The 72,089-nt window shown below is 37.2% G+C and overlaps 1 long non-coding RNA gene across 1 annotated transcript; it reads left to right on the top strand.

Moving 5' to 3' along the window:
- The first annotated feature begins 14,261 nt into the window (after positions 1-14,261).
- On the top strand, positions 14,262-71,476 carry LOC129454031 (uncharacterized). The gene is made up of 4 exons (XR_008647659.2): positions 14,262-14,401; positions 31,452-31,559; positions 67,939-68,216; positions 70,964-71,476. It is a non-coding gene; the product is annotated as an uncharacterized lncRNA (long non-coding RNA).
- The last annotated feature ends 613 nt before the right edge of the window (positions 71,477-72,089 follow it).

Below are 72,089 nucleotides of genomic sequence, written 5' to 3'. Positions count from 1 at the left end.
AGCATAACATGGCCTTGGCAAACACTCTAGCAACAGCATAACATAGACTTGGTAACCAACCAGAACACTCTAGCAACAGCATAACATGGCCTTGGCAAACACCCTAGCAACCACATAACATAGACTTGGCAACCACCCAGAACACTCTAGCAACAGCATAACATGGCCTTGGCAAACATCCAGAACACTCTAGCAACAGCATAATATGGCCTTGGCAAACACCCTAGCAACAGCATAACATTGACTTGGCAAACACCCTAGCAACGGCATAACATAGACTTGGCAACCACCTAGAACACTCTAGCAACAGCATAACATAGCCTTGGCAAACACCCTAGCAACAGTATTACATAGATTTGTCAACCACCCAGAACACTCTAGCAACAGCATAACATGGCCTTGGCAAACACCCTAGCAACCACATAACATAGACTTGGCAACCACCCAGAACACTCTAGCAACAGCATAACATGGCCTTGGCAAACATCCAGAACACTCTAGCAACAGCATAATATGGCCTTGGCAAACACCCTAGCAACAGCATAACATTGACTTGGCAAACACCCTAGCAACGGCATAACATAGACTTGGCAACCACCTAGAACACTCTAGCAACAGCATAACATAGCCTTGGCAAACACCCTAGCAACATTATAACATAGCCTTGGCAACCACCCAGAACACCCTAGCAACAGCATAACATAGACTTGGTAACCAACCAGAACACTCTAGCAACAGCATAACATGGCCTTGGCAAACACCCTAGCAACCACATAACATAGACTTGGCAACCACCCAGAACACTCTAGCAACCACATAACATAGACTTGGAAGCCACCCAGAACACTTTAGCAACAGCGTAACATAGCCTTGGAAAACACCCTAGCAACAGCATAACATAGACTTGGTAACCAACCAGAACACTCTAGCAACAGCATAACATGGCCTTGGCAAACACCCTAGCAACCACATAACATAGACTTGGCAACCACCCAGAACACTCTAGCAACAGCATAACATGGCCTTGGCAAACACCCTAGCAACCACATAACATAGACTTGGCAGCCACCCAGAACACCCTAGCAACCACGTAACATTGACTTGGTAACCACCCAGAACACTCTAGCAACAGCATAACATGGCCTTGGCAAACACCCTAGCAACCACATAACAACTTTCTAGCAATCCCCAAGAACACCCTAGCAGCTACATAACAAAGCCTTAGCAACCATCCGCAACAATTGATTTGTGGAATGCAGCTGTGTCACACTGTAGCTTTGTTAAATCATTGCTTGTGTAAAAATACAAACACAAAATGTGAAATGTGATGAAAAAATGTTTGCTTACGTTTCTTTATTTTTAGGACGTAACTTCAAAAAAATCCAACATTGTCCTTCTGCTATCCAATCCTAACGTCTGTAAGAATTTCATCTGTTGGTGTGTTGTTGTTGTTGTTGTTGAGGTGGTTTACAGTAGACGTCGGTCTCTTCTGGGTGGGGTTAATCTGGTTTTGTTCTTAAATGTCAAGCCCCTGACCTTTTTGAAGTAATTTTTCTCTATGTCGGATGTGATAGGCCACACAACTGTATATCGCTGTTGTCGGACCGATATTTTTCTAGAAATCTCAAACGTTTGTGCCCTATTTCACACTGACTTTGAAGTTCTCTTGACTTCAGATACTGTGATGAATTCTTCTGATGTGGGCACCAAAACCTATACACAGAAAGGTGGATAAACATTAAGGCAGGCATGGATGGACGTACTGTTTTCATATTTGTTTATAATATTGATTACGTATGTTGACTCGGTTCAGTTTGAAATACGAGAGGTAATTCTCAGAGGAACTAGTTAGTGCAGACGGTTGAACTGCAGTACGGTATATCTGCACTGACACATAAACTTCACTTTCATTTCTCAGCGCAGCTGCACTCGCTGAAAAACATCAAGACAGACTCAAAATCTCAAGCTTCAAATACATTCCTGAAACAAAAATTTGCATTGTGAAGGGTTGTGTTAACTTTACGTTTTTGTCTAAAAAGCTACCGAAAGTTGATCGAGAATTTTCAACACAGATGATTTTCCATTACTTAATAACACAAACATCCATTGGATGGATCAAGTCTCTTTTCCCAATTAAGTGTCTGCTCACGGTATAGGAAACAAATAACGTCAGGCAGTGTTCAAATTATGTCCCCTAGCTAAGCCCCCCACATCATTATAGGGTCACCATGATTTCACAAAGAATGAGATGTGATCCTGGATCAACGTTTTAATCAAAGAAACCTCAAAATACAAATTTCTTTAACCCCATTAGTGTAAAAGAGTTTGAGAAGAATAGCCCCTAAATCTAGCAATCTGTCAATTCCTTACAGAAAACATTGTGAGGCGCATTTTTCTAACGTTTATTTCAGACATTTTTTGAATTAGTTTATTGTGAAATTGGAATAAATAATTGACAGTATCCAGGGACGTACTGGGACTGAAATTCAGCCCGGGACTTTAAGATGGAGAGGCCTTTTACGCGAGTGCCCTTGGTGCACGAGCAGGATTTTTTGCAGTTATTTTAATTCTAGTAGTGTTTTTATGGTATGAACTTGAAGAGAATCAGATTATGCTGAAGACCTTAAAGAAACTTTAGGATAACACCTGCCTCCTCAGGTTGTATAAGCAAGTCACCACTGCACTAAACACAACCAGGTCAGCAAAACCTAATCTCGAACACATAAGTCACAGTATACTGCTAACTACCAGCATGTCATGTGTACAGTCAGTTGGAGTGATAAAATTGTTACAATTACTCACACATACCCACTCAGATAATCAAAAACTACAATACAGTCCCATAAAATAGAGATTGTGTGTGTACGTACTCACTTTCAACTCTCCCTGACTCCACTTCCCCTGTGCTGGACCCTGCCTCTGCTTACTGATTGTACAGCTACATATGCATGAGAAGAACATCAGTAATAAATATGACTAAGAATAATTCCTTTTTTTTTAATTCAATCTGTGCTTTAGTCAGGTTATAATCTAGTAAGTGGAACTATTGCATTTTATCCTATATCTAAATATGTAATATTGTGCTGTATTTTTCTATTTGTGTGTCCTTAATAAAGCTTTGATTGATTGATATCCCTACCCTGCTGAAAAAAACAGCATCAAACCAGCATGGGAATTATGCTGGTCTATGCTGGTTTGATGCTGGTTTAGCTGGTGGTCACCAGCATACCAGCACCAAAACACAACATATGCTGGTCTTGCTGGTATGCTGGTTTTTTCAGCAGGGTAATATGATTGCCTACCCAGCCCTGCACACTGACCCATCACTGTTTTTGTACTGGTTCCATTCTCCTCCTCCTCTTGTTGTTCTGCTTTCCTTCCTCCTCCTCATCAATATGACTGCAAGAGTCATCATCAACCTGTCTCTCTCCATCAGTGACCTTAACAGCTAATATACAGACAAGAATCAGTAGTGAAGCAACACAGACAGAGAAATATATATTTAAAAGTTGACTTTATCAAGTTTTTCAACACAGCTACCAGATCCGTGTACTATAGTGGAGTGAATAGAAGACGTTAGCAGATGGCCAAATATAAAGTGACCATATATACGTATTAGTATATTATTAGTGCAACCAAACGCAATTACCAGACATTTTGATGCTGGGAAACTGTTTTGATAAACTTACCGAGTTGCTAACACGTTAAAACCACTGGGGAACAACACCACTTCTGTTGCCAAAATACGCACGCAGGCTATTTCATCAATTTCATAAGCGGGATAATGTAGAGCGAGGCGGTTCTTATAGCGAAAACAACCAAGCTCCGCTTTGCGTGGGGTCCTGATAAGCCTGTCGGGTTTGTATTCGCTATAACAACCGCCTCGCTCTACATTATCCCTTATATATGCCTATATTTAAATGCAAATATAAATGATTTCAGTGTATAATAGATGCATCACTAATTGTGCACCTGTCCTGTCCATGCTGCTGGTCCTTCCTCATCTGCACCTCCTGCCACAGCGTCCTTTTGACTGCGAAAAATGTCTGTTTTTTGGCGCATTTAGCTGCCTCTTGTGCCAACATTTTTATGTTTTAGGCCCCAGCCCCACCCATTTCTTTCTCTTCTTTTCGCAATTTTTACCGTCTTGTCTATGTTGCATTCACACGAATCCAAACCTGACCAAAAGTAAACTCTTTTGATCGGCGCCTTTGAGCCAATCGGATGTGAGGAAAACCGAGGATCAGTCCAAGTTGGGAGGGGCCGCTCTTATCTCCCCTCAAGATTTGAAGAATTGGTTTGGCCCGGTCTGAAACAGAAGCCGTTTCTCAATGTCAAGGAAGGATCCTCGGAAGCTAGAATTTCGAGGATGCTACGTCATCGACGTCCGTCGAAGGACTGTTCCAATGTCGAGGATCCTTGAAATTTCAGCCAAGGACTGAGTCCTTCGTTCGAGAAATATCCCATATACAGGAAAGGATGCAAATTTGTATCCTTCGCGCTCTTCACGCGCTGAAATCACCCACAATCCTATGCGCGCAGCACCGAAAGCACACCTTTCAATCACGCAATGACGCAATGACGTGCACTTGCTAGCCTTTTCCATTTAACGTGTTCTCCGAATGCTTAAAAGGAGCCTCGCCTAGCCTCTAAAGGAAGTGACTTGAAAGGACTAGTCCTGCCAAGGAAGTATCCTTGACATTGGGAAACGGCTACACAGAGCGTTCCGCTGCAGCTAAGCGCCTGGTCAGGCATTAAAAAAAAAAACTTTTTGACCTCCGGCCGGTTCGGCCTGAAATGGACCGGCCGTTCGGGATTGCTCCCGGAACTCCCGATGGCCAGTCCGCCCCTGACAGTATCGCTTTGTGGCAGCGCAGCAGGAGAATTAAAAATGCACTGCAAAAAATGATTTTCAAGAAAAAAAATCGTCTTTTTGTCTTTTTTTCAGTAAAAAGATTTAAAACTTTTTTTAATTAAGATGCTTTTTATTGATGAGCAAAACGACCCAAGAAAATAAGTCTAGTTTTTAGACCAAAAATATCAAATTTAATTGATTTTGTGCATAAAACAAGCAAAAAAATGGGGTAAGCAAAAATTTCTTTAATTTTTCTTCAATTTAGTGTTTAGAAAAAATTTCAAAGATTTTTTTTGCTTTTTATGCACAAAATCACTTAAATTTGATATTTTTGGTCTAAAAACTAGACTTATTTTCTTGGGTTGTTTTGCTCATCTTAATTTAAGAATTTTTAGATATTTCTACTGGAAACAAGACAAAAATACTAAGTAAGAAAGTAATTTTTGCAGTGTATGTAGTATTTTAATTTGAATAAAAACCAGGGGACCCCCTAATTTATATTTTTGTGCTTTAAGGGGGGTCCCTCAATGCTTATAAGAGGTCCGGGACCACCCCAGCACTCCCTCAAAACACTGAGGTTAGGTGTGTTATTGTAACTGTGTATACTTGTTTTATTTAGACTGAATTTATTACTTTGTAGAAGAGAAGGTCATGGGTCAATGACATGAGGGTGAATGAATAAGAAGAAATTTTAGGCTAAACATTCGTAGTTTGAATGCTGTTGAAGTGATGCCCATCGGGTGGCGCTGTTTGCTTTTAATGCTCTTGCTTTTATTGTGCTTGACTCGCAGTCTGGTGGGATCATGACATTCAGCAGAAACATCTCAGAGCGTCTTATGGCTTTACCAAAATGATGCTGAGGCTTAAATGTTAGTACCAGTGTGATTCAGCACAATCCTGACATTTTAGGTAAATAAAGGCGACTTTGAAGTGAATTTGCAAATGGTAACGTGACTCAAGGACTTGCGTGTTGCATTTTTAGTTGTTACACACACACAAATGCTTCATGCAGCATTTTTAATGAATTAATGAATAAAATAGTTTACCAGTCTAATTATTTTTTTGGTCTTATTTTCATTCAGACCATCCAGCCTTGAGAAAGCGTTCAGTAAAACTCCCCGTCTCTGGCCTGTCTTCATCTTTCAGAATGTGATCATCGTTGAAGCATCTATCAGAGTTTCTCAGCTGGATAGAAATCCATAAATCCACTCGGAATAAAGATGCATGAGATGGGCTGTTTCACACCTGCTCTGTTTACTTAAACATCAGTTGACAAAAAAAGCTTAGATGTATACCTATTCTCACTTTTCTCTACAGGTCTTGGGTTTGTGTGACATAAAAGGCTGATCTGGTCCCTGATTTGGTCCAGTGGCGGCTGGTGACTTCTCTTATGACAGGCGAAAATTCAAAAATTTGTGTTCATTGCATCATGTCAAAATACGTGCCTGCTGCACACACATCGAAAGGGTTTATGATAAAAGAGATGCTCAATTTCACAAAATATTCACAAGACACTAATTTAAGCGAGTAACTGGCAAACGCGAGCATCACTTTTATCACAAACCGTTTAGACGCGTAGGCACTTATCATGCACATGGTTCACATGACGCACCAAACACATATTTTGACATGATGAGCCACACACATGACGGGCTAAATACATGTTGTGACGAGCTTTGCATTGTGCGCCCTCGAAAAAAACCCGTCATTGGCTGCCACTGTTTGGGTCTACGGTTGATGACCCCTAAATTTGATGACCCCAGACCCAGTTGAATATTAGCAAATTGATTTACATACTGTATTAAAAACACGGGTTAGGTTAGGTGTGCAAAATAAACCTCAACGGAAATTTATTACATTTATTCGTTCACAACCATGACCTTTTTTGTTATGCAGTATGATTATATTCTAGCTGATATTTCTGACCCTTACAAAAAGCCAGATGAGGTACACGTGTGCAGTAACATGTACGGGGAGTGAAATTAATATTTAACGTGAAACACACGTGCATGTTGTGTCTATATATTTTATTTTTATCCACCAGGAAAATTATTGTATTGTCAAAAGTGGGAATATTACTTTGCAGTGGATTATGGGGGATTTACTCTCTTTGTCATCAGCATGTGCTTTTGAGGGAGAGTTTTGACTAGCACATGTAGATTGAAGGTCAAGTTTAACCTCCAGAGCATCCTAATGTTCTCCAAGGTGCAATTTGCTGGTGGATGGGGGGATTATCCCCCCTCTGGGGAATTTAGAGGGAGGGGTGAGCAATCGAACTCGGGTTCGGAACAGGTAATCGAAGCTAATATAAAACCACCCTTAGTCTGACGTCTTGTCTAAGGGTGGTTTCATATTAGGTTCGATTGCCTGGTCCGAACCCCAGTTCAATTGCCCCCCTCCCTCTTAATTCCCCAGAGGGGGTCTTTGTTCACATTATAATATTTTGTTCTGAACCACGGTACACTTGCGTCATCAAGATGAAGACGTTTACTGATAGGCAGCGGCTATGAGTTGTTTGTATCCTTATTGTTCGTTATTTGAACGTTTAAAGAAACATAAAGAATAAATTAAACTTGCATCTGTCTGCTGCAAAAGTACTTAAATGTTGCAAAAGAAAGCGCGTTGTTCACAGGCATTTCGCAGTGGGACAAACTAAATACGGAAAAGAATATTTAATTATGCAGAAATGATTAAAACATTTAAAAAGTAATTGAACAATAATGAAAAATATTATAAAAAAATGAGTGAACATCAGCTGAAGATCATTAGCCTAAACAAGCTTCTGCTACAAATTCGAGTCAATATATTGTTAACAATTCAGCACTTGACAAACGGATAGCGACTCGTAAGTAGTACCCAACTGCGAGTGATCGTTTTAAATGAACAACGAATGTTCGCTAAGTAGCTTGTAGAAAGCGCTCTTAAGTGCTAAGTTCAATCGTTGTCGGGAAACCCATCCCAGGGCGGTTCGAATCTCGCTCAGGGTGGGTGCGAGTACTATACATATTTTTTACAGTTAAAAGAAATAGCTTAACTATTTCCCCGCCATTGATGAGTTATCTCGTCAATTAAGAGAAAACGTTTCGCTGCCAATCTGCAATTTCGCTATTATTCACTAGGTGGCGCTCTTACCCAACTAATAAAAAACTAAAGCATCAACTAATTTAAAAACAATTAAAACTCCGTGTATGTTTTGATCATCGTTCTTAATCTGATCTCTAACAAAAGTGCTTTACAAAAGTGCAATTATTTCAGCTTTTTCTCAAAATTTGGTATTTTCGAAGAAACATACCCTGATAAAAAGTTTTTTATTTATTTGAAAGCAGAGGGTCTGTTCTTTCATTTGATATATTGCATGTTTATATATTTATAGAAAAAAAACTTTCTGGAAGGCATTTTGTGAAACTTTTGTGAAAATCACAAAATATGTTGGAAGGCCACTTTTTAAAAAAATGCTTTCGGTAAAAGATTTAATACCATGAACAATCAATATAACCTGGTGGTTCATAATTTATTTTCATGAATAAAAATATTTGAAAAACATCCCCCTCTGATTTTTGTATATCAATGGTATTGCTTTCTTCCCTAAACATATCACTATTTGCTTTTATTAAATGTCTATGTTTGTTAGGTTTGGGCAAGTAGAACATTAATTTCTGTATCACTGTGGTGCTCATTGACTTTCTGCCCAGTGCCCACATTGTAACTTATTTGTTTAAGTTGCATCATAAATCGCAAAGTCTCTTTGAGAATCAAGACCTTCTGTTGTTTTGTCGCTGTGTTGTGAAAGGGGCTTAAAACTTTATGCATCTAATTTGAACCTTGATTTTCTTTCTCCGGGAATCTTTAATACAACAGATGTTGGTAAACAGAGTAAACGTTTCGGGTTTGTGACGCGCCCCTCCTTCTCTTCCCTGACTCTCTGAGCTGTCACTCAACACCAGACCTCGAGCTTCTACACTTCACGTAATTATTCATAACACGACATTTGTCAAGCGGACACGCTTTCAGAAAGTCGAGGAAAAGCAGAATGAATTTCCGGCAGCCTGTTCGCAGGTCGAATAATGGAGTCGTCGTTCTGCGGATGTGTGGACGCTGTGTAATAACTGCCGCAGAACGGCATGCTGGGATACCACACAATAGTTTCTGTGAAAACGCTTTTGGTGTGACTAAAGGCCTCGGGCACCCGCGCCTGTAAAACTGCTGCGCTGGGCTTTTTATTCTGATGTACACGCAGGGGCCACTCCATTATTTACAATCAATATACAATTATCCTGCCCTCCAACCCAATATCTTATTTATGTGTTATCATTTTAAAAATGCAGCGTGGTACGGGCTGACGCTGGAGAGCAAAATGATTTACTTGATGTTCTTTCAACGCATTAAACAAACGATGACTTTAATAACTTTTTTATTGTATTTGCATTTTTTTATTATATAATTTTATGCTTAGCTGGCTTTTTGATTAATGTAAAAATTAGTAATATATAAAAATGTATTTTGCAGTTTCATCATAAACCACTAGGGGTTTGCGAACTAGTTGGAAATCCTGCATTCGACAACCTAATTGTAATGCAGACTGTTGTACGATAACAACAGGTCGAAAACTAACAGTGGTCAATATGATGTCAGCTATAGGGCGTATTAGTTTGTCCTGCTTCGACTCACTTGTAGCCCAAGGTCACCAGAACAACCACCGTGTCTACAAATAATTAGCCGTGTGGTGAAACGGGAAGTGAGCGGCGCCCCGGGCCATGCGTGGTTAGGTATCCGATATCGCCATTAGCTGCTGGCTCAATGTCTGCAGACCTCGAGGGCAAACGCCAGCACCTCTGTACTAAAAAAAGACTCAGTTGTGGTCTGATATCGATTTAAAGCCTCGGGGGGGTTTAAACGGGGGTTTACCAATGCCTGGTGTCGATGAGTCAACCTTAAATTGTCAGGCTAAATGTTTGTCAGATCTTCAGCATTAGTCAAAACTATAGTGAGGTACCCTTAAAGGGTGCATGCTAACCTAAATGAGCCTTCATGGACACACATACAGCATGACTTGATCTGTATTGTGAAATGCGCTATACGAATGAAAGTGATTTGGAGTGCAGCAACCAAGCATCAAAGTGTGGTTACTTAAACTCAAAGCTTATGAAAAATACATCAACCTCAACTATGAATGTTTGATTCATCTGACTTCATCCAGATTAGCGACTACGATGGTCTTCACTTCATTAGCTTAGATTAGCAGGAGCACCACCAGTTCAAACAAGAAGAGGAATTACGTCCGTTTGGCTGAATCATTCAAATTGGCTGAGACACAAAGACATTTTTCTACCGTTGAAAGGGGTTAAGAACGTGAATAATTTTCTTAACGTTGAGTCAGCTGAAAACAGATGAATTCTGGGAAGGAAATGCAGGGACTTAGAGAGATTTATAAGCGACAGCGAAATAGGAAAACTAATGCAGGGTTCACACCAGACGTGGTAGAGGCGGCAAGTGCGGATGATTTACATGTTAAGTCAATGCAATGACGCGATTAGGCATCCTGCAGCGCGGATATGCGCGATGCGAATGACGCGAAACATGCGAATTGAGCATTGCCGCGGAAACGTGCGAGTTGAAAAATTTGAACTTCTGTGGATTTCCACGCCGCGTTAACCAATCAGGACCTTGCTGTAGTAGTGACGTGATTACAGGAAGCGAGCGGAGTCTCAGCAGAGTCGCAGAAGCCCCTCTGATGACGCAAATTTCCGCATGAATGTCTCGAATGACTAAAATTTCATGCGTGGCTTTCACACGCAAATGAAGCGAGTAAACTCAAAATGTTCACGCGTCCAACTAAGCGCGATAAACGTGTCTTTGTCGCCTCTACCGCGGCTGGTGTGAATGCACAATTAGGGTTTGGTTGGCTGGAGGGGAGGGGATTTCATGTTCACTCTTTCAAAAGATTAGTGAGAAAAATATTGTCTTAACCAAGTCCAGCTTGTCTCACACTTAGGTCAAACTGGTTGGGTGGTTTTCATGTCACTAACTTGGCCATGCTGAGAGTCGAGCAAATCCACTTTAGGTGTGCTTAAGCTGTTTTTGAAGGCAATGTTTTCTTCTAAATTGTGTTTTTCCTTACGTCAAACATGGCTAAGAATCTCTACGATATCCAATCCAATGCATCTTCTTTATTAAAACGGAAAGATGTGTGCAGTGACCTGTAGTCTTTCTCACTACATGTGTAGTTTGTCAAACATTGTGCACAATGCGAACAGCGTGAAATGATCCTCACCATCTCGACCATTCGTTTTCTCCTCTGATGAGCACCGGATCAATGTCACATCCACGAGTTCTTGCTGGGAGGCCTGGAAATGTACCTGAGGTATCGGAAAATGAAGCTGGTATAATTCACGGGGTATTGAATTGGCCATAGCAGAATCCTTTTGTGATAGCTGAATGGCTGTCCATTTTGTATCTTGTCAATGTTTCAGCTGTGGACCAAGATGGGGAAGGGGAGAGATTTATAATTTGCTGGGTATGAAAAACCTTTCTGTAGAGCAAAGGTCATCCACTATTTCAAGCTAATGACCCCTTAATGGATAGATAGGAGGAACAGGAACCCCCAGTACATGTTGTATCAAATTAAAGTTGCAATAAAATCGAAATAATTTTTTTTTACTCTGGTCATACGGTATGGCAGATGGGCGAGTCTGGGAAAAGATCGCAGCGTTTAGCAAATAGCAACATGACCCAACTTCAAACGATCCAATCAGTTCTTGATCAAAGAATTCAAGTCCAGCCCTACCTTTATTCATTTCAGGGGTGCGTTTCCCAAACAACGACGCAACTTGCTGCTGAACAACCATAGTACGATGCATTGTTGGAGAAACGAACTACATTGTCATGACTGTTTCCCGAAAGCATAGTAACTTTGTCGCACATTCGTCGTTTGAACCATGTTGGTTTAACAACATAGTTGATGATGTCACATGGTATGTGAAGTACTAATTAATCTGTGCAAATCGATTTAATGTCAGATTATTGCTGTAAATAATATATATTGCATCGGAAGACTGCTATCGATTTTGATAGATAGTGATATAGATTTTGTTATTGTGATTTAGTTATCTGTTGTTTATTTTCAAGATATTTAATTCATGCGCAAGGTTCCTCTTACGTCACTCCTCCCAGGGATTCCCCAGGGTCTTAAAGCTCGTAAGTCTGCGCACATGCACAGTTCTCAAATGCAGTGCTTTCATTCTGTTTACAAATTTAAAGACATCAAATAAAATTGTAATATATTTAGAATGATGGATATAGACTGTACTTCATGTTTTTTGCTTATTTTGTTCAAAAGCATGATCAACGTAAGTCTACGTATGATAATAACAAGGAACGATGCTTCTAACGACAGGTGAAGAGCTGTCGTTCCAACGACACAAGTTAGCGATGCAGTTTGCGAATGTTCGTTTGAACGATGGTTTCGGGAAACATCAAATCGTTGAACGATGTTAGTAACGATGGAACTTACGATGTTCGTTGGCTAACGATGCTTTTGAGAAACGCACCCCAGATTGGATATACGCATATCACAAAATATTTGATTATTTATTCGTGTTCATGGCACGATATTCTGCTGTTTTTCGTGTCCGTTGGACGACTTTCTTTTTTGTGTCATTTTATGTATTGTTTTTCAGCCTATGCTATTGTCTGTTTTTCGTTTTTAAATTTGTGATACAGATTCTTAACAGTGTTCATAAGATTAACGTTCAAAACAATCCACAGTATTTTTTAAATTACTTTGGTAGAAAATACTTATTTGTTACTCAAGCAGGCACTTCATAAGGAATCCATTTATAAAATCACATCTGACTGTCACGAAAGTTCATTTCTCACCGCCGTAGCTGGATAATAACTCTGAGAATAAGTCGCAGCTTTTTAAAACTGACGATGAACCCATTAAAGTGATGTATCTATATATAATTCACACGTGTCAAGGCTGTTGTGGCGGCGCAGATGTGATTAGTTTTTGTGAAATGTAGTCTGCTCAAATTTCATTTCAAACCAACGACTCTGAATCAGTGGTGCCGTAATACTCATCTGATGGAAAGACAGAGCGTCCAAATGAAACGTCTTTAAAGTTGTTTTTATAAGACGACAAAGCCAAGTACAGTAATACTAAGTCATTTTTGCATCATGTAAAAAATCATGTGTTTCGAAAGCTGAAATGTGTGTGTTAGCGGCAGAAAGTGTGCCGTTTGGCACCATCCAGAAGTGTTAAAAACATTGATAGATCTATAGTATGAACGATTTGGTGAAATTTTATGACACTAAAATAAAACAATTTAAATAACATTCATAAATAGGCCAGGATATCCTCCTGCATCCAGCACTTCCTGACAATAAATGTTGTTGAATAAAAAAATGCTTCATAATGTGGGAGGCGATAACGCAGTCGTTTGAATCTCTATAATGCAGGCTACATTATGCAATGCAAGTGTGACTGTAATATTTATTTTTGACATCTCTTGTGCTGTAGGCTATTTCCGGCCTGTGAGTTTTGGGCTGTCGGAATTTGAGGAGGGAGTCATGTGAAATGCATGAAAGCTACGCATTTTACTTTGCCTGCATCTGTGCAGATTTACAGCCATTTTAAGACATAAAATTGTTAATTTTTACACAAATTATTGCTATTTCTATTTTGGCTTTATTGTCACACTAACCAACAATATCTTCACTAACAAACCTAAATTTAGTGTATTGGTTACCATGGAGAATACTGGATGAGCATGCTTGAGATGAAAGGAGACGTGATGCATAAAGACAAATCAAGGTACATTTTATATCATGAGTCACTTCTAATAAAGCTGTCATTTTCTCAAGTGATGCATGAAGTGAATAGTCATTCATTTTACGGATAGGTGAGTGTTGGTGTAAGATGCTCATGTTTTGACCAATGGGAACGCTGTGAAAGAGCCGTCACCGGTTCTTATTAGGAAGCACATGACAAGCAGGGGATTTCTGAAAATAGCAAATATGTTGAAGCTGTGGTGTTTGACATTGGGTAACTTCATCTCTCTGGGTGGCAGAAAGGACAGGCAGACCTGAAGGCGCTATGTAATCGCTCGAGCAATTAGTCCAAATTGGATGAAGTGCCATCCTCCTCCCAAACTATGCCGTTATTGGCTTTCATCATCAAGTTAAGGGACATCAAAGGGTCAATATGCAAGGTCATCATGGCATCGGAGTGAATTATGGGAAATGGATAGTTTCATACTATATTATTTGTACATGTTTAAAACTTTATGAAGTTAGCTTTCTCAGAACGTGGCTAAATATTGCCTGGCTCGTTCTAGTTGAAGGTAATTCTTCATGTAAACATGGTTTAAAAATCTACTTCTATCTTTTTCTATTAAATCTTAGATGGACTCTATCAGCAGCTGTGTCTCAAGGAGCTCTTCAGAACGGTCCAATCATTTCTGTCTGGGTTTCTGCTGAATGGAAACTGCCACGTCCCTCCATCCCGAAGTTTAAACTTAGCCTAATATATCTGATGTATTTGATCATGTAAGTTCTTGTATTATTGCCTCACCATGATTTATCGCGTTATTGTTTCTTAATGTTTGCAAGTGATAAAAGTGTCTGCTAATATAAATGAAAATATAATCTGAATGAACCATTTAGAATTGAAAATGTCATATTCAGTGTAGTTTCTGTTGTGCACACTACCATTCAAAATGTGTGCATGTCCAATTCGAGTTTGTTGATCATTGCAAGAGGTGATTGAGCAATGCAGAATTTGAGCATTGGGGAGTTTGTTGATTTTTACTGAAATGCGTTGATTATTGTGCAAGTTTGTTGATTATTGCGAGAGTTTGTTGATTATTACACAAGTTTGTTGATTATAAGGAGATTTTGTTGATTATTGCGAGAGTTTGTTTATTATTACAAAAGTTTGTTGATTATTGCGAGAGTTTGATTATTATTGCACAAGTTTGATGATTATTGTGTAAGTTTGTTGATTATTGAGAGAGTTTGTTGATTATTACGGAAGTTTGTCGATTATTAGGAGATTTTGTTGATTGTTGCAAGAGTTTGATTATTATTGCACACGTTTGTTGATTATTATGCAAATTTATCGATTATTGAGAGAGTTTGTTGATTATTGCACAAGTTTGTTGATTATTACGGAAGTTTGTCGATTATTAGGAGATTTTGTTGATTGTTGCAAGAGTTTGATTATTATTGCACACGTTTGTTGATTATTATGCAAATTTATCGATTATTGAGAGAGTTTGTTGATTATTGCACAAGTTTGTTGATTATTACGGAAGTTTGTCGATTATTAGGAGATTTTGTTGATTGTTGCAAGAGTTTGATTATTATTGCACACGTTTGTTGATTATTATGCAAATTTATCGATTATTGAGAGAGTTTGTTGATTATTGCACAAGTTTGTTGATTATTGCACAAGTTTGTTGATTATTGCTCAAGTTTGTTTATTATTATGGATGTTTGTTGATTATTAGGAGATTTTGTTGATTATTGCGAGAGTTTGATTATTATTGCACATGTTTGTTGATTATTGTGCAAGTTTATAGATTATTGAGAGAGTTTGTTGATTATTGCACAAGTTTGTTGATTATTGTGCAAGTTTATTGATTATTGTTGATTATTGTGTAAGTTTGTTGATTATTAGGAGATTTTGTTGATTATTGCGAGAGTTTGTTTATTATTATGGAAGTTTGTTGATTATTAGGAGATTTTGTTGATTATTGCGAAAGTTTGATTATTATTGCACAAGTTTGTTGATTATTGTGCAAGTTTATTGATTATTGTGCAAGTTTGATGATTGTTAGGATTTTTTTATTATTACTGAAATTTGTTGAATATTGCGAGAGTTTGGTTTATTGATTATTGCACAAGTTTGAGAATTATTTAGCAAGTTTGTTGATTATTGTGCAAGTTTATTGATTATTGAGAGAGTTTGTTGATTATTGCTCAAGTTTGTTGATTATTGTGCAAGTTTGTTGATTATTAGGAGATTTTGTTGATTATTGTGAGAGTTTGTATATTATTACGGAAGTTTGTTGATTATTAGGAGATTTTGTTGATTATTGCGAGAGTTTGTATATTATTACGGAAGTTTGTTGATTGTTAGGAGATTTTGTTGATTATTGCGAGAATTTGTTTATTATTACGGAAGTTTGTTGATTATTAGGAGATTTTGTTGATTATTGCGAGAATTTGTTTATTATTACGGAAGTTTGTTGATTATTGCAGGATTTTTTATTATTACTGACATTTGTTGAATATTGTGAGAGTTCGGTGATTATTGCACAAGTTTAAGGATTATTCTGCAAGTTTGTTAATTATTAAGAAAGTTTGTTGATTATTGCACAAATTTGTTGATTATTGACCAAGTTTGTTGATTATTGCTCAATTTCGTTGATTATTGCACAAGTTTGTTGATTATTGTGAGAGTTTGTTGATCATTGTGGGAGTTTATTGATAATTGCAGTGTTTTTTTTTAGCATTGAAGGAGTTCTTTAAGCATTGCAATAATTTGTTAGTAGTGTTGCAGAAGTTGATTAATCATTGTGGGGTTTTTTGATTATTGAGGGAATATGTTCATTTCTGCGAAATATTGATCGTTATTGTAGTCTGATGATTATTGTGAAAGTTAGCGGATTATTATGGAAGATTGTTGATCATCACAAGAGTTTGTTGATCATTGCTGTAGTTTATTTCTCATCACAAGAGCTTGTTGATCATCGCAGGAGTTTGTTGATCATAATGAAAGTTTGTTAATAATTGCAGTTTGTTGAGCATTGTGGGAGTTTTATGAGCATTGCAGGATGTCATTGGTTTTCACCACATGACCAGTACATTCAGTGACCTAAACCTTTTTTGTACTGTAACAAGTCCAGTCATGTAACATCATAGAGCTTTAGTTGAACAGCTTTAATCACACAGAACATTGAAGTGCACACGTCATTCGGCACAAGCTATGATTAGGGTGCGAAATCACCACCCGTTTCATTGATGGAATAATTGAATAAAAAGTCCACAGGTACTAATCTTTCAGGAAGGCGAGAGGCTATCAGCGACAGCCAATGCAGAGCTCTTCAAAGACCATTCAACAATTGTCAAGACCTTTATTCCTGCTGTGAATAAGTCGCTGTCAGGCCATTGTTGCGCCATTGTGACCGTGTCGTTCAAAGTCAGCCGTTATTCAGAGATTAGATCTCGAAGACATTGTCAAACTGAAGAGGCTGAATTAATTGTTTTCCCTGTGGAGTTAGGTACAGTACACTTACGTTACTCCAGTTACGGTACTGCCTTTGTAGCCAAATAAACAGTGCTTATTAGCATACAGTAGGGAATGATTGAAGACTGCTAATTAGTTATGAGTTTATTATTTTCAGATGTAACTTTCACAAGTATTGGTCGTACATTAATACAAACTATTATATTAAGATTATTATACTGTACCAGTTGTTAGGACCTAAATTTTACACTGGACATCAATTGGCCCAACACCAAGTATAATAAGTACTTAGCTGGTCACATGACATCACTTTCTGTTATTTGGATTTTGACAGAACCTGAGCAAACTTTTAAATAGTTACATTTTATATTTTAACTCCGGCTCAAATTCAGGCTAAAAATGGCTTTCAGAAACTCAGCTGACCTTTTCTTCATTTCGTGGCTAGTTATAATATTCCTCCTCTTTCAGCTTTGTCTCTTTGACACCTAATAAATTGTCGACGTCTCAGCTCTGCGCTTTTGGACGATTTTCATGTGCCGTGCTTGAGAAAACGTTGGCTTTTTGACCCTGGATTATCTTCTGTTATTATTGGCATGACTCTCGGTCTCTTAACGTAATTGCGCCTCAAGACTCCTCCACCGTTACAGTACTGAGAAACTGTATTAATATCTTCTCACAGTCAATTAACCTGCCATGTGTCATTTAACCCCTTCCCCATAATGCACTGCTTCGCTCTATAAATAAACAGATGAGAGGAATCGAGCAAAAATTACGGCTAGAACTCAAAGCATTAACTTCAGTAGATGCCACAGCTATGGGACAGTCATAATTTGGATCAAATATAATCATATAGAGAATTTCAAAGCAGAAACACCCAACCACTTCCAGCTCGCAGTCGCTTATTTACCTTCGCTACATCCTCTCCGTGTTGTTTCTGGAGATGATAGCCGACTGACAGATGGAGGAAGGTAAATCTGGCTGGATGAGCTGTAAAACCCTCCAACGCTGATGGGATGTCTCGTAACGCTCAGCACCTGTGATACAGTCCACCAAGGAAAAACGTGAAATGCTAGCAGACGACCATCTGCGTCTGATGACTCATTCTGTGAATCAGACAGGATTAAATTTATTTCAACTTATTTCAAGAGCCGTTTGTGATTTCAGGGACATCCCAGAAATTACATTTTACGATGTTGCATCTTGGTTGCGGTTTGCTGATTTTTACAGTAACGACCGCAGCTACGTTTTAAAAACAATTTATTCGGAAAATGATGTACGTGTTCATGTACAACGGAGGGTTCAAGCGAAAAAAGTGTTCATGGGTTTCCACTTCAGTATTTCAGTCTGGTGAATGGGCTGTATTTCTTTGCTAAGCTTGGGTCTCAGATTCCTCTCCATTGTGCTTTTCTTTGCAATTTATATTGAGTGCATACAAAGGAGAAAAGCTATTCAAAGCATTTTGAATTCATCTATTTGGACTGTGTGGGTCACATAGTGATCGGAAAACACTTCAGTTAATTTAATCTATGACAGGGCCATCCCCCAGGACTGATAATGATGTGAAACTGGCCAATCGATGAGCTTTGTTGGGTTTCACCACTTCACTGTTAACACTAAATTTGTTTTAACCCAAATAAATAAGTACACTTAACCTAAAGCCTGAAAAAGGTCCTAATGTATTTTAGTTTAATGAACAAATTGAATGATTTCTCTCATTCAACATAAAATTTTGAGTTGAATCAATTTATTTTTAAATCTATATTTAAATCTCTGGATTTGAAATTGATTCATGCATAAATTAACAGCTACCATTATATGAGTGTTGTTTTGCTGTTTGTTGTCTTTATTTATACTACTGCAGTTGTTTTGTTATCATTAGCCATGTTTTCATTACCATGATTGTATGCGCATTTTGAAGTATTGCATAAGAAACGAGTGATGAAAACATCAAATTTCGAATAAAAATCCCTTAATTCGCAAAAAAGTTTTTGGGCTCACTTAAGGTGGTTTTTGACTTATCCAAAATGAGTAAATGCCAATAATGGGAGATGGAAACACATTTGCTTAATAAATTCTGATGTGGCGAACGTTAAACCCACGGCACTGACCACAGCTGTTTCCGCTGTCGTTGTCTTTACCATATATGGGTCTTGATGTCATCTTAATGCATTTTACATTTAGGCCCAATCCCATTTCTCTGTCTTACCCCTACCCCTTAGTTTTGCACGTTCACGTGAGAGTAAGGGCTATCCCAATTGGGGTAGGGGTAAGGGGTAAGACAGAGAAATAGGATTGGGCCTTAAATTGACTCTTCAGCAATCTTAAGTAGATTTAACTTAAAGTTGCTTGTTTGTTTAAGGCAACATTGACTTTTCTAGGGCAGTGAGTTACCCTATGTTTTTTTAAGTTGAATCAATTTGTCTGGGCTTACAGGGTTGTCGACCTAGCTTGTACAAGTATACATGAGTCGACAAACGTATCAGATAGATTTTAATTTGGGGATATGAAACATTTTCACACTTTATTTAACCCTAAGTTAACTTTGGGCAAGGAACAGACAGGTAGGGGAGCGCGGACAAAAGTAATGTGCGACGAAAGTAACAACATTTTTTTTCTCCGAACCCTGATAAAATTTCCATCCCAAACTATGACAGCATCTTAGGGACACAACCCTTGACAGACCTGACAAATATCACGTTATTTACTCAACGTTGTCCAGAAAGGTGTTTTCAACTATGATAATTAAAATCCTAAAGCGGTCATTTTTTTCTCATAACGCGTTGTGTTTCTGGTTTCATGTGTCAATGTACAGGTGATTTAGTGACCTAACACATCCTGAAGTTTGACTTCTCAGAGTTTTTCAAAATAAAAGTAAATTGGGTTTAAATGTGGGGAGATCCTGTCTGGACGAAAGTAACACTTGTTACTTTTGTCCCGCTGCTAATACTTTTGTAGGGTGACCATACTTGCCATTCTTCCCGGACGTGTCCTGTCCAGGATTTCGGTGCGTCTTCCAGAAGTCGTATTTGTCCACCGCATACGATACGTCATAGAGGATTATTATTATTATTACAGAAAAGCAACCGTTACATTTTAAGGTAGGAATGAAACTACGATTGTATGTCTTATGTTTTTAACTGAATGGCGTATGCGATCAACAAATACGACTTCCGGAAGACACACCGAAATCCTGGACAGGAAGCGTCCGGGAAGAATGGCACGTATGGTCACCCTAACTTTTGTATATGTTGAAAATTTTTAGTACTCTAATTTGATTTTTTAAATTCTCAACAATTTAAGTTTGTACTGTTGGTTGCTTTTGAAACATGATAAAACTGAAATTTAAAATAGAAAAATTCATTATTTTTTAGAAAGATAAATTACAAACCTGGTATTGATAGACCACACTTGTGATTTATTGACCACAGCAAAAATATATCTTTTTTTATTTTTTGAAAAGTTTTTCTGAAAAATTTTACATTTGTCCCCCACTCTCCCCTACTTAAATCATTATTCCAAGTCATGGAATTTCTGAAATATCATGACCTTTTTTTATATTTTTTCCAAACATTGAAAGTCAGGGATTTTTTTATTTTGATCAAGTTTGGGAAAATCAGGAATTTTTGTTTGTTGCTTTAAATTTAAGTTTCCATTCATCTGTAATCCGCTTGTAAACTTGTGACGCAAGGAATACGATTCCTAACATTGAAGCCTTCGCTGACTACAATTTGAACAGCTGTTTATTGGCACTGTTTATTCATTTCACGCATTTAAGCTACATTTTTATAAACTCAAAGTGTACGCTACATTATCCAGGCTCACGGCATCTAAGACATATGTCATGGTAATTCAGTTTTTTTAGTCAGGGAATCTGACATTTCACTTAAAGTGGGAACCCTATAACTCTGTAAAAGTCGTTTCTGTGCCAATTTTGTGCCAACTGTTGTGGTCTAAAATGCAGAAAATGTTACTGTAGTTTGCAAAATAAAAAAAAGATACTAGCATTGTGTGTTTGTATGCAGAATAGAGTTATTATGATGGAGAAGACAGCTACGACATCATCTGGCTTTGAGGTTTGAGATGGCTTGAGCTAAACCGCAAGGAAAGGATTTCAGAAATTAAAGCTTTTTTTGAGATTTTTCTCTCCGGTTCTTTCAGGTCACTGAAAGTATTTGTGTCAAAATTCATCTGCGGATGATCAAAGCTGTCCTCGTCATCGGCGCTTCTCTCTTCGCCGAGACTCCTCCTGACTTTGATCTTTTAATTTGCAATCTTTTGTTTTTTTCCTGTCACTTCCACGATGTTTGCTTTCAAAGAAAACGAATCATTATTTATCAGAAGAAACCTTTCTGATTTGTTTTGACTGGAGGATAATGACGCCATGGTGGCAGTAATTGATTGGCTTTTCATTTCGTTACTCGAGTTCTTGGGTGTCATTCGCTTTGTTATTCACTCGGAGCGACAAATGAAGTGAATCTCAGTAAAGTTTAGACCAAACTCTTAAAAGATGTAGCCGTCTGGAGTTGTTTGTCTGTGTTATTATAGTACCTGAATGCATGCATTAGTCTCATTTTCTTAAAACGTACATCAAGGCCAGAAGACTGAAGTAGATACAATATTTCAGTCCATTAGCTCTGGAAATGAATGTGACTGTAGCACATCATTAAACTTTGGTATTTTTTTACTTTTTGTTGCTTAAATCAAATTTTTTTATGTTTAAAATATATTCTTTATAAATACAGAGTCTACACCATCAATAATAAACCAAGCATTGGGCGTTGCTAAGGTGTTGCTAGTGTATTAAGTGTGCTACTGGGCAGATAGGGTTGCATTGCTATGTGAGTTTTTTCATTCTGGAGTGTTTTTGTGCATTGCATCTTCAAATGTGTTCTGGATGGTTGCTAGATGTTGCTGCAAAGTCTCGTTGATATTTTGGTCTCTTAATGTTATTGCCCACCTTTCAATATACTATATGCGCCTTTAACGCAAATGGTGGGAGAGTTTACCTGTCAAAGTTAAAACAATAGGGGTTAGATGAGCTTCTGTAATGAAGCTACAGTATATAGAAATGCTGGATAAATGTCTTTATGATGTTCATTGTGTCTGTGCTAAATGCATCACACAGAAATACATCAAACCGGTCATCGCTTCCATAGCAACCATGCGATCGTGAATGCAGGTGTTAACTCGTATCATCCCACAGAATAAATGTGATGTTGCTAAATCTTACTGTTGCTACAGTAGTACATAGTTTTACAGAAGCTGTGTCCCATGCAAATGCTTTCATTTTCATTCAGGGAAGCGTTCAGTGTTTTAAAGCCCGGCCTGACATGCAAACCCACGAGTGAACTCGCTGAGGTGATGTGTGCAAATCTACACACACATGTGAATGCCAATGCGCATTACACAAATCACATGAGTCACAAATGATTTTAATGTAAAAATGCTAATGGGAGAAGTCATTGTTGCCATGGAAATGCTAATCACAAGTTGAGCAGATCAATCCCATGATGCACTGTGGAAATCAGATCAGTCTCTTTACGGCATGAAATTGCTTGCATATTTGTGACCCTGGTCATAAGTTGCATAGTTATATTTGTAGCAATGGTCAACGATATGATGTTTGGGTCAAAATTATTAAGTAAAAAAGTATATTAAGTAAAAATCATGTTCCATGAAGATATTTTGTAACTTTGCCACCGTAAATAAATAAAAAATGTATTGATCATTAATAATATGTGTTACTAAGGACTTCATTTGGACAACTTTAATGAAGATATTTTGCATCCTCCGATTCAAGATTTTTTAAATAATTGTATCTCGGCCGAATATTGTCCTATCCTAGCATCATATCTCATTATACATCAATGGAAAACTTTTTATTCAGCTTGAAGATGATGTATAAATCGTAATTTTTAGAATATTGATCGAATTATCACAAACTTTAAATCGGCATTAATTATGTCGGTTAATGTTGTTCTTATACGTCTCTAAATGTTAAAGGTTAACTTCTTCCACCCTGAAGCTATTTTGGGAATTTTCGCCTGGACTTGGCCTACCCAATTTCAAAAGCTTCCCATACCCACATGCAGAGGTTTACATACAAATGTTTGGTATCATTTTACAGGAAACCCTTTGAAAAATTCTAGAAAAAATTGCTTACCCCATTGGCAGATTTTTTTGCTTGTTTAATGCACAAATTCACTTACATTTGATATTTTTGGTCTTAAAACTAGACTTATTTTCTTGGTTCGTTTGGCTCATAAAGAAAAAGCATCTTGATTTAAGAATTTGTTTAGATTTTTACTGAAAACAACAAAAAATACAAAAAAGTTTCTTCTAGAAAATCATATTTTGCAGTGTGTTGTGCTTATTTATTTGAGTATTTAATAAAACAATAATATACCTGATTAAATAATATAACAAAGGCAACATCTGTGCTATCACTTTATCTAGAAAAAGAGTTAACAGATACAGTCGAGCTTGCATATCAGCTTAAAGAATCAAAAGATCAAAAAGATTCAAAAGATTGGTTATCGGGTCAAAAGATTGGTTATTAAGTTTAAAGTGTGATGGGTTGTTTGGAATAAAAGGTAAATTAGGTTCATATTTTAAAAATAGGGGGAATTGGTTGTAATTGTAATAGAAAGATATAGAATATAGAAAATATTTGAAATATATTAGATGTTTGAATGGCTCTTTAAGGGGTGGGAAAAAAATAAGCTTTTGCTTCATCCCGCTCCTTTTCGAACACATGAAAGTAAAAGAATATTTTGGTTTTTTTATGTGGTAATGCAATTACTGTATGTTCAATTATTGTATTTGCAATTACTGTATGTTCAATTATTGTATTTTCATATTTTATTTTATTTTATTTTTGTTATTTTTATTTTATATATATTTTTTGTTGTTCGAAATAAAAATAAAGAAAGAAAGAAAGAAAGAAAGAAAGAAAGAAAGAATCAGTATTGGCATTAGTATCGGCCGATCATGACGACAAAAAATCGGTGCTCTGTACCGGCTGCCAAAAATCCTGATCGGAGCATCCCTAAAATAAAGTTATATTTATACAGTAAATAAACTTGGATTATTGCAGAATATTGAAAAAAGTTCATAATTTATTTAATTGTTTAAAAAAACTGTACATTAAAAATATATATATATAGTTTCAGTACAAATATTTAATTTTTTTTTAAATCAAGATGTTCTTGATGGGCAAAATGACCTAAGAAAATAAGTCTAGTTTATAGACAAAAAATATATAATTTAAGTGAATTTATGTTTAAATATCTGCCAATAGGGTAAGAAAAAAATAACTTGATAACTTAACTTTTTTAATTAAACATTTTTCTTACCCCTTTGGCAATTTTTTTCTTGTTTTAAGCACAAATTCGCTTAAATTTTATGTTTTTGTCTAAAAACTACACTTCCTTTCTAAGGTCATTAGCATTAATCAAGAAAATGCATCTTGATGTAAGAATTTTAACATATTTGTACTGAAAACAAGACAAAAATACTAAGTAAGAAAGTCATTTTTTTGCAGTGTAAGTGATGTTAATAAATTTTTATAATCTGTGACCATACTTTTATAGCATTTATTTTCAATACTTTGATCATCATCCTACACAAAACTTAAAGTTGAATAGTTCATCGCCCTATAAAAAATGTAAGTGCACAGCTTTATTCTCATTTTCAAACACGTTTTGCTTCAGTTCAAACTGTGATTCATCTGCCTGGTTTGCTTCAAGGATTGAAAATCCCTATTGAAAACGAATGAGAAGAACACTTGCTATAGAAAAGGTTGGCGGTCATTGTCGTGCTCTATTACGCCACACGTTGGGTCTATAAATACGTGCGTACTGGAGGAGGAAGAAGAGTAGGTTGAGGAAGATGGAACAATGCGTCTGACTGTGGCTGATTTTACCAAATCTGAAACATTAGTCACTCTGTCACCTGCTGTTTTCAACACCTTCCTGTATATCCACTCATTCCTGCTGTTATTCACAGGTGAAGTCCGGCCAACCGCTGCGTACAATCATGTCGACGCTCCTCACAAAAATACTTTTGTATAAACAGTCCAGTTTTGGTCGCACGGTGCCGGACGTGAGGTGCGAGACTTAGCCGGGGTTGACGAAAATCCAAATTCACGAACATCATCAGCGAATGCCTCTGCGTGTGTTTTACGGTTTCTTTGCTTACATGCGGTTTATTATCCTGTGAAAAACATGTCTGGTGTCTCATAATGAGATGTTAATTAGAATCTAATGAGCGCTACTATCGAGAATAATGAGAATTACGAATAAAACCCTCAAAGGTCGGCATTACGGTAAAGCCTCAGACACATTACAGTAATGAGAATTGAGGTGGGAAATGTGCTTGAGTTGTCATGAAAATAATGTCAGGAGGAAAATGAGTCATATTCTTAGCATTTTTTTGCAAATATAATTGACATTATTTCAAATCGCACATGTTCTTGACAGGTTTTTATTAGATTCACCCATTTCTCACCTCACTTTTCCTGCAGGACTTCAGCGGGTGAATATTTCACGTCGTCTGCCCCCGGGAGCGCGTACGAGCCGTGGCACTGATGCAGGGCACATCTATAATGAATGAATGGAGTGGGCCAGACTTGTCTCATCCAGGGTAAAGAATGCCCGCAGAGGGATCACTTTCTGCGCTGTTTTACTGCCACTCGTTTTATTTATGGGTTTGACACGGTGCCACTGGGCTGAAGGTGCAGTCAAACCATTCAGAGCTCTACGGTCAGAACCTCAGAGCCACATCACGACCCGAATCTTTTACTGTCACGCATCTGACACGTTATCTGATTTTAGGCCTACCGGGCAGGTCATAGGGGAGGCAAAATCACAAAGGAAATCTCGATCATGTTTTAGCTGTTTTTCATTGACGACAATGAGAATAAATGAGTTGAGTGCTCAGATTTGCCTTTGGTGGCGCTAGCTGGTTTATGCTCGTCCTCCTAGTCTGGCCAAGCTTTTCAAGATGGTGGGACTGCTGGTATTCCAGCCTGACCAGCTAAGTCCAGACCTTCCAGCTTAAAAAGTGAACAAAACACAACAAACCAGCTTGCTACACCAGTAAAACCAGCTAAAACCAAGCTGGGAGGCCAGCTAAAACCAGCATAAGCAGGTAAGCTGGTTTTAGGTGGCTTTCCGGCTTGGTTTAAGGACCTGGTTTAAGCTGGTCCTCCCAGCCTGGCAAAGCTGGTCAAGATGGTGGGACTGCTGGTCATCCAGCCTGACCAGCTAAGTCCAGATTGACCATCTTACAAAGTAAGCAAAAGACAACTAAACCAGCTTGCTACACCAGCAAAACCAGCTAAAACCAGCATAAGCAGGTGAGCTGGTTTTAGCTGGCCTCCCAGCTTGGTTTTAGCTGGTTTTTCTTGTGTAGAAAGCTGGTTTAGTTGTTAGTTTAGTTTTTTTTCTCACAAAAATGATAAAATTGTTGCAGTGTTTTTCAGTAAGCTGTAAAACTGATCAGCTGCGTGAGATGAAATCAAATCATTAATTGCAGGTCTTCAATTTCTAGTTTCCCAGGCCAATGTTCAATCCCTACTCAAAAGACCAGCTAAAACCAGCCTAAAGACCTGGTTGACTGGTTTTAACTGGATAAGAGTGTATTGCAGAAAAAAGTGGCCAAAAACCCTTTAAAACCAGTCTGCAATACACTTCGAGGCTGGAAGACCAGTTTAAACAACCTACTTCCATTTTAAACCAACCAACCAGCTTAGCCAGGGTGGCCAAGCTCCCAGCCCTGGTCAAGCTGGTTTAAGCTGGTGGGTCAGCTGATCTTCCAGCCTGGAAATGTATTGCATTTCTAGTTTCTCAGGCAGTGTCAAATCCCTACTGAAAAGACCAGCTAAAACCAGCCTAAAGACCTGGTTGAACGGTTTTAACTGGGTAAGAGTGTATTGCAGACTGGTTTTAGAGGGTTTTTGGCCACTTTTTTAGCTGGTCAAGCTGGTGTGTCAGTTGGGCTCCCAGCCTAGACCAGCTTAAAAAGTGGCCAAAAACCCTCTAAAACCAGTCTGCAATACACTTCCAGGCTGGAAGACCAGCTTAAACAAGTTACTTCCATTTTAAGCCAAGATGGCCAAGCTCCCAGCCTGGTCAAGATGGTTTAAGCTGGCGGGTCAGCTGGTCTTACAGTCTGACCAGTTAAGACCAGCTAAAAGTATCCATAACCCCTCTGAAAACCAGCCCGCTACACCAGATTACTTAGCTAAAACCAGCCAACCAGCTTAGGCTGGTTTCAGCTGGTCTTTTTAGTAGGGATGCTAGCATGAAATCATTGTTGACTGGATTTGGGTGACACCTGAAGATTTTCTTGTTTCATCAGGCATTTTTACAGACGTCTGGGTCTCGTAGCAGTAAATCCACAGGTGACAAGCGACTAGCATGCTAGCAAGTGTCATCGATAATATACGGGCACAAGTCTTGGGAAGTAGATCAACTCCAACAGTTCTGCAGATGGTGAACTCAATCTATCCCAAGATTCATTAAAAGTAATGATTGTTTTTTTTCTTTAGGCAAAATGACGCTAATTAATTTTTGTTAATTTGATTTTGGGGTCAACATGTCGACATCATATTTATTTTACGTTTTCAATGTCAAGCAAACAAAAACATATGAAAAATATGTAAAATTTTAATAAACCAAGTTTTATCTGAAAGCAATAAACATTGGTCAAAGTATTGCAATGACAAATACCGCAACTCCAGGAAAACTATGTAGTCTACAGCTTAAACCATCCCAAGATCCCTTTCAAACCAAACACTGACTGTTTTTTATTTGTTCATCATTTGTTAAAGTCGGTCAAAGCAATAAAAATCCCATCTTGTCAGAAGCGACCGTTGCGGTTCATTAATGCTCCTTCAGTTTTTGTTCTGTATTGTAGCACCACTGAAAGAATAGCTGAGGCCGGCAAACATTTCCTCAGCACGTCTCTATAAAAATCCAACACCCAATATCTGTCACAGCGCTTCTATCGTATCGCTCGCATCCGTCAGGGTTTGAGAAGATTAAAACCTTGTTCTCATATATCCTGACCCAATTCTGTTTAAAAGGGCTGTTTGTTGGCAAACTGGCGGTTTTGAGCATCTCGACCTATCCGTTATTTTTGTTCATGCATGTTACCTTCAAGTTTGATTCTTGAGTGTGTATTTCTGTACTTTCTCAAATCTGTAATTATCTCCTCAGTTTTGAAAAGGTGTGGAGCACGACTGCTTAGCAGCAATAAACAGCACCATCTGTTTGGTGGTGAAGCTCTCGGGTACGACAAGGCACACCTGTCCCCGAGTGTCTCTTCGCTGTCATCGCACAGCATCCACCGTCTTCATCTCCAGCATTAGAGCTGAGCTCAGATCTGTCACGCTGGTAAACAGTGAAACACATGTTTGTGAAGTGCTTAGTGGCAAGTAAACTTGCCCCGCACCTGTGAAAGTTATAGGTCTTGTCCTCTCTTCTTAAATGTAGGCCGAATTTTTGTTCTTATCATTCTTTAATTTGTGCGCTTTCTTCAAATTAATGACTTAATCATAAATGCGCTTTGATGGTCTGCATTGCGTTGACGGCGTTCCAAAACTGCAGTGCTATATATCATCATAAAGGGTCACTTTATCAAAGCTCCGTCCCTATTTGGAAGCCGACCAAATGTGCAATTAACAGCGGATGCGGGGACGCGTCACACCGGCCAGATGTACCGTGATGACTTTGTCCTCGTGGTTGCGGCGTGGGGTGATTGTAATGACTCAGGTGTGGGAAGAGCAGACGTTTCTACCTTTGACTGTCTCCGGGTATTGATTTTGTCTGGAAGGTTTTAGGCGGGATGTGTGTGTGTGTGTCTAGGGATAAGGCCGGGATCGCCGTGATGGCTTTCTTTGTCTTGACGTTGATAATGCAGGTAGACGTGGTGCTTTTTAGACTCTGCGAGGAGGAGGGGCTGGAGGGCGGCTTTTGTTTTTATTGATTTAAGTTCACTTAAGGATATGAAGTCAAGCTTTGGAGACTTGCCCCCGTGGAGACACGTTTTATGTGATTCATGCGATGGTTTGGGTGTATGTGTAATGCAAATTTAAATTTTGGCCTTGGCACGAGTAGGTTTGCCAGAAATGTATTTTAGTAAACGATCTTGCGGTAACTATTTTATGAGTTGGCTAATTTGTATAAAGTCGTACAAAGCGAATTTTACAAATGAAATAAAGAAGAGTTTTACCCCTGACGTGACGATAAACCTATCCATCAATGGTTCGAAAGCTGATTGTAAAAATAAGATTGTAGGAATTAGCCACAACATAAATTAGTTACGAAATGCCATGAGATTGTGTTGCAAAAATTGCTCAGTAGAATAACCAATACAAAGGTCATGGGTTCGATACTACGGGAACACACACCAATGAAATATCAGTGGATGAAAAAACCTTTTTGGATAAAAGAGGCTGCCAAATATATAAATGACCCATACGGCAAAAATATATATTTTAAATGTATATTAAAAATGGTCCAAGTATATTTACTGAATTATATTTTGAAATATGTATTTAAAAAATTATTTTAACCAGTATATTTTTTTGGCCATTTTTTTATATATCTTTAAATTTGTGTCACATTGAATGAAAAACTTTGTAAACATAATAGGTTTGAAAAGTTTAAAATTAAATATATATTTTTAACTGCAAATTTTAAATATATATTAAAAATAATCAAAAATGTATTTACTGAAATATATATGTTTGAAATATGCAAATTTTTATCAGTATATTTTTTGGCCATTTAAAAAAATATATTTTGAAATAAAGCATTTATATTTGTGTCATATTAAGGAAAAACTTTGTTACAAGCATGTAAACATAATAGGTTTGAAAAGTTTAAAATTAAATATATTTTCAACGGCAAATTTTAAATATATATGAAAATGGTCAAAAAAAATATATTTGCTGAAATATATTTTAAAAATATTTTTCACCAGTATAGTTTTTGGCCATTTTTTTAAAAAATATTTTAAAATAAAGCATTTATATTTGTGTTATATTGAAAGAAAAACTTTGTTAAAACATGTAAACATAATAGGTTTGAAAAGTTTAAAATTAAATATATTTTCAACCACAAATTTTAAATATATATTAAAAGTGGTCAAATATATATTTCCTGAAATATATTTTGAAATATGTTTAAAAATATATTTTTCACCAGTATATTTTTGGCAATTTTTAAAAATATATATTTTAAAATAAAGCATTTATATTCATGTCATATTGAAAGAAAAACTTTGTGACAAACATGTAAACATAATAAGTTTGAAAAGTTAAAAATTAAATATATTTTCAACCGCAAATTTTAAATATATAAAAATATACTTACTGTTATTTATTTTGAAATATGTTTGAAAAAATGTATTTTTCCCAGTATATTTTTTGGCAATTTTTTTTAAAATATATTTAAAAATAAAGCATTTATATTCATGTTACATTGAATTAAAAACTTTGTATGTTGCAACATAACAGTTTTAAATATTAAATTTTAAAAATATAAAATTAAATATATTTTCAACTGCAAAAATAAACTATATAAAATTTTATATTTTATATATACTTTACAAATGTTTATATTTTGGTCAAGAATTTTTTTTTGCTGTATGGTTGTAAAATTAGAATACATTTTGAAATATATGTTAAAACTAAATATATTTTTGAATTTAAAAATATATTTAATTTATATATTTATTTATTTATAATTTTATATAATATTTAATTAAGCTATTTTGTACTAAATGTATTTAGCATATATTTAAAACATATTTTGGGCCAGAAACATTTATTTTTTGCCATATGGGATGAATTAAGGTTACAGTCAGTTAGGGCAACAAAAGGACAGCCATCTCTCATTGGTTGATGGATGTGATAAATACAGTATGCTAGGTTTTGCATCTCAGCTTTTGGCAAGACGTCATCATGTCTAATGCAGCTTAAACTCTGTGTAACTGTAATTTGTTGTTTTCACGAGTTTCATCATTTGCACTCAACAACATCACTTCGCTGTTTATTAAAACCCGTCACTCACTATTTCCTGCCAAATGTGACAATGAGGAGTTCCTATTGTCTTAATTGCGTCTTGTTTGTGTAGGCAGGGATATTTCCTGCTAAAATATGGCAATCATCTTCCTGTCAACTCAGCATAATGATTGCGATATTGAAACTTGCGTCCTTTGCAGCCATTATCACTAGAAAGATGCTCCACAACACACAATGAGATACTGTTTTATAATTAGACTGGCATGAGTTGACTCATGCTAACTCTTTCTGTCCCATCTTCAATCTCTCTTTAGGACCACGGTGGACATCTCCGCTCCTGAATGCACAATGTGACGGACACTTTGTCTCTTTCATCACAAGACCAAGAAGGATGTGTCAGGACGTCTGCGCAGGAGACCCAGGTCCAAATCCAGTTTGTGATTTTCTGATTTCACTCATAGCAAGCATGTTGGATCCTTCATCAATCTTGCTAGAATTGTTAAACCTCAGGAGCTCCAGAATCATTCCCACTTATTAGCGACAACTGTTCAGGGTGTAAGAGCAGACTCTTAACAGCACCCCCTCGTCAAAGGCGGTTGAAAATAAAACGCGACTGGTGTGTGAATATCAACACCCACCCAGTGACTATATTTCACACCAGCACTCAGGAGACCGAATCTAAATTTAAAGTCCTTACGGAGCACTAGCATTAGCTGCTAACGCTATCAGGTGCTCAAAACCCACTCGGCTCCCCGTCACGATTGTTATTGTTTACATTTACACGTCTCGCTTTGCAAACCACCCGGGGCGAAAATAAAAGCCGGCACCTCGCCTTGTCATCTCGCCTGTGTTTTCGCGGTTCAGGTGTGAGCGTGCGGGCTTTCTGTGCTCAACGTTGTGTGGAAAGTAAACAGCATAAAGTTGATTAGTTTGATAAAATACTGATAGCGATGTTAGCAGGAATGCTAATTTTTGCATGGTTTAGAGTTTGCATGGTCACTTTTAAAAATTATTGTATTTGGCATCCCTACTGAAAAATCCAGCAAAGACCAGCATAAGCTGGTAGCTGGTTTTAGCTGGTTTAAGGTGGCAGTAGCTGGTCTAAGCTGGTCCCCCAAGCCTGACAAAGCTGGTCAAGCTTGTGGGTCAGCTGGTCTTTCAGCATGACCAGCTAAGTCCAGCTAGACCATTTTAAAAAGTGACCAAAACACAGCTAGACCAGCTTAAAAAGTGACCAAAACCCAGCTGGACCATCTTAAAAAGTGATCAAAACCAAGCTAGACCAGCTTAAAAAGTGACCAAAACCTAGCTAGACCATCTTAAAAAGTGACCAAAAACCAACTAGACCAGCTTAAAAAGTGACCAAAACCCAGCTAGACCAGCTTAAATTGTGACCCCGAAACACAGCTAGACCAGCTTAAAAGGTGACCGAAACACAGCTAGACCAGGTTAAAAAGTGACCAAAACACAGCTATGCCAGCTTAAAAAGTGACCAAAACCCAGCTGGATCAGCTTAAAAAGTGACCGAAACACAGCTAGACCAAGTGACCAAAACACAGCTAGACCAGCTTAAAAAGTGACCGAAACACAGCTAGACCAGCTTGCAAAGTGACCGAAACCCAGCTAGACCAGCTTAAAAAGTGAGCAAAACACAGCTAGACCAGCTTAAAAAGTGACGTAAACGCAGCTAGACCAGCTTAAAAAGTGACCAAACAGAGCTAGACCAGCTTAAAAGGTGACCAAAACACAGCTAGACCAGCTTAAAAAGTGAGCAAAACACAGCTAGACCAGCTTAAAAAAGTGACGTAAACACAGCTAGACCAGTTTAAAAAGTGACCAAACGCAGCTAGACCAGCTTTAAAAGTGAGCAAAATACAGCTAGACCAGCTTAAAATGTGAGCAAAACATAGCTAGACCAGCTTAAAAAGTGATCAAAACCAAGCTAGACCAGCTTAAAAAGTGACCAAAACCTAGCTAGACCATCTTAAAAAGTGACCAAAAACCAACTAGACCAGCTTAAAAAGTGACCAAAACCCAGCTAGACCAGCTTAAATTGTGACCCCGAAACACAGCTAGACCAGCTTAAAAGGTGACCGAAACACAGCTAGACCAGGTTAAAAAGTGACCAAAACACAGCTATGCCAGCTTAAAAAGTGACCAAAACCCAGCTGGATCAGCTTAAAAAGTGACCAAAACACAGCTAGACCAGCTTAAAAAGTGACCGAAACACAGCTAGACCAAGTGAGCAAAACACAGCTAGACCAGCTTAAAAAGTGACGTAAACGCAGCTAGACCAGCTTAAAAAGTGACCAAACAGAGCTAGACCAGCTTAAAAGGTGACCAAAACACAGCTAGACCAGCTTAAAAAGTGAGCAAAACACAGCTAGACCAGCTTAAAAAAGTGACGTTAACACAGCTAGACCAGTTTAAAAAGTGACCAAACGCAGCTAGACCAGCTTTAAAAGTGAGCAAAATACAGCTAGACCAGCTTAAAATGTGAGCAAAACATAGCTAGACCAGCTTAAAAAGTGACGTAAACGCAGATAGACCAGCTTAAAAAGTGATCAAAACACAGCTAGACCAGCTTAAAAAGTGATCAAAACACAGCTAGGCCAGCTTAAAAAGTGACCAAAACACAGCTAGACCAGCTTGCTACACCAGCAATACCAGCTAAATCCAAGCTGGGAGACCAGCTTAAACCAGCTCACCATCTTATTCTGGTTTTAGCTGTATTTATCAGTAGGGATTTTTTTTTACAAAAATACAAAAAATCACTTGACATAAATTATTAGGTTTTCCATGACTTGTTCTTCTAAGAAATCACTTTGCCTGTAAGCCCACAGCTAATGACAGAAACCAGAGCCAACCCTAATTAAAAATCCAGCTGAAACCAGCCTAAAATGAAATCTACAATTACTTTCTATTTGTAATAAACATTTCACTTTTACAGCAAAATGAAAAACAGTTAAATAAAACGGTGTAATAATATAGTTAAAAAATGGCACTAGGAGTAGTTTTCAAACTCGAGGAAGTCAACCGAGGACACGGCATTTGAAGAGAAAGAACTGAGTGCAGACCTTTACGACTGGGAACTTTTAAAACGCTCGCATCCACTGACAGCTGAGCTGTAGCGTTTTCAAAGCGTATCATTTGAATGTTTCGGCTTCACCTGAAAGTTGGAGGCCTGGAAGCTTTTGGAGACCCCTAATGCTCGTCAGATCTTTTTGAAACCTGAGTTTGTTATTCCTAATGGACTTTTCTCCACACAATCCTCTTACCTGAGGGTTTATGTGTGTGTGTGCCAGTGTGTTATTCCGTAGAGAAATGCTTTTGATGGTGGGGACCGGGCCTCACAAAGCTGCATTATATTCAGTCTTTTCTCTTATGTAGCCTATAGCTTTTCTTTTTGAAATTTATACACGCTGGTGGGGAAAGTCTCTTTGCTCAGCATGTGTGAAAGTGGAGAGTTAGTCGGTCTGTAAGGTAAAGCTAGAATTTATGTACAAAGTAAATGTTGAAATTCTGCTGTTAACTAATATAACGGCAAATAAAACTAATTGTTTTGCTTTATGCTATTTTTTTTATTTATTTATATTGCATAATGGTGCTTTTTATTTGTTGCATGCCCTTTGTTTAGAATTTTTCTTTAACCGCGCATTTAAAAGTACAGCATGGTTTTTTAGCGGCATCTAGTTGTGATATTAAGAATTGCAACCAACCTCAATTTCGAAATGCATAGAGAAGCTACGGTAGCTGCCATAGGACAAACATGCCGTCTGAGACAACAAAAAGATGAAACGGGCTTTGTAGAGCAGTTTGTCCATTTAGGGTTAATGTAGAAACATGCCGGTGACTTCCATGCGACAAAAAATGCTGAAAATTTTTGCTTCGCTTTGTTAAAAACTCATATTTTTATATTGCATAATGGTGCTTGTTATTTGTTGCATGCCCTACGTTTAGAATTTTTTTTTAACAGTACGTTTAAAGGTACAGTATGTTTTTTTGCAGCATCTAGTGGTGAGAATGCGAATGGCAATCAACCTCAATTTCAAAACGCATAGAGACAACGTAATGGATGAGACGTGCTTTGTAGAGCATTTTGTTCGTTCAGGACTACTGAAGAAACATGGCGGCGACTTCCATGTGAAAAAAAAAACAAATTTTTTTCTTCGCTTTATGTTAAAAACTTTGTTGTATTTATTTATATTGCATAATGGTGATTGTTATTTGTTGCATGCCCTTCGTTTTGAATTTTTAAATATATTTTAGCGGGTAGTAGTGGTGAGATTGAGAATTGCAACTAACCTCAGTTTCGAAACGCATAGAGAACCTACGGTAGCTGCCACAGGACAAACATGTTGTCGTCTGAGACAACATAAGGGATGAAACGGGCTTTGTAAAGCAGTTTGTCCATTTAGGGTTACTGTAGAAACATGGCAACGACTTCCATGCGACAAAAATGCAGAAAATGTTTGCTTCGCTTTATGTTAAAAACGTTATGTTGTATTTATTAATATTACATAATGGTGCTTTTTATTTGTTGCATGCTCTTCGCTTTGAATTTTTCTTCTTTTTCTTTCTTTAAAGGTACAGTATTGTTTTTTTTAGCGGGCAACTAGTGGTAAGATTGCGAATTGCAACCAACCTCAATTTCGAAACGCATAGAGAGCCTACGGTAGCTGCCACAGGACAAACATGTCGTCGTCTGAGAAAACGTAAGGGAGGAAACGGCCTTTGTAGAGCAGTTTGTCCGTTTAGGGCTACTGTAGAAACATGTCGGCTACTTCCATGCGACAGTATTGTTTTTTTAGCGGGCAACTAGTGGTAAGATTGCAAATTGCAACCAACCTCAATTTCAAAACGCATAGAGAAGCTACAGTAGCTGCCACGGGACAAACATGTCGTTGTCTGAGACAACAATAGGGACAAAACAGGCTTCGTAAAGCAGTTTGTCCATTTAGGGTTACTGTAGAAACATTTCTTCGACAAAAAATTGTAAAAAAATTCCTTCGCCTTATGTTAAAAACTCGTATTTATTTATATTGCATAATGTGCTTGTTATTTGTTGCATGCCCTTTGTTTAGAATTTTTCTTCAGCAGTGTATTTAAAGGTACAGTATTGTTTTTTTAGCGGGCATCTAGTGGTAAGATTGCGAATTGCAGCCAACCTCAATTTCGAAACGCATAGAGAAGCTACGGTAGCTGCCACAGGACAAACATGTCGTCGTCTGAGAAAACATAATGGAGGAAACGGCCTTTGTAGAGCAGTTTGTCCGTTTAGGGCTACTGTAGAAACATGGCAGCGACAAATATGTACAAAAAAATTTGCATTATGTTAAAAACTCGCATTTATTTGTAATGCATAATGGTGCTTGTTATTTGTTGCATGCCCTTCGTTTTGAATTTTTTTTCAACAGTGCATTTAAAGTAATGTTTTTTTAGAAGTAAAGTAGTTGTTTTAGCGGCATCTAGTGGTGAGATGGCAAATTGCAACCAACCTAAATTTCGAAACGCATAGAGATGCTACGGTAGCTGCCATAGTAGCACCTTTAATGCAAGTAAACATGCATTTTAACTGTTAATGATATTGATAAAGGTTTCTTGCTGCATGTTATTTCAATAATGTAAGCGAAATGTTTGTTTATATAATATCTTATTAAAATGTAACTTAAGTATCACAAAAGTCATGTGTTAGATCTCCACGGAACACGTACTAATAAAAAACAGATAAAACCGTCTGCCAAAAGCGTAAATTTATGTGATTCAGGAGATGAATAAATTCCCCCAATCCATTGCAATCTCACATTCAGGTTCACACGCCCACTCTTCACTCTTCTATCCAATCAACTTCAGATGCACTAGTCAAGTCCCGCCCTATAAGATAAATGCTGCTATACTTATGTTTATGATCTTTCAAAGCCATTATGTGTTCTGAATCAATATACTTCTCGACTTAATACGCAAAATAAATTTGAAATAGTATTTCGTGAATTGCCCTGAAGAGTTTTATTCCCATTTCTTGTCAGAGGCACTTTATTGAATTGAAGGGATTAATTTCTTTTTCTTCCAAATCCTTTGACAGCACTTTAAGACAACTCGGCGCACATGTATCAAAAGGACTCGAGTACCTTTGCCGTCGGTGTGTATTATATATATACACGTGTGTGGTAGTGTGTATAATGCGTACGTAAGGGATCCCGTTTGACTGTAAGCCGATTTAATGCGAGACAATTTCACACACGCACACCGCATGTGTGCATAATGCGGCAATGAACAGAGGAGGATTACAGACGGGGAACGCTGTTTTCTGAATTTATTAGCATATTGGTGAATCGAGTAATTTTCGTCATTGCAGTCCACACGTTAGAGATTCATAAATGTGTAATTTAATCAGAGCTCATTCAAACGCTTTAGCTGTTTTTATTTTGCTTGGTCAATGCAAGCACAATGGATGGAGAACAAGAAAATGGGACCAATGTTGCAAGCCAGATTCAAACCCACACCACTCATTCGATCACCACAATGCATACCTGTTGCCTTAGCTAATCTAAGCATCTGTTCATGCACCAGACTCCAAAAATGTTTGACGTGACCCAGGGAAGACCCAGTCGCACCGCGGTTCTGCCTGGTTTGAGAGTCAGTCTTGCTGTATAGAGGCGGACCATTGACTCACCAGAAGAGGACAGCATCTGTGTTCCTCCGCAGTTTGTGCGAGTGGCACCCTGACAGCTTTGACGTGGGTGAGATGCCGATTCTGGCCCACAACCAGCTTGACTTCCAACATCAACTCAGTCTTCCTCTCTCACCTCCACGCTGACACCTCTCTCTCGCTCTCTTTTCTCGGGATGAGTCGGAAGTTTCTGGAATGAGCTGTGAACAGTTAAACTAAAATTTAGCAGGGTTAATGGATGTTACCCTACATGATTTTGATGTAGTTGGGGTGACTTTTCAAGTGTTTTGTCACCTAGTGAGGCAGGATCGAAATAGAGGTTTTCACGGGTCCACTTTGATCCGAAAACCTGAGGTCTGATCCGAGACTCAAGCGGGTTCAAAAGCTTCATGTGTGCCTCAGAGACAGGTCTGGTAAAATAATAGCTGCATCGGGTCTCAGGTAATTTAAAATGAATGTGTTTGCCTAACAAACCCAAGACGACCCGAACAGCCGAACTATCTCGCGTATGTGCATCCTTTTCCAATCCTTCCTGCTTGTGACATTGTGTTGCTGGCGATAGGTTCATTTTCTTTGAGCCAGAGCATGTTGAATGCACATTTTAGCAGTTACCTTGGTGTTGTCGTCAGAATAAAATGAAAATAAATGGAGCACCGGGCCAAATTTGATGCGATGCCAACAGAGTTTCTTTCTGTCTGACTGGAGCATGCGGAGCTGCAAATTTGTACCGTTTACATTCGGGTTAAAAATGATTGCCACTGGTTTGGGTCGGACTTGGACCTGGTTTGTCTCAGGTCTGGTCTTTATTAAAAAAATATTTATGCACATGGTTCGGGGTAAAAAGTGTTTTGTGCCATTTTTGATTGGATACATTCAAGAAGACCTCTTGATTGAACCTGTCTGGGATTCTTCCCTATTAGCCAGTCTTCATGTTGCTCAATAGGTAGAGCATTGTATTAGCAGTACAAAGAGGCATGGGTTCAATCCCACACTGCAAAAAATTATTTTCAAGAAAAAATGTTCTTAGTATTTTTGTCTTGTTTTCAGTAAAAATATCAAAAAATTCTTAAATTAAGATGCTTTTTCTTGATGAGCAAAACGACCCAAGAAAATAATTCTAGTTTTTTTTTATCAAAAATATAAAATTTAAGTGATTTTGTGCATAAAACAAGCAAACAAATCTGCCAATGGGGTTAGCAAAAAATCAAGAAAAATTCAAGAAAAATTTGGCAGATTTTTTGCTTTTTTGCTTGTTTTATCCACAAATTCACTTAAATTTGATATATTTTGTCTAAAAACTAGACTTATTTTTTTTAGGTAATTTTAATCATTGAGAAAATACATCTTGATTTAAGAATTTTTAGATATTTATACTGAAAACAGTTAAAAAGTCATTTTTGCAGTGTACATGCAAATGTTTAGTACACTGCAAAAATAACTTTCTTACTTAGTATTTTTGTCTTGCTTTCTGTACAAATTTCTGAAAATTCTTAAATCAAGATGTATTTTCTCAATTATTAAAATTACCTAAAAAAATAAGCCTAGTTTTTAGACAAAAATATAAAATGTAAGTGAATTTGTGCCTAAATCAAGCAAAAAAAAAAAAAAAATGCCATTACACGGCAAAAAATTATTTTCAAGAAAAAACTCTTAGTATTTTTGTCTTGTTTTCAGTAAAAATATCTAAAATTCTTAAATTAAGATGCTTTTTCTTGATGAGCAAAATGACCCAAGAAAATACGTCTAGTTTTTAGACCAAAAATATCAAATTTAACTGATTTTGTGCATAAAACAAGCAAAAATATCTGCCAATGAGGTAAGCTACTTTTTCTTGAATTTTTTTTAGTGTTTAAGCAAAATTTGAACAATTTTTTGCTTGTTTTATGCACAAATTCACTTAAATTTGATATTTTTGGTCTAAAACTAGACTCATTTTCTTGGGTCATTTTGCTCATCAAGAAAAAGCATCTTAATTTAAGAATTTTTAGATATTTTTACTGAAAACAAGAGAAAAATACTAAGAAATTGTTTTCTTGAAAAATATTTTTTGCAGTGTGGGGTAAATAACATTTTCTTGCATTTTCTTGAATTAATTAACTTTCCTTGAATTTTTTCGTACCCCATTGGCAGACTATTATTATTTTATTTTATTTTTTGCTTGTTTTAAGCATAAATTCACTTACATTTTATGGGTTTTTTTGTCTAAACTTGACTTATTTTCTGAATGTTTAACTCTTTCCCCGCCATTGACGAGATATCTCGTCAATTAAGAGAAAGCGCTTCCCCGCCAATGACGAGATTTTCCGTCTTTCCGCAATACCGCTTTTATCCACCAGGTGGCGCACTTCCGCAACTTATACAACCCGGAAGTATTGCCCTCTGACAAGCTGCTGCATGTCCGTGTCTGTTTAAAGATCGCTCTGAATGGGATCGCTATGAAAAGTCCATCACAAAAATGGAATTATCTCTGCTTTTTGCTCAAAATGTGGTGTTTTTGCAGAAACCTACCCATATTCAAAAGCTGATTACAAAAGAACTACTCAAGGTAGGATGAAACGGTTTTTTTTGTTTGAAAGCAGAGGGTCTGTTCTTTCATTTGGTATATTGTATGTTTATATATCTGAAGAAGAACATTTTCTGGAAGGCATTAAACTTTTGTGAAAATCATGAAAAACGCTGGCGCTGGCTGGCAACTTTTTAAAAAAATGCTGGCGGTGAAAGAGTTAAAGTCGCAATGAAATTGAAATGAAAAAAAAAAAAAAATATATATATATATATATATAGTGGTATTATTAACAAATGACTTATCTGTGAACTTCATTATTTAAAAAAAAATTGTATGTGGTCATAATCTTTAATTAAAAATGTAAATCTCCTGCCCTCCTCAAAACGATCTCTCTTCACTTCCGGTCATATGGTATGGCAGATGGGCGGGGTCCGGGCGAAGATCGCAGCGATTAGTCTTGTTCGACTTCATGCGGCGCCGCAAGAACCGACAGCCGGATGACGTCAAAGTACCGCGAGAGCGATTAGAGAAGTCTAATTTCGTCTCGCTCTCGCGGTACTTTGACGTCATCCGGCTGTCGGTTCTTGCGGCGCCGCATGAAGTCGAACAAGCCTATTAGCAATTAGCAACATGACCCAACTTCAAACGATCCAATCAGATCTCGATGGACAAATTCAAATCCAGCCCTGCCTTATTTCATGTTAGAAGCCGTTTCATTCGGATATACATCACCAAGGGGAAAATAAGGCAATCGCTACTACCGTTTCATGGCGACTTTTCAATTCAATTCAATTCAATTTTATTTATATAGCGCTTTTCACAATTTGGTAATTGTATCAAAGCAGCTTTACATAATAGATGCAGTGAAATGCACAGAAAATCGACAGATAACACAACATAATAAACGACAGCACAAGCAGTTAAATTTGCTACGGCTATAAATCAACATTATAAACAAACGTATTACTAATGTAACGTATAGAAGTTAAGCCCAAAAAGGCTGCCTCCCCGGGTTGAAAAACCCCCTAGGAGAAAAAAACCCCGGAATTTTAGCCGGGGAAGTAAAAAAAGTCATAGGAGGAAAAAACCCTTGGGAGGTATATATATATATATATATACACATTGAAACGGAAGGAGATTGAGCGGAGATTAAGCAGAGATTAAGCGGGTTCTGCCGGTGGTCTTTGGTCAGGCATCAGCTGGACATCACGTTGAAGAACAGCTAGTAGATCAGTTGTGTGCCGATTTTCACATGTACCAGAACTGGATCTGTTTGTCTCGTCCTCGGGATCAAGGACGAGACAGGGAGAGACACAAAATCTTATTAGCGTAGGGGCCGTTCACATAGAAAACAAGTGTCACACAGTAATGTGGTTTTAGTCAGCTTGGTTCCGGACAGGCTAACTATTGCTGGTTAAGTGTATTACATGTAGTTAATGATTTTAGAAACGGAAACAGAACTCGTTTGACTAAGGCCAGAGGCCCCACTGCCGTCGTTAATGCTAACGTACAGTGGCAAACGGTTCTGTATGACATACTATTTTAAGGTATTACATATAGTTAATGATTTTAGAAACGGAAACAGAACTCGTTTGACTAAGGCCAGAGGCCCCACTGCCGTCGTTAATGCTAACGTACAGTGGCAAACGGTTCTGTATGACATACTATTTTAAGGTATTACATATAGTTAATGATTTTAGAAACGGAAACAGAACTCGTTTGACTAAGGCCAGAGGCCCCACTGCCGTCGTTAATGCTAACGTACAGTGGCAAACGGTTCTGTATGACATACTATTTTAAGGTATTACATATAGTTAATGATTTTAGAAACGGAAACGGAACTCGTTTGACTAAGGCCAGAGGCCCCACTGCCGTCGTTAATGCTAACGTACAGGGGCATACGGTTCTGTATGACATACTATTTTAAGGTCATGGGAAAAGGCCAAAATTGCAAGCCGGCCATATTTGGCAGTTAAGACTCAGTCGAAAACCAATTCAAAGTTTCAGCATATTACTAAAGAGTATTAATGAGATTTACCATGCTTTGAAGTGTTGACGAAAAAAAAAGGTTTTAATTTATTCATTAATTTATTTATTTATTTATTAGGTTGTACAAGCTAGCTATTAGGAGATAAGTACCATTGTTAAAACAACTATTTGAAAGCCTTGTTAAAGAGAAAAGTTTTAAGTCTAGATTTAAAGTTATCTACTGTCTCTGATTTTCGGACGTCGGTTGGTAAATCATTCCATAGCTTAGGGGCTAAGTAGGAAAAGGATCTGCCACCTTTAGACACTTTTGATATTTTAGGGATAATTAAGAGGCCAGAATTTTGTGACCGCAATGCACGTGATGGATTGTATTCTGATAATAATTCTCTAAGATATGAGGGTGCTAGGCCATTTAAGGCTTTGTAGGTGATTAGTAATATTTTAAATTGTATACGATATTTAACTGGTAGCCAGTGTAAAGATGCCAGAATTGGGCTTATGCGGTCATACTTCTTAGTTCGAGTAAGAACTCTTGCAGAAGCGTTTTGAACTAGCTGAAGCTTGTTGACCTGTTTTGCATGGCATCCTCCGAGTAACGAGTTACAATAGTCTATTCTAGAGGTCATAAAAGCGTGGATAAGCTTCTCTGCATCTGATGCAGACAACATATGGCGTATTTTTGAGATATTTCTAAGGTGGAAGAATGCTGTGCGGCAGACATTGGAGATATGGCTGTCGAAGGATAAACTGCGGTCGAACATCACACCTAAATTCTTAACCGTGGAGGTTGGCACCACAGTGCAGCCATTTATGGGCAACTTGTAATCTGTCATATTATATTTGTAGCGATTCGGTTTAAATATTTGTACCTAAAACAAGATACATTTTGCAGTGTTTAGTGTCTTTTTTGTAGTGTTTATTGTGCAGTGTAATGATGTGATTAAACAAGAAATCCTTGGTCATTTTGGAGAGGTGCGATTAGTGTCGGTTTATCATTTTAGACAATCCAAATACAGATTTAAAGTTGCATAATTTATTCACAGCCTCATGTTTAATTTGTGAATATGAAGATGGAGTCAGAACGGCTCTTGAACAGAGCGAATATTGTCTATTTCAGACAGCGTTAATGTGCAAAGTATAAATGTTTAATGTGCGAGTTGAAGGACAAGATGGTCGTGTGTAGTTTTTTCCGTCTCTCCCAAGAGGAACGCCTGTCAGCCTGATTTACTCGACCCTTTTTGGAGAGGACCATTCGCCAGGCACTTCAAAATGGCCTGGCGCATCTTCCTTTGTACTCACCTGTGTGTCTTTCTCGCGTGAATTCAGGGTTATTTTGTCGCCCTGAGCCATAACAAAACCAAACCGCGTAGTTGGCTTTTTTGTGAGTGTTACGTGACCTGTGACAGTTAAGTGGCTGCTGAATCGCTCCTGACAGTCTGGTGAGGGAGCTGTGGCTTCAAAGCGCCGGGTGATAAATGATGCTGGCACAGAAAACTCCCAGCTGCTGTGCTGAGATCAGGCTCCTGTCGCTCCAAGTGCTTCGGTTAAAAGCCTGAGTCAGCCTCTGCACTGTTCTGAGATCAGCCGCGGGTGACACGTTGTCAAATCGGCAGTGTGGGTCTTCAGAGACTAATGCTTTTCTTACTCAACACAGACACCTGAAAGATGAGAGACCTGTTGAGGGACTGAGATCAGTTACTGGACTTTGTTGTCTCAGGGTTTTGTTAAGAATGGGTGTCTAAGGTTAAAAATCGCACGAGGGTTGTTGTGGGCCTGATATTGAAAACTAAACATTGACTGTTAAAGGGATAGTTCACTGAAAATTGAAAATGATAAATGAAAAGTTGTCTACATTTGTTTGTTCTGCTGAATACAAAGGAAGATATATTGAAGAATGTTTGTAATCAAGCAGATCTGTGGCACCATTGACTTTCCAATGATTTTCAAGAAAAAAATCTTAGTATTTTTGTCATGTTTTCAGTAAAATTTCTAAAATTTCTTAAATTAAGATGCTTTTTCTTGATGAGCAAAATGACACAAGAAAATAAGTCTAGTTTTTAGACCAAAAATATCAAATGTAAGTGATTTTGTGCATAAAACAAGCAAAAAAATCTGCCAATGGGGTAAGCAAAAAATCTTGAAAATTTTTCTTAAACACTAACACCAAGACAAATTCCAAAAAAATTATCTTACCCCATTGGCAGATTTTTTTACTTGTTTTATGGCACAACATCACTTACATTTAATATTTTTGGTCTAAAAACTAGACTTATTTTCTTGGGTCATTTTGCTCATCAAGAAAAAGAAGAATAAGAATTTTTTGATATTTTTACTGAAAACAAGACAAAAATACGAAAAATAATTATTAAAAATTATTTTTTGCAGTGTAGGAGGAAAATATAATACTTTGGAAATGCACTGCAAAAAATGACTTTCTTACTTATTTTGGTCTTGTTTTTTGGAAAAATATCTAAAAATTCTTAAATCAAGATACAATTTCTTGATGAGCAAGATGAACTAAGAAAATAAGTCTAGGTTTTAGACAAAAAATATTAACTTTAAGTAAATTAGTGCTTAAAACAATCACAAAAAAATCTGCCAAAGGAAAAAATTCTTTAAGTTTACTTTTTTATAAACACTAAATTCAAGAAAATTTTTCTTATTCCATTTGCAGATTTTTTTGCTTGTTTTAAGCACAAATATACTATATATTTTATATTTTTGTCTAAAAACTAGACTTATTTTCCTAGGTCATTTTGTACGGAGCCCCTAAGGGGACATGGAGCAAAAATTAAATAAAGTTTAGTTCCGCGTGCGCACGTGAAACGATCGTGTGCGCTCATGAAACTATAGCATGCGCACATGAAACTTCGAAGGTTTCGTGTGAGCACATGAAACTAAACTTTATATGAAGAGTTTTGTTTCAAAACGAGCTAAATCCATTTTTTAACATTTTTGTCAAAACATGTTTATTATTATGTTATCATGTTATTATTTTGTTTTGTGGTGCTACTTAGCTGTATTTTTTAAGTTATGAAGGTTTAAATCAAAACAAACCAACTGCAGTTGCATTGAAATTAATTGGAATGCACAACCAAAAAACGAGATTTCTGAACAATTAAAAAAACGGTGGTTATCCCGTTTTGCAACGAAACTCTTCATATTTTCTTACTCCAATGTCACTTTAGGGACTCTGTATTTTTCCTCATTAAGAGAATACATGTTTAGATATTTTTACTGAAAACAAGACAAAAATACTAAGTAAGAAAGTCATTTTTATTAATATTTTTCAAAATATCTTCATCTGTATTTAAAACAAGCAAAAAATTCAAAATAAGAAAATCTACCAATGGGGTAAGAAAAAAAAACTTAAAATAAGTGAACTTTTCCTTAAACACTTAATTTAAGAAAAAAATCAAGAAGAATTGTGTTACTCCATTGGCAGAGCTTTTTGCTTGTTTTAAACACAAATTCACTTAAATTTGATATATAGACTTATTTTCTTACAACATTTAAGAATTTTTAAATATTTTTTACTAAAGACAAGACAAAAATACCAAGTAAGAAAGTAATTTTTTGCAGTCAAGAGGGTATTTTTAAAGAAATGTGACCCTGTCTGTGACATCCAGGCTAAAGTCTCATAATCTAACAATGAAATTAAGAGCATTGAATTTGATTTCAGTCTTTGACATGATCTTACTCAGTCAATATCAAAGATATCAAGATGGTGTTTTCACCGAATACTCTTTATGTTATGTCGAATGATTTTATGTAAAAAACAGTAAATCATAAAAAAAAATATTTTGGGATGAACTGTTCCTTTAACTATGATATGAGATCTCTTTCCCACTATACTATTTTCTTTAGTTTTTTTCTATTCGTAAATCTGTTGTTACTTAAAACTAATTTAAAAATTTGCTTAATCCAACCCTCGCTAAGAGAAAAAAGCACAGAAAAGCCAAACGTTTAACTACAGAAACTATTTCCAAATGCAGTTGTTGACAACCGGTAATTAAAAGATTTGTTAATGCAGAGTGTGATTAAAACCACCGCGGGCATTAAACATGAAAATTCAGCGTGCAAATTGCTTTCTGCTGCCGTTGTTCTTCTTGATTCGGGAGGGGAAGAGAATCGTGCTGTTATCATAATGTTAAAGAGCCGTCGCTCTGACTGTAATGAGATGTGCAATGCAAATGATTCGCATTTCTCTCTGGCTATCTTGTTTATGACAGAATTAGCAATTAGCCATGAAATACAGCTCTTACTTTCTGAAGAGGCTCGTGAATGCAGATGGGCCGCCTTGACGCATGTTCTCTTATCTAGAGTTGTGTACGTTTCTGACACAAAGGTAACTCGAAAGTGTGTGGCCATCATGAGCTCGTTTTAATATTATCATTGAGTGCATTCAACAGAGAGGCTAAAACGTCTAAATTTATTGTCTTGCGAATTACCTTGCATGGTGTAATACAAAGGTGACATTTTTTTTATTTTTGCATTGTTACATTGGTTTCATGACCATTGTATAAAACAAATCGAAAATTTAATACGCAAATAAGCTGCTCTTTGTAGCTCGATAATGAAATATGACCATATTTGTGATATTGACCGCATGTAAAATGCTTTGCATGAAAGGTCAGGATCTCTTGTTTTCATTGAAGCACATAACATGCTTTCTGGAAATCATTCTGGATATCATGGATCATCAGGTTTTGTTCGATTGCAATGGGAGACGTGCCAAATTCATAGATATTATAAATTATTTCTTAATTATACTATTTATTTAAATTAAAATACTTTTGAAAATTGCTTATTACATTTACATATATGCATTTACGCTTTTATCAAATGCATAAAAATTATCTCAGACTTTTATTTTGAAGGACAATGTTTTATAAATCTCGACAGGTGAATCTCAGACAGCTTTATAAAACACAAATCACTTTTGCAGTTGTATAAGCTGTGAATCTGATGTACGCTGAATCCCAGACAGATGCCATCCCGACCCACAGATTGTGTTTATGGGAAACCTTGGGAATCGAGGTTCATATGGCGCATCGAATGCATCGCTTTGCTACCGAACCTCAATTAATAAAACAATAAAAAAGTTGTGAAAGTCAAAAGTACAGTCGTTTTTCTCCGACACGTCTGATGGGAAAATACATTCGCCGTCTGTGTTCCCGTAATCTTTCCTGAGAATTTCATTACTCGGCCCGAAGTAAACAAAAGCCTCCAGCTTATTTCCCGTCAGAGAAGTTAAAACGACGCCTCTGAACAGCCTTCAGCTGTCTCACAGCAATGCAGGTTCCTCGGCAGCAAAACGCCTCCGTGTCTCCGTACAAACCTTCTCAATGTCTGAGCTTTCGATCCCATGAATGGCGAAGCATTTGCGTGACTGTGTGCGAGATGGACACTGCTGACCCGAAGCGAGTCGAGAGTCCAGCCAATGACAGACGAATGAATCAGAACTAAAGCCCATATGAGAGGACAGCTGTCCAAGAAGAAGCTTCAACAGGTTGTTGAGGGAGGTTTAGATCAGAAGGGCTGGCATTATGCTTGGTCAGATACCTTCTGCAGATCATTTGCTTTAAACTGACACAAAAACAGAGATGTTTCCTCATTTAGATCCAGGACCACCATTGTTGCCCCCTCATAAACAAATGAGCGCCTGATGCCCCTTGTCATGGACAGCAAAACTTATTTGAAAAACTGGTACAGTAATTGAAGTGTGAATTGTGCTTTGAAGAAAAAATTGACAGAAGAGACCTGTTGTTAGTTTCCACTCGTGTTCTCCAGATACACAGTTTGATTAAAAACAACTTGTTCGAACTATCAAGCAGATTTCAAACAAAGTACACCATTTTTTTTTTGTTTGATACATATCGCAGATATAGCTTAAATTAGTCGAGCTGTTATTAGTAAGATAGCAGTCATTGATTATTAAACAAATATTTTAAATATTTAATAATTTTATATAATAACTAATAACATTTGGCCTTGTTCACTAAGCATGCATGCAAAAGTATTTGAATGGGAAATGTGCATACAGACGTTATAAACAAAACTCAATAAAACACTTTGTATTAAAATTTCTAAAAGAACAACTTGCGCAATATGCAATAGTCACTAAGGCCTACGTTATAATCAAATACTATGCTATAATTATAATGTAATGTATATAATATTTACATTATTAACTCTTTCCCCGCCATTGACAAATTATTTAGTCAATTACTTCGTCATTATTTTTAATTATTTCGTCAATTAGGATAAAACGCTTTCTTGCCAATAACGCATCCCTGACGAGTTTTTACGTTAATCTATAATTTCGCTATTATGCACTAGGTGGTGCTCTTACACAACTTATAAAAACTGAAGCATCAACTAATTAAAAAAATATTTAAAACTCTGTGTATGTTTTGATCATCGCTCTGAATGTGATCTCTAACAAAAGTTCTTAACAAAAATGCAATTATTTCAGCTTTTTGCTTGTTTGCTTATATTTGAGAGGTGATAAAAAATAAAAAAATAAACAAAATAATTTTTTTTTTGAAAACTGAGGGTCTGTTCTTTTATTTTATATATTTGTATGTTTATATATTTATAGAATAACATTTTCTAGAAGGCATTTTGTGAAACTTTTGTGAAAATCACACAAAAATACTGGCGGGAAAAGAGTTAAATTGCATATTATAATATTGTCTATATTATACATTACATTATTATTATATAAGGTATATTTTACATTATTATATATATTAGGGGTGCACCGATAAATGCCGATATACACTAATAATGCGTGGCCGATAACTATTCTGAATCACACAGACGATATTATTCACAGCTATTTCATGTACTACGGCTTTTGATTAGTAAGTCCTTATCGATCTGAAATCACTGTTGAGCTGTTTATAAGATGCATTTGAAAAAGCAACACTCGTCAAACATAATCATCATACATTTTCTTAATTATCATGAAAAAACCTGAAAAGGTTTGAAGAACAGCAATATAAATATATCCTTAAGCCATTTCCTGGAGCTGCGTGTCATAGCTGCATGTGTATGGTACTTCGTCTACAGTGTATACTGAGTTTCTACACGAGAGCGCTCTCTGGCTTTTGGACGTAGCAGCATTTCACCATAAATCATTGATAAGCGTAGCAAACATCATCGGCCGATACATCGGTGCACCCCTAATATATATATTAATATATCGAGCACTACAAATTCACATAATTTAACGTAAGAACAGGTATAAGAACAAATTCATCTGCGTTAGGGTGAATTTTTTTCTAAGAAGTATAAATATCTTGTAAAAACTTACGCAGTTATTGGTGGATTGAACCCAATGTTTTTGTCTGTTCTCTAAACATTTACGAAAAGGCAATATTATTATTTACCACAATTCATTGCTTTAAAACGTGTTATGACCCGAATGTGTACTCTGTTAATGAAACACTCCATAATTCTCTTCATTTCGTCCTTCACTTTTGTTCTTGTGTCACATAAGTGCTGCGTGTGCATCAAAGGCTTTTGGGAAACTTTAGCAGAAACGCAGACTTTAATTGTAGCCTTCAGAGCTGTTCAAAGTGGTGGAGACAGAAACAATTACAGTGAATAAAGCTGGTTTAAGGGAGTTTGTGCTCCGCTTTCAGCCACAGTTTGAAGAGGGCATGAGTGTGAATAGATGATCAATTGTCTCATTAATCTGAGAGAGAGAGAGAGAGAGAGAGAGAGAGAGAGAGAGAGAGAGAGAGAGAGAGAGAGAGAGAGAGAGAGAGAGAGAGAGAGAGAGAGAGAGAGAGAGAGAGAGAGAGAGAGGTGGACTGGAGCAGTCTTTGGGCTTTAATTACATGATGGGACTTAAAAAATATTGTCTCGTCTTGGACAAATTTCACATTTCTTATGAGCAAACCAGCAAAGCATCTTCCCGGCTAGCATTACCAACATTTCTAACAGAAGTTTGTTTTTTGTAACACAACAAGGACGTGCGTATTGTTGCAGAAGTGTAAAGTCGGTAGTACGTCCCCTTGAGGTGTTTTTCAAAGCTTGCTGGTTACTATGCTGTTTGCGGTTTGCCTATGGACAATGGTTTGCACATTGGTTTTTGCAATGCATAACTTTCAAACAATTCCACAAACATTGTAATTTAGCTTGACATTACACCCAGTAATGTCTCTAAATTCTCAGAAGAAGGTACAAAAGCTGTCACTGGGATGGTACCCTTTAAATACAAGTAGTCCCATATTGCAAAATATAATATATTTTTTTGTAGCATAATTTTAAATATTTATTTCAAAATTTACAAAAAATATGTACTAAAATATATTTTTGAAATCTGCTCACAAAAATAAATATATTTGAAAGCGTTTATATTCATGTTGCATTGGAAGAAAAATTTTATATATTTTCAACCCCCAAAAATATACTTAAATAAATTCCATACATATATATATATATAGAAATATATTTACAAAAATAAATATATTTTAAAGCATTTATATTCACATTGCATGGAAAGATAAACCTGCAAACATAACATGTTTGAAAAGATTAAAATTTTATATATTTTACTGCAAAAATCTACTTATTCATATTTTATACATATTTTTTCAGAAAAAAATATATATATGGGTTGTAAAATTAAAAATGTATTTGTTAACCCTAAAATATATTTTAGCTTATATATGTCAATAATATAGGTTAAAATGAAAATATACTTTTTTAAAAGCAATACTTTCTACAAAATGAATTCCGCATATATTTATAACTTTTTTTTACTGTATGGGGTGTAAAAAATCTTTTTGTACTTAGATTTTTAAGTTTAATCAACTAGGCTTTTACAAAGTAAGTCATTTTAACTATCTTGACAAGGGATGGGTTGCTGTAACTTAATAAATCAAGTTGAATTTGCTTTGGTTATGTCAACTTTATTTTATACGTTTCAGCAACTCATCGCTAGTCAATACAGTTGAAATGACTGACTTAGTGAAATCCTAGTTGATTAAACTTCAAATTTGAAGTGCAAAAAATATTTTTTTTACAGTGTAGGTCTTAATATGTACCATTTATGTATGGATATATAACTTTGAGATACTAATATGCATGCGTTAGGTACAGTGGTGTACTTTTTGAAGGGGTACTGCCCCCGTGACAGCTTTTGTACTTTTTTCTGATAGCGTAAAAACTCCGAGACATTCTCATGGGAAATTAGTCTGGTTTAAAATCCCTGTGTCACAACCATGAGGGTAAAAGGTCACAGTTGGATTGAGCTATGGATCGAAATTGATTTTTCTTTTATTATAGTTTGTGTAATGAAATTGCACAGGATTGATTTGACCATTGGATTTCCATTTGTTTACCCAGCGTAGATCTGTGATTTTTATTTTACAGAATACTGAAGAGCCCTTAAAGCGATGCTATACTTAGAGCAAAACATAGACGCATAAACCATCTCACACCATTTAATTACTTTTATAACACCTTTACTTGTTACTTGTACGAATTACAGAGTCGACGTGTTATTTATAAGAATCCTCGTATGCTATTGAACCATGAATATTGAGTATTTCCATTGTATATCAACATCATTTACAATAGTCACTGATTGTGTGATAATGAAATGCTTGCCTGATTGATGGTCTAGTTTACTAATGAAATACTGTAGATGTAATGACTTGTAAGAGACGGAAGCAAACGCAGGTGAAAAATATAACAATATTTATTAAATGTAAACAAAGAGAGAGTATTCAGTGTCAATGCGGAAGTAATCCAGTCCGGTGTTGTTGAAGGCAATGGTGACGATGACTACGGTGGAAGTTGGTGTTTTGAGTGCGACGTTGGTGGAGTGGTGAGCAGTGGTGAAATCCAAGCTGACACGGAACATCCACACGAAGACGACGACGACAATACACATCCAAACTGAAACACGTAATCCAATGTACACGGAACAACCAAGCAACACGGGGACTGAGCAAACAATAGAATCTGGCAGGGAACAGAAAGTCAGGTGAGTATATATGGAGATGATGTAATGATGAACAGCTGGAGCGAGACAATCAACACACAGGTGAATGGGATTGCTCTAACGAGCACATGGCAGGGGTAAGTGATCAACACACACACAACAACATGACACGGAGGAAAACAATGGATTTTCCTACCGTGACAGTAGATGCTTTCTTTAAAATCATGTTGTGTTATGTTGAAATATGTTTATAACTCCTCAGACCTTAATCATAAGCATTTTGTAAAACACAAAAAGTTTAACTGCAAGAGTCGTCTTATGGTCTCCTCAAATTGTTTAGGAGTTCTGTTAAGCTTTTAATTTGATGTGATATTCATAAACAATATTTAAGAATAAAGAAGAAATCAGATATTGTCCAATGCATCCATCTTATACCAACCAAAAGCACACAAATGCACATACGTGATTGCAATTCCGAAGTGGTAGCGGAGTTGGAAATTCCCAAGAGGCAGAATTAGAGATAAGGTCAGACCTTGTGTGTGTTTAAATCAAACATCTACCATCCAATAATCAGTCCTGTCTTTATCTTTAAGCTTTGATTGTTTGTCTGTGTCGGAAGAAAATAGATTGATTATAATTGTTTTCTTCTGAACATCTCAAATGTTCTGGTACAGTTTTCCTGGATGTTTTCAGGAATATGTTCAACTTTACACGGTGGGTCGTTCCATGAGAAACCCCTGTGGTCTCTGCAGAGGATGTTTTCTCCCGCCCTCGTGGAGCTGTCAGATGTCATTCCCGCTACACAAACAGTTTTTGCATCCGCTGATCTCATTATCCGGATCCTGCTGCTTCGGTTGGGAAACCCTGCGGCTTCACCAAAGGTCACATGACTATCAGTCTCCCTCAGGTGTCGATTTTCCAGAATAAATAAGAATGGAGATGTTTTCTCTTTTCAATCATTTGATCGCTCATTTGTCTCCATCGTGTCAGCTGTCGCCATGAATATTTAGCCATTGAAACGTCTGGAAAGGATGTTTGCGAAATCATTAGAGTAATTTCATCCATAGTTTGGGAAGGCCTGTGTCCACCTTACCTCAGTGATACTTTACTTTAGGTTTGAATTCCTGCAAAAATTCTAATGATTTACATTTAGAACATATATTTTCACTATATTAGCTTGTAGCTTGACTAGCCAAGTTGTTTAGGATTGAATTCCTTCAAAAATTTTAATGATTTACAACATTTAGAACATTTATTTTCACTATATTAGCTTGTAGCTTGACTAGCCAAGTTGTTTAGGATTGAATTCCTTCAAAAATTGTAATGATTTACGTTTCGAACATTTATTTCACTATATTTGCTTGTAGCTTGGCTAGCCAAGTTGTTTAGGATTGAATTCCTTCAAAAATTTGAATGATTTACAACGTTTCGAACATTTATTTTCACTATATTAGCTTGTAGCTTGGCTAGCCAAGTTGTTTAGGATTGAATTCCTTCAAAAATTTGAATGATTTACAACGTTTCGAACATTTATTTTCACTATATTAGCTTGTAGCTTGGCTATCCAAGTTGTTTAGGATGGAATTCCTTTGAAAATTCTAATGATTCACAACATTTAGAACATTTATTTTCACTATATTAGCTTGTAGCTTGGCTAGCCAAGTTGTTTAGGATTGAATTCCTTCAAAAATTTGAATGATTTACAACGTTTAGAACATTTATTTTCACTATTAGCTTGTAGCTTGGCTAGCCAAGTTTTTTTAAGATTGAATTCCTTAAAAAATTCTAATGATTTATGTTTCGAACATTTATTTCACTATATTTGCTTGTAGCTTGGCTAGCCAAGTTGTTTAGGATTGAATTCTTTCAAAAATTTGAATGATTTACAACGTTTTGAACATTTATTTCCACTATATTAGCTTGTAGCTTGGCTAGTCAAGTTGTTTAGGATTGAATTCCTTCGAAAATTCTAATGATTTACAAAAATTAGAACATTTATTTTCACTATATTAGCTTGTAGCTTGCCTGGCCAAGTTGTTTAGAGTTGAAATCCTTTAAAGAATTCTAATTAATTACAACATTTAGAACATTTATTTTCACTATATTAGCTTGTAGCTTGGCTAGCCAAGTTGTTTAGAATTGAATTGCTTCAAAAATTCTAATGATTTACAACATTTAGAACATTTATTTTCACTATATTAGCTTGTAGCTTGGCTAGTCAAGTTGTTTAGGATTGTTATCTTCAAAACTTTTAATGATTTACAACGTTTCGAACATTTATTTTCACTATATTAGCTTGTATCTTGGCTAGTCAAGTTGTTTAGGATTGTTATCTTCAAAACTTTTAATGATTTACAACGTTTTGAACATTTATTTTCACTATATTAGCTTGTAGCTTGGCTAGCCAAGTTGCTTAGGATTGAATTCCTTCAAAAATTCTAATGATTTACAACATTTAGAACATTTATTGTCACTATATTAGCTTGTAGCTTGGCTAGTCAAGTTGTTTAGGATTGTTATCTTCAAAACTTTTAATGATTTACAACGTTTCGAACATTTATTTTCACTATATTAGCTTGTATCTTGGCTAGTCAAGTTGTTTAGGAATGTTATCTTCAAAACTTTTAATGATTAACGACGTTTTGAACATTTATTTTCACTATATTAGCTTGTAGCTTGGCTAGCCAAGTTGCTTAGGATTGAATTCCTTCAAAAATTCTAAAATTTACAACGTTTCAAACATTTATTTTCACTATATTAGCTTGTATCTTGGCTAGTCAAGTTGTTTAGGATTGTTATCTTCAAAACTTTTAATGATTTACAACGTTTTGAACATTTATTTTCACTATATTAGCTTGTAGCTTGGCTAGCCAAGTTGCTTAGGATTGAATTCCTTCAAAAATTCTAATGATTTACAACATTTAGAACATTTATTTTCACTATATTAGCTTGTAGCTTGGCTAGTCAAGTTGTTTAGGATTGTTATCTTCAAAACTTTTAATGATTTACAACATTTAGAACATTTATTTTCACTATATTAGCTTGTAGCTTGACTAGCCAAGTTGTTTAGGATTGAATTCTTTCAAAAATTTGAATGATTTACAACGTTTTGAACATTTATTTCCACTATATTAGCTTGTAGCTTGGCTAGTCAAGTTGTTTAGGATTGAATTCCTTCGAAAATTCTAATGATTTACAAAAATTAGAACATTTATTTTCACTATATTAGCTTGTAGCTTGCCTGGCCAAGTTGTTTAGAGTTGAAATCCTTTAAAGAATTCTAATTAATTACAACATTTAGAACATTTATTTTCACTATATTAGCTTGTAGCTTGGCTAGCCAAGTTGTTTAGAATTGAATTGCTTCAAAAATTCTAATGATTTACAACATTTAGAACATTTATTTTCACTATATTAGCTTGTAGCTTGGTTAGCCAAGTTGTTTAGGATTGAATTCCTTCAAAAATTCTAATGATTCACAACATTTAGAACATTTATTTTCACTATATTAGCTTGTAGCTTGGCTAGCCAAGTTGTTTAGGGTTGAATTCCTTCAAAAATTCTAATGGTTTACAACGTTTTGAACATTTATTTTCACTATATTAGCTTGTAGCTTGGCTAGCCAAGTTGTTTAGTATTGAATCCCTTCAAAAATTCTAATGATTTACAACATTTAGAACATTAATTTTCACTATATTAGCTTGTAGCTTGGCTAGCCAAGTTGTTTAGAATTGAATTCCTGTGATACTTTAGGATTGAATTCCTTCAAAAATTCTAATGATTTACAATGTTTAGCACATATATTTTCAATATATTAGCTTGTAGCTTGGCTAGCCAAGTTGTTTAGCTTGAATTTCTTTAAAAATTCGAATGATTTACATTTAGAACATTTATTTTCACTATATTAGCTTGTAGCTCGGCTAGCCAAGTTGTTTAGGATTGAATTCCTTCAAAAATTCTAATGATTTACAACATTTCGAACATTTATTTTCACTATATTAGCTTGTAGCTTGGCTAGCCAAGTTGTTTAGGATTGAATTCCTGTGATACTTTAGGGTTGAATTCCTTCAAAAATTCTTATGATTTACAATGTTTAGCACATATATTTTCACTATATTAGCTTGTAGCTTGGCTAGCCAAGTTGTTTAGGATTGAATTCCTTCAAAAATTCTAATGATTTACAACGTTTAGAACATTTATTTTCACTATATTAGCTTGTAGCTTGGCTAGCCAAGTTGTTTAGGATTTAATTCCTATAAAGAATTCTAATGATTTACAACATTTAGAACATTTATTTTCACTATATTAGCTTGTAGCTTGGCTAGCCACATTGTTTAGGATTGAATTCCTTCAAAAATTCTAATGATTTACAACGTTTAGAACATTTATTTTCACTATATTAGCTTGTAGCTTGGCTAGTCAAGTTGTTTAGGATTGTTATCTTCAAAACTTTTAATGATTTACAACGTTTCGAACATTTATTTTCACTATATTAGCTTGTATCTTGGCTAGTCAAGTTGTTTAGGATTGTTATCTTCAAAACTTTTAATGATTTACAACGTTTTGAACATTTATTTTCACTATATTAGCTTGTAGCTTGGCTAGCCAAGTTGCTTAGGATTGAATTCCTTCAAAAATTCTAATGATTTACAACGTTTTTAACATTTATTTTCACTATGCTAGCTGGTTGCTTGGCTAGCCAAGTCATTTCAAAGTATTAAGTATTAGCATTCCAGGATGATTCTTCTCTATAACCTAAAAAACGAATTAATTTGTGTTCCACTATAGAGCGTTTCAACATTAACAACATAAACAAACGGCTTTCGTGAAAAACACGTAACTTCAGGGAAACTCCGTTAAGAATAAATAACAAGTCTTTTAAAAGTAGTTTAGCAAATAAACAACACGTAGATTACATAGGAAACCAAAATATTTGTTATTTTCGACGAGGTATTTGTTCAAGAGTTCAGTTTAGCAACTAGTCAGACCATTAAACAAACAAAAACCGGAAATAAAGTTCCGACCAGACAGCTCTGCCTGATTGTTGCGGTCATCAAACATAAATGCTTGATGCGTTTTCGCACAGGCTTATTTAAAAACTATTAGCATTTAGCTATTAGCTTGCAAAATAATTTGATGATGTCATGTTTGTTTCTTTAACATAACACCTGAAATTCTAAATGTATCTGGTTTTATCTTTCAGATCATCTGCTGTCATGAAGCAATAGTCTCTAGCTAAGTTTATGTTTACTGTATGTTCAATATTTATAGCTAGCTGTCTGAAAAATATAATGTCTGATTTAAAAGCACAGACGTTTGAAAGTTACACTATCGCCCGCTTGAGGACTGCGGTTTCAGACTCGATGCTTGCAATCGCATTTGTGTTTGATTACTTGCGTACAGTTCATTTTTAGCCTTAAGCTGTTTGTTTTGTTTAGTTTCACATGAATACTTTATGGATAAGCCAGTGTGGGGTTTTCAACAATGATGTAAGCATCTAAGCAGCCTGCATCGTCTATACGCCGCCTCCTATCCTCTGAACGGCTGCCAACTTCCATGCCATCTCCCTCAGATTCCAGAACGTTGTGCTGAGCTATAGCTCTGACCTTTCCGAATTGACGCGTAGAACATCATTAATTTTCTTTCAGAATCGGTTATACTTTTGACGTGATGTTCCCAGCTCTCCTGGCCCTAAAATACTCCAACCTCCCGTTTCTGCTAGAAATGGCATCTCATCCGAATGGGCTGAAGTTCTGTGAGTTTGTCGGCTTGTTTGGCGCATGATTCATATCGGTGGGCTTGGACTGGCTGTTTGGGTTGTTATTAAAGGCCCTTCAGTTGTTTCAAAGGTTTCGCCTTTTCTCACAAGACAGTTTCATTTCTGGCTTTTGTCCTGGGCGGTATTTACGGCCGTAATTGAACAGCGTTGGGTCCGCGAGTTCAATTGCAGTCAAAGGGGCCGAAAGCTGGCGGGTATGAAAAATGGGGCTCTTTTAAATGCTAATCAGTATGGCTAGCGTGTGGCGCTCCTGCTTGGCTGGCAAAAATAATTGTGCATTTCAAGATGCTGCTGTAGAGTCTTGTTGGTTTAGCGATTTATGTGGGATTTTTTTATTTTCCCGCCTTTTTCTTGACGGTTAGCATAATGGCGTCACAGACTTGGGGTGATAAATCAAATCAAGTGTAGGTAAATCTGAGCGATTTCTGTGTCATTTAGTTTGGATTGTCGAAGAATAAATAAATCTAGAGCAATAAATCAGAGCAAACATTTTGTCATGCTACTCACTGAAAAGACCATCTAAAACCAGACTAAGCTGGCTGGCTAGTTTGAGCTGGTTTCCCAGCCTGGTTTTAACTGGGTAAGCTGGTGTACTAGGCAGTTTTTATATGGGTTCTGGACACTTTTTAGCTGGTCAAGCTGGTCATAGCTGGTCAGGCTGGGAGACCATATGACCCACCAGCTAAACCCGGATAACCCACCACCTTTACCAGGCTGGAAGACCAGCTTTAACCAGCTATTTCCATCTTAGTTGGTGTAGCAGGCTGGTTTTGAACACATTTAGCTGGTCATGCTGGAAGATCCATCATCCTAAACCAGGTTGGCTGGTCTTAGCTGGTTTAAGATGGAAGTAGCTGGTTTAAATTGGTCCTCCCAGCCTGCCAAAGCTGTTTTAGCTGGTCTTCTAGCCTGGCATGTGGATCAGATGGTTTTAGCTGGTGGATCAGCTAGTTTGAACCAGCCAACCAGCTTCGGTTAGTTTTAGCTGGTCATTTCAGTAGGGAAGGTGTTGTTTTCTGTTGACTAGCCATCACAGGCAGGCGGTTCTGTGTTGCGTTGTTTGAAAAGCGATAGGAATTTAATATATTACTATATTTTCAGCTATTTTGTGGATTTTTTGGGTTTGCTGCCAGGGACCAACTATGAGCATTCATTGTGAAAATACCACAAAAAATTGATTGCTAGGAAATTACATCTGAACTGGCCATCAATAGAAAATTGTAACACCATTCATTCTCATCACCTAGAATCTCATTTAACTGTTTAACCTTGATCTTCTTCTCTTTGTCTCTTTCAAAGAAAAACTTTATTTCCTGAACTGAACACAGGTGTGAACACAAACGCTTCTCATCTCACATTTTTCTGGTGACTCATTAGCACAAAAAAGTTGATTCATACTGTAGGTGGAAGATGTTGAATTTAAGCTCATTGTTCTCTACCTGTGCATCCCCTCTTGTCAAACTCTCTCCATTTGCTCTCATATTTTCTCCCACCCTGTCATTCTAACTGATATCTGGTCATTTTTGGCATTCGGCCCATGAAACCATACGTGTTTGTGCTTGTGGTGTTGGTGAAGGTTTGACAGTCAGTAGGATTTTTATTGGTTTGCTCTCTCTGACATCCGTCAAATCATGTTTTTGTCCTGGAGACGAGGCGAATGCAACTTTCATAGATGTTGGTTGTTGTACATGTTACCTTTCTCACTTGACAGAATAAGAAATGTCTGATTCTGTACTGTCCAATGTGATATTTGTCAAAAATACAGTACATAAACCTATAAAGGTGAGATCTAGAGGTGGGGCAATGTACCTTTGGGACAAAAAGATGATAGTAGCTCTACATATTAAACTGGGGGGTGTGGCCTAGGGATGTTCTGTAGCTACACCCCTATGACACACTGAGCTGTTATACTCATGAAAGATAATTAAATTTTAGTTATTTATCTATCCAGAGCCGATCCCCCCTATACGCAGGCTACGTGAGCTGCGTAGGGCCCCGCACCATTAGGGGGCCCCTTGTTCTTAACTATCGGGGCGGCAGTGGTTCAGTGGATCGTGTAGGTTGTTTACAAATCAGAAGGTTGGTGGTTCAACCCCCAACTCCACCTGACCAAGTGTCGAGGTGTCCTTGAGCAAGACACCTAACCCGAGCTGCTCCCAACAAGCTGGATGGCGCCAATGCCGTTGGTGTATGAATGTGTGAGTGAATGGGTGAATGTGAGGCAAATTGTAAAGCGCTTTGGATGGCCAGTGGTCTATGAAAGCGCTATATAAATGCAATGAACACGATGAGAGGGCCCCCTCATAAAGTTGCTTAGGGCCCCCAGAAGACCAGGATCAGCTTTGTATTTATCTCTTCATTTTTTTCTGTCCTCTATACATTGTTGCAAGACTTAAAACTTAAAAATGTTTATCATTCAATTTCAAAATGTCACTTTTTTGTTTGCGCCAACAGTCCCCTGGTTAGTGCGCCAATACATAGCCCAGTGCTCTCATAGCGACCCAAGTTCGATTTCCATCTCAAAGGTCTTTCGCTGATCCCGCTCCCCTATCTCCACCCAAAGATTTTCTGTCAACGCTCCATCCCGTCCCAATAAAGCTCATAAAATAGTCACTTAAAAAAAAGGTTACATAGATTTATAGACTCGATTTTATGATCTTATTCGAAACACAGGCTTTGACTTTCCAGAACATTTAGCTGAGGATTCACTTTTCCTACAGCACAATAGCATACATCAGGCTTTCCCGCAGCAGGTTTGACACTTTTTTCACATGCAAAATTTTCAGCTCGCTCTTAACACTTTGATAAGACACATTCGAGACTACAGCTGTACAAGGCAAATTCCTGAAGAAATCCTTTCAAACAGTGAGGCAAGTGCTGGTAATGAATGGGCTGCTGTATGATCAGGAAGATTAGCGTGGCGGGATCGTAATTCAGGTTTCGGGGGATTGTCGGAGCAAAGTAATTGTTTGTACAGTAATCGTGCATATGGTGCGTGGGTGAGCGAGTATTTACACTTCTTCCATCATGAGATTATTAATCACAAAAAGCTCTAAAAAGAGGGCTTGGTATAGCAGGTCTGGTACCGGATGCCACGGGCCATTGTGAGAAAACAAGCATCAGTCACCGACCAAGTACCTGGACTTTAACACTGAAGGTGTGGATGAGTGGACTTTTGCTGACCTAAGAAGGTTCTTTTGTCCTAAAAACTCATTTGTGGTTTCTGTTTTTGGCCTCTGGTGGTCTCATTTAAAACATATCTGAGGCCAGACACTGTTTTTTGATAGGGAACATGAGCACGGATGATGCTAGGTACAGAAGTTGCTTTCCTTGCATCACAGAAAAGAGCCGCAGACATTAGCATAATTAGCTGAGCGAGATATGCTAATGCCTGTCAACACATTTGCAATTAGCGTAAATAAAGCACATACATTGCAAAATATATTTCACAACAAAATAGTTCACCCAGTAATAAAAAACACAAAGGTAGTTATTTAATGCAGGATGTATAAGCCAATCTTTTCTTTAAAATGAAAATGAACGGTGACTATGATTGTATTTTTCAGCTTTTACAACTTTCACCAACCACTTTTATTATTAAAGTTGATGTTTTGCACAGAAAAAAGATAGTTATACAGGTTTGTGATGTCACGTAAAGGAGAGAACATTTTTGGTGCGCTGGCCCTTTAAGACATATTTTGTTTTAAAGTCAACTTTCTTTAATTATTTGGAATATTTTACCCTTACCAAATTTTTATTTGACACAAAATTTTAATTTGTGTTTTATCAAATTATATTTAGTGAATTTGATGCTTAAATCAAAGAAGTATTAGCAATACATTTTTGTTGTTTTTTATTTTATGCAATCGTTATTACGCAATCAGCATGTTTAGACATTTTTTACAAAAAAAATTAGAAGTAAAATTTCTTGTCATTTCCTGCGCTGTACAGCTGCTTTCCAGGAGTGTTTCCAGTCTCACGCATACACAGGTGTCTGCGCAGACCCCTGCTGCGCATGCTGAGGTCACCCCAGACAGTCGTGCAGCTCTGCGTGTGTTGTGGAGCAATGGTGACAGCGGGTCCTTTAACAGTCTAGATTCATTGTGTCAGTAAAGAGACTAATGACCTCCTGTGAACAACCTACAACCAAACCTCTGTAGATCTTCCTCTGACATTGTGCTTCCAGTAAAACATAACTGAAATGTACTCTTAGCTGTATTTATTTTATTAAAATTTGAAAACGTCATGTTGACATATAAGCCAGAATCCTCATTTTATCTTTATATGACATTCATTTGCAGAGAGTACCGTGTCCAGAGACAAAAGATGTGTACTTTGACAAACAATTATGAAGAGCAGTGGCGCTCGTGACTCGTCATCCGAGGGGCGCTAATTCATAATAAGTGTTCAGATTGACACGTGTGTGGTTCCCTTTCCCAAAATATGTGTCCTGCGTGTCGAGAGATCGTGTGGGTATCACGTGTTTTGTCAAGGTGAGTGCCTGCTGCACTTGCATCGAAGACGTTTATGATAAAAGAGACGCTCACGTTCACAAAATACATGCAAGACACTAATTTAACAGTAAACTTTGAATACGCATGAGATAATGCGAGTATCTGGCAAACGTGAGCGTCTCTTTTATCATAAACCCTTTGGACGCGTCTGCAGCGGGCACTTATTTTGACGGGACGCGTGATGCACACACGATCTCTAAAAGTGCAGAACACATATTTTGAAATTACGAACCACACACATGACGGGCTACATACATGTGACGAACTTCGCATCATGCCCCCTCAAAAGAAGTCACCGGATGCCACTGATGAAGAGTTGTCTGCAAATACCCAGATGTCACTCCAGCTGAGCATCTTTAGAATGTGGAAGAACTACTTGTCACTTGATAAATATATGGACATGAAATACTGATTTGAAATATTTTACCATCTCATTTGTCACAAATGCAACCACGAGGAATACTGTTAATGTTCCTAGCAGCTTAAGGCCAAGATATACAAGTTTAAACATGATGGACATGCGGTTTGGTTTAATCATCTGTAAATTAAAACCCATGTTTACTATTATTTGGCAATATTTATATGGAATTTATTTGTAAATACTTACATGCCTGATTTGTGAGGTCACTATACTACAAAATAAAAGCATCTTTCAAAGAGTCTTTCTGTTTTTCTTTTTCTTTTCAGAAAATTAAACATGTTATGTTTCAGAAAAGTCGAAAATCGCATACATTTCCAGCTCATCTAGCCAGCGTGTCAGAAAATATTGTTTGTGGTGTTTAAAGCGTAACTAAACCCCTGGTCAGAGCCTTACTCCGCCCACTGGCAATATTTGAAAAATGCAACTCCCAACGGAGATACAGGGGACGAACTAAGCTCGTACCAAGTGCATGGTGAGATCGTAACAAGGGCGTGGTGAGCTTGAATCTGCTTACGTCACGAGTCATTTTTTGGACCCAACATCCAATAAGAAAATTCAACTGCAGTAGCCACCGTTCAACCTGAAGAGGGCAGCACTCAGACGTTTTTACACCATATATTGCAGTATTGAAACACTTTATATTCAAATGTCAAAAAACGTACTAAAATCAATGAACAGCACTAATAAAGCATCATTCTTACAGATCATTAACTAAAAAAAGTTGGTTTAGGGTTTAGTTACTCTTTAAAGTGAGATACTTTCGAACACAAGACAATCTATGCCTTTTCCAAACCTGTATAGCTTTAGAGGAAAATATAAACAGGTTTTCCCAGCATGCTTTGCCTCACCCCTTGTTTCAAACAGCAAGGCTCTCTCTCGTCCTCTGCTCTTTTCATCTCAGCAGGCTTCACTTCTCTCGTCTGGGAGCTCGAGTGTATCCGGCATGAATCCTGCGACCATTAGTTCAACGAGAAAGATCCTAGCACATGAACACACACACACACACGGATTCCCTGCTGTTAGCCACAGGTTCGATCTCTGGGTCACTGAATATTTTGAATCTCTCCGAAATCACATCCTTCAATTTCATTCCGGCACGGCTATCTTATCCGTGGTCCTGCAAACAGTCTGTATTGTCATATTTGACCTCTGGAAAAGATCCAGCTCACAGTGTGTCAGGCGTGAGCTCGATGGCCTGCATTCCTGTTTATACTGTCGACCAAGGCTGGCCACACACGTGAAGATTTTAAGCCTGATTTACACCCTTGGTGATTGAAAGGGGGCGTGACCCGATAAGTGCTTTACCACAGACATAAAAAAACGGTGTGGTGTCATTGCGATTATTTGGCTTCTCCTGGTCGTGTTGGAGCCTCCTTAATTCCAAATCCGGAGAATCACGATCAAGAGTTATAAATATCAAATTTGTTATATATATACGACTCTTGATCTGGCTTCTCTGACATGACAGCATAAACCAGATGTTGCATGCTTTTATAGCTGAAACAAGACACCCATAAACATGAAACGAAAGAGGAGTATTAGGAAAGAACTATGACAACAGTACACATGCTTTTATAATGTATTATGCAAAACAACATTCGTTTTTTGTAAAAAAAATTGGGGGCATTAGTTTTAATTTGCCCTTTGTTGTGTGATTTTTGTTAATATTGGGGAAAGTGGACAGGTTCCCCAAATTTGTTACAATCCCAGTAGATATTTAGGGGTATGGACAGGATGCAACAAATTTGGGGGCTCGTCCGGGATCTGATGGGACCGATAGCAGAGAAAAGAGAGAATGAGAGAGAACAAAAACACAGAAAACCGCCAAACAACAGAGCATGTTACAGCAACTAATGTTTAATCTCACGTTTCTGTAAGATCTTGCATCACTTTGAAATTGTTAATACAATCATCACGTGTGATCTCGCCCTCTGGTCGAATCATCCAGTTCAACATGATCTCACAGCTCATTTTTCCATGACATTCTCACGGATCGCCGCAATTTTCCGTGACCCTCACTACAAAAAAAAATTATTTTGTTTTCATTAAAAATATTTTAAAATTCTGAAATTAAGATGCTTTTTCTTGATGAGCAAAACGACCCAAGAAAAAAAGTCTAGTTTTTAGACCAAAAATATTACATTTAAGTTATTTTGTGCATAAAACAAGCAATAAAATCTGCCAATGGGGTAGCAAAAAAATCTTGAACATTTTATTTAAACACTAAATTCAAGAAAAACTTTTTATGCACAAAATCACTTACATTTTATATTTTTGGTCTAAATATTAGACTTGTTTTCTTGGGTCGTTTTGCTCATCAAGAAAGAGCATCTTAATTTAAGAATTTTTGGATGTTTTTGCTGAAAGCAAGACAAAAATACTAAGAATTTTTTTCTTGAAAATCATTTTTTGCAGCATGAACTTTCTTTTCCGTGGCATTCTCAGGGATTGGTTACTCAACTGCTTTTTCCTATTTTCAAACCATTGTCGCTTCGGTTTAGGGTTTGATTTGGTGTTTGCGTTAGTATGTCACTTTAAGTATTGGTTTATACTATTTTTTTTTTCTGATTTATTCTTTTATATTGTCTAAACTTTAAACAATTGTCACCTGGCGTTGGGGTTAGAGTTGGGTTTGGGTAAGGATGTCATTTTATGTAAATCCAAGCCGAAGCGACAATGGTTTGAAAATAGGACAAAACAGTTGAGTAACCAATTCTTGAGAATGCCACGGAAAAGAAAGTTTGTGGCAGCGCCACGGATAAATACGGAGATCCGTGAGAATGCCATGGAAAAATGAGCAAAAAATTCTGTGACTATCCCACGGAAATGCGTGAGATCAGGTTGTCCAGTTTGTGCGTTCTGAGGATTATGTTGTTAAAATTTGCTTCAAACGGTCCTTACGCTTGTGGTCGCCCATGGATTTAAAATTGTTTAAAAATCGTCCAATGTGTCCCAGGCCTATGAAAGACTGTAGTTTTATGTTTTGCTATTTTCTAGAAATGATTTGTATGAAATGCATTTTCTGAAGAATATTTAATTAATGTTTGCCTGTGCAGCTACAATGCAAAGGTGTTTTGGGTGGTTGCTAGGTTGTTTTGATTGATTGAGGGTCTTGTTATGTATGTGTTTTTTCTACACAGGCTTCGTTCAATATGACTGACAAGAAGCTGACATGTTGGACCAACCAATGGGGGGCGGGACTATCTGTTTAAAAACAGTTTATAGAGACAGCGCAGTTATGCAAATTTGAAAACCAAGCCCACCGGGGGGAGAAACAAACCAGAAATAAGTTTTTATAAGCTGTCGAGCCAAAACCCAGCCTTTAAGGAGAAAAAGTGGATCGCCGACTACGTTTCCCCCTAGTGGGCGCTGTTCTATTAATAGTAGTGCTATGAAAAGTTGCCTGTTTCCACATTTGTGTCTTTAAACGCTTGTTTTTTGAGGTCGACAGCTTATAAAAACGTATTTCTGTTTTTTTGGCTTGTTAGCTGTACATCTTGTCACACAGCAGCTTTTAGGCATTATTTTGTTTTTTGTTATAAGCCAGAAATGACAAGGAGGCAGCATTTCGCAATACAAAGTCAATGGATTTTCCCTCCCGGTGGGCGTGGTTTTCAGGTTATGACGCGGTTATGAAGTGACAAATTTCACAGACGTCATCTCTGCAGTCAAAGACACCAAAAGCCCATGTTGTGTGGTGTGGATCTATATATAGATTCTGTCGCTCTTTCTCACATATAATCTCATCCTATTTTCACAAATGTCTTCTGACAGCGGTTTACAGCCTTGCAGTCTGTTCACAAGTTTCTATACATTAAGCATACATGTGTTCCTGAACTTCCTGTAGCTCAGTTAGTCCCCCCCCCAGTTTTTTTGAACTGTTCCTTTAGCCGAGAGTCATTGCTTATTAGGAACTCAGTCCCTGAAAATTTATTTCCCACCTGAGCTCCAGATACTGAAATGATTCGGTGTCTTTCAGAGATGATTCTTTGTTCATTTTAGCAGAACTCCCGTCGATTCCCGGCATTACCATGTTATTTGTCTGCAGAGAAAGAGAGAGAGTAGGAAGGCGGAGAAAGAGAGAGTAATTGAGTGAACGAGAGAGAGAGATAACAGTGTAGTAAATCGGCGACTTCTGCTTGCTTTCCTCCTCGTTTGCTCTCACAGAGTTTAAATGGCAGAAAGATGAAGTGGACGTGTCATTCCATATAGCCGTGCTCATCTGTGTGAGGTCGCCTCTCCTGGCCTTTTGTCTTTGCAGACGGATTTTTTTATATAAATAAAAGTGTAATGGAGACAGGGAATGTATCACGGTTCCAATAAATGTAATATATTTGTACCTATTGAGGTATTTGTCAAGCCAGCACCAAGCAAAGCGGCTGCAGTAGAGTGGCAATGATGTAGTTCAAACGCGACCGTGGGATTTATGTTTAAAACTCCGGACGGTTCGAAACCGGAAATTTAATTTGGTTTGCAGTTTTCTAGCTGGCAGAAAAAGATCCTAATGTCTGAATAATAATAATAATAATAATGCTTGAATTCAAGTTGTGTGGGTGAATCTCAGCACACCTGATCTATCATGCATGCCTACTATTTTTAACTGTATTACAGTAATGAGAATAATAATGGAAAAAAATGGGAATGGGAAGTGTCGCAAAAAGTTCAATGTGAAACTGTAATACGATAATGAGAATCTGGGCAGCAGGTGTGTATAATTTTCATGAAAATAATGTTGTTATGGTGTTAAAAATATTTATTCATTTTATTACTGTATTGTAATTTCACTATTTTACTGTATGCTGTATATCTAATGTAACAACAATGTTCTTACCAAATTACACTGAAAAACATGCAGTGTAAGGTCATGCAAAATGTAATTTTTAAATATATAAAACATTATACACAAGATTATTTTCAAACTTTATAACAGTGTACTTTCCTCGTTTGTTTTGTCGCAGACATGAGTATGTCAAAGCTACGCTTTCTGACGCACTGTCAACAAAATGACAAGGTGCGACAAAACTCAAGGGTTTGGAAGTCAGCTCGCAGACATCTTCCATCAAACAAACAAAGAAGCATGTGGGTAAACAAACATTTTGAGTGCTCTGTTGTGAGGGCCAGTCGAGCGTCTGATGACTGAATCAAACAGAGAGAGAAATCAATATGGAAATTGAAGAGGAAATCAAACTAGCCACCTTCATTTTTTCAGGGAGCCTTTGGAGATGACAGCAGAAGGGTCAGACAGTCATACAATACTCTAGCAGGAAGTGACACATACAGTTGAGCAGGAAGTGACATGATGTACAGTTGAGCAGGAAGTGACATGTACAGTTGAGCAGGAAGTGGGGCATACAGTTAAGCAGGAAGTGACATGTATACAGTTAAGCAAGAAGTAACATGTATGCAGTTGAGAAGGAAGTGACATGTATACATTTGAGTAGGACGTGACATGTATACAGTTGAGTAGGAAGTGACATGTATACAGTTGAGCAGGAAGTGACATGTATACAGTTGAGAAGGAAGTGACATGTATACATTTGAGTAGGAAGTGACATGTATACAGTTGAGCAGGATGTGACATGTATACAGTTGAGAAGGAAGTGACATGTATACATTTGAGTAGGAAGTGACATGTATACAGTTGAGCAGGAAGTGACATGTATACAGTTGAGAAGGAAGTGACATGTATACATTTGAGTAGGAAGTGACATGTATACAGTTGAGCAGGATGTGACATGTATACAGTTGAGAAGGAAGTGACATGTATACATTTGAGTAGGAAGTGACATGTATACAGTTGAGCAGGAAGTGACATGTATACAGTTGAGTAGGAAGTGACATGTATACAGTTGAGCAGGAAGTGACATGTATACAGTTGAGAAGGAAGTGACATGTATACATTTGAGTAGGACGTGACATGTATACAGTTGAGTAGGAAGTGACATGTATACAGTTGAGCAGGAAGTGACATGTATAGAGTTGAGTAGGAAGTGACATGTATACAGTTGAGTAGGAAGTGACCTGATGTACAGTTGAGCAGGAAGTGACATATAAACATTTGACCAGGAAGTGGGATGTACAGTTGAGCAGAAAGTGACATGTACAGTTGAGAAGGAAGTGACATGTAAACATTTGAGCAGGAAGTTGGATGTACAGTTAAGCAGGAAGTCGGTGGTACAGCTGAGCAGTGACATGATGTACAGCTGAGCAGAAAGTGACATGATGTACAGTTGAGCAGGAAGTGACATGATGTACAGTTGAGCAGGAAGTGACGCAATGTACAGTTGAGCAGGAAGTGACATGATGTCCAGTTGAGCAGGAAGTGACGCAATGTACAGTTGAGCAGGAAGTGACATGATGTCCAGTTGAGCAGGAAGTGACAAAATGTACAGTTGAGCAGGAAGTGATGTGGTGTACATCTGAGCAGATAGTGGGATGTACAGTTGAGCAGGAAGTGATATGTATACAGCTGAGCCGGAAGTGATATGTACAGTTGAGCAGGAAGTGGGCCATACAGGTGAGCAGGAAGTGACATGTATACAGCTGAGCAGGAAGTGACATTTACAGTTGAACAGGAAGTGGGGCACACAGTTGAGCAGGAAGTGAGGTGTATACAGTTGAGCAGAAAGGGACATGATGTACAATTGAACAGGAAGTGACATGATGTACGGTTGAGCAGGAAGTGACATGATGTACAGTTGAGCAGGAAATGGGATGTACAGTTGAGCAGGAAGTGACATGTATACAGCTGAGCCGGAAGTGACATAATGTATGGTTGACAGGAAGTGACATGATGTTGAGCAGGAAGTGGGCCATACAGGTGAGCAGGAAGTGACATTTATACAGCTGAGCAGGAAGTGACATTTACAGTTGAACAGGAAGTGGGGCACACAGTTGAGCAGGAAGTGAGATGTATACAGTTGAGCAGAAAGTGACATGATGTACAGTTGAACAGGAAGTGACATGATGTACAGTTGAGCAGGAAGTGACATGATGTACAGTTGAGCAGGAAGTGACATGATGTACAGTTGAGCAGGAAGTGACATGATGTACAGTTGAGCAGGAAATGGGATGTACAGTTGAGCAGGAAATGGGATGTACAGTTGAGCAGGAAGTTACATGTATACAGCTGAGCCGGAAGTGACATAATGTATGGTTGACAGGAAGTGACATGATGTTGAGCAGGAAGTGGGCCATACAGGTAAGCAGGAAGTGACATGTATACAGCTGAGCAGGAAGTGACATTTACAGTTGAACAGGAAGCGGGGCACACAGTTGAGCAGGAAGTGAGATGTATACAGTTGAGCAGAAAGTGACATGATGTACAGTTAAACAGGAAGTGACACGATGTACAGTTGAGCAGGAAGTAACACAATGTACAGTTGACCAGGAAGTGACATGTAAACATTTGAGCAGGAAGTGGGATGTAGAGTTAAGCAGGAAGTGACACAATGTACAGTTAAGCGGGAAGTGACATGATGTACAGTTGAGTAGAAAGTGACAAATACAGTTGAACAGGAAGTGACACACAGTTGAGCAGGAAGTGACATAATGTACAGTTGAGCAGGAAATTCATTCACAGTTAAGTGAGAGATGTACAGTTAAGGAGCAAGTGTTTAAATGTAGATTTTATATCTGATTTAGTCTTATGAAGTCTTATGCACTGTTCCTTTCCAACTACAGCCGCTTTCTTAATTACATCATTCTTTAGAAACTGACATCATTTTGCTGGAAAAAAATAACTTCACACTTGTCAGACAGTATTAGTAATGGGTTTGATAAATATTTGGATGTTTTATGTATTATTGTACATTAGTTGGTTTTGCAGAAATGACCTGAAATGGGCTTCTCAATTAATCTTGTTTTAAGGATATTTAAAGACAAAACTATGATTAATCAAATGGTTTTCTGCAGTAGCTTTCTTTCTCCTTCAAAATTTCCCGTCTGTCTCCAGCCATTAATTTCCATGTCCTGGTGTTTCAGCAGGTAACCCGGAGAAAGGCCTTTGCTCTTTCCGAAGACGTCTGTCCTCACATCGCCCCGAAACACCTCAGGGGGAACAGAGAGAAAAACCCTCATTAGGAAAACAAACTAGTCTCTGACTAATGAGGCAAAATCCATTTGTGTCTTTCCTCTAATAGTGCCTGAAGTCATTAGAGCGTCGACTGAAGTCTTCCTCCACTCCTCTACCTCCACCGCCAAACGCTTTCATCTACTTACAGCCAAAATCCACAGCTTTCTAATAAGTTTAACTGTTGCCTCACTGTAATAGAGATATTAATGAACAGTTCTGCCTTTAATGTCTGATTGAATGAGCTGGCGTTAATATCTTTTCTGACTGCTAACCATAAATACATTACATTTAGACAGAAGTGGCATAAAAATAATTCTATAAATCTAAATGTTGTTGCTATGCAACAAAAATTGCTATGATAAGGTTTTAGCTGTGCTATACCTTGATTATATCACGAATATTGACAAATTTTATTGATTAGGGGTCATGAGACCGTGTTACAAGCCATGATGTACTGTGGTTAAGGGTTGTGTGCTTTATACCAGCATCTCTAATTCATAGTACAGTAAAATGCAGTATCACCCAGTCTCTCGTGGCTTATTTCTTTATTATGATATTGTTTAAATGCCAGTATGGCATATTTAGCACCAAAATAATAGCAAGTAAATAGGTGCTAAATAAATCCTAATGAAAATTGAGTTAGTTAATCCCGTGTGAAATCGCAAAAATATACACCGTAATTTGACATCTGTGCCTGATATATTAACCAGATGTCTCGCCGTTATTATTTCACGCTGTTTTATTTAGATAGTATGTAAACAAAATGTATTTGAATATTTAATTACACTATATAGGAAGGGAAAAATCCTTTTTGATTTTTTTATATAGAAAATAGTAAACCATCTGGAGAGAAAAATGCCTCATGTTTGCGATTTGACTTTGTCTCATCCAATGATTTATTCTTCTTCTACCTCGCCTACTGGGTGGACAGATGGACCCCTGACTCCCGAGGGTCGGCCAATGAAATCAAACCTGCCAATCATCCTCATCTCCTCTGTTCAATAGACTGTTGATATGTCTCAAATCCTCTGAGAT

This window comes from Misgurnus anguillicaudatus, chromosome 23 (genome assembly GCF_027580225.2).
Source record: "Misgurnus anguillicaudatus chromosome 23, ASM2758022v2, whole genome shotgun sequence".
NCBI classification, from domain to species: Eukaryota; Metazoa; Chordata; class Actinopteri; order Cypriniformes; family Cobitidae; genus Misgurnus; species Misgurnus anguillicaudatus.
This window is presented reverse-complemented; position numbering and strand designations above follow the sequence as displayed.